The 51,314-nt window shown below is 40.2% G+C and overlaps 3 protein-coding genes across 4 annotated transcripts in view; 2 read left to right on the top strand and 1 right to left on the bottom strand.

The window, feature by feature from the left end:
* Positions 1-14,472, top strand: part of LOC137281314 (pleckstrin homology domain-containing family B member 2-like) — a 16,079-nt gene extending 1,607 nt beyond the window's left edge. The window contains exons 3-6 of the mRNA XM_067812487.1: positions 408-553; positions 3,182-3,288; positions 10,163-10,392; positions 11,158-14,472. Of these exons, the coding sequence (XP_067668588.1) occupies positions 408-553; positions 3,182-3,288; positions 10,163-10,392; positions 11,158-11,300 (626 nt within the window). The 3' untranslated portion in view covers positions 11,301-14,472. The remainder of the gene's footprint in view (positions 1-407; positions 554-3,181; positions 3,289-10,162; positions 10,393-11,157) is intronic.
* Positions 14,473-24,886: 10,414 nt separating this feature from the next.
* LOC137282291 (uncharacterized) lies at positions 24,887-34,485 on the top strand. Of its 2 annotated transcripts, none has more exons than XM_067814027.1 (5): positions 24,887-25,128; positions 30,012-30,379; positions 30,942-31,023; positions 32,509-32,691; positions 33,779-34,485. In XM_067814027.1, exons 1-4 carry the CDS (start codon positions 25,083-25,085, stop codon positions 32,688-32,690), a joined length of 678 nt encoding a protein of 225 aa, XP_067670128.1. In that variant the 5' UTR covers positions 24,887-25,082; the 3' UTR covers position 32,691; positions 33,779-34,485. The 2 variants fall into 2 exon arrangements, with proteins under 2 accessions (XP_067670128.1, XP_067670130.1); XM_067814029.1 differs by having other exon boundaries at positions 32,509-32,695.
* Positions 34,486-36,100: 1,615 nt separating this feature from the next.
* Positions 36,101-50,972, bottom strand: LOC137281313 (glutamate receptor ionotropic, kainate glr-3-like). The gene is made up of 5 exons (XM_067812486.1): positions 50,789-50,972; positions 49,255-49,305; positions 40,444-40,647; positions 38,294-38,636; positions 36,101-37,705 (listed from the first exon to the last, which is right to left on the bottom strand). The coding sequence occupies exons 1-5, from the start codon at positions 50,837-50,839 to the stop codon at positions 36,945-36,947; spliced, it is 1,410 nt and encodes a 469-aa protein (XP_067668587.1). The 5' UTR covers positions 50,840-50,972; the 3' UTR covers positions 36,101-36,944.
* Positions 50,973-51,314: the final 342 nt, after the last annotated feature.

The following is a 51,314-nucleotide window of genomic DNA, read 5'->3' as shown; positions in this document are numbered from 1 at the left end:
GAGTGAGTGAGTTTAGTTTTACGCCGCACTCAGCAATATTCCAGCTATATGGCGACGGTCTGCAAATAATCGAGTCTGGACCAGACAATCCAGTGATCAACAACATGAGCATCGATCTGCGCAATGGGGAACCGATGACATGTGTCAACCAAGTCAGCTAGTCTGACCACTCGATCCCGTTAGTCGCCTCTTACGACAAGCATAGTCACCTTTTATGGCAAGCATGGGTTGCTGAAGGCCTATTCTACCCCGGGACCTTCACGGGTAAGGGTCGGTAGGAGAAGATGTAGTTCAGGTACTGTGAGATGGACTACTGGGGCCTTATATAAGCTGAAAATAAGCACCGAATGAGGTTCAGGTTTTTGCAGGCTGTGAAGGGATTTATTACTTGTTGGTGTGTTTAACAGGTTCAATCCTACATCGCTGGAAGAGGAACTGGTTTGTCCTCCGTACCAGTGGAGATCTCTTATACTTCGAGAGCCCCGACGAACCACGGGCAGAAGAGAGAATTGTCGTTAGAGCACGAGTGCAGAGGATTAAGCCTGGTTTTGAGGTAGGTCGATGGAAGAAAGCAGTCCAACAGATGTCATCCTGAGGGATGAACCATGGTAAGAGAGAGCGTAATGAGTTTAGTCTTCAGACTCTGCAACTTGGTTCCTTGCATGCAGTTGTATGCCCATCCTCGATATCTCCAGGGTATATGTTCCAAAAAGTCTCCACTATACCCTGGAGGCATCTACGGGTCGGCACAATAATTTTATTACCTCCCTTTGCTGGCTCTGCATTCTCACAGTAGCCAATCAGCAAGGCCGCTGTTATAACCGAGCATGCCAGTGTCAACAAAGGCAGCAGTCGCAACTGAGAAGGTTTGTTCGCTGTGCGACTCACAATTTGGGGAAATCATACAGACAAATTTATAGGTCCGAAACTTTTTAAATATATATGCAAGAACCCCATCTACCTCTTTCAGAGAACCTCTGCATGGTTTGTTTGCCAAGTTTAATTGGTTAGATAATTTAAAAAGCAAAAGTGAGTTGTGATTGGTCCGCTCAACTTCCCAGCGTAGACACCTGATTGGACAAAAAGCCAGTCAAGGGAGGTAATAAATTTATCGGGCAGAGCCGTAGATGCATCCAGGGTATAGTGGAGACTGTTTGGAACGTATACCCTGGAGATATCAGGGATGTTGTATGCCATGTGTGGATCAACACTCAGATCACTGGATTGTCTCGTCCAGGGTCAGCGATAAACAAACCATCTACATATTGCTGCAATGATTTCAGTATGGTCAGTTAGAGGTGGAGCTGGAGAGAGCAGGTAACAGTGTATTTTTTGTCAATGCTACACATAGCAATCTGAAAAAGAGTATTTTGACATATTTATTGTCAGAAAGTGTATCACGATTACCAATACTATGATATATGATCAGAGCTTTATAGAAGAAAAACGTGTATAGTTTAAAATTCTTGGATCGAAGTTTGCAGGATTACGTAACCACTACACATTATCAAAGGTTCATCCTCCATATCTCCAGGGTATACATTACGATAAATCTCCACTTTACCCTGGATGCATCTACAGGTTGGCCTGATAACTTTATTACCTCCCTATTCAGGATCAGGATTTTCACATTAGCCAATCAGCGAAGCAGCCATTGCAACCGATCTTACCAGTTCAGGGGTTCAAAAATCTCATCGCACGACAAACGGTACAAGTCAGTTTTCTCTTCAGGCAATCAAATACATGTAATGGTATCTTATTTGTCTGTGGGCTACTAGATAATTTCCACTTACAGTTTCGAACTGCAAATACACTTAGATTTCACTTCATATCTGCTCAAGATGTAGTCATTAAATTTTGCAATGATAGTGAAAAATAGGGTTATCTTTCTTGGTTGTTTATCAATTTTCGATAAATTGTACAGTAAACATTAGCACCAAATACCATGTTGATGTATTCTTTCTGAATGTCATCATCATGATTATGACATAAAAATCAGGGCAAGTGGAAAATTAGTCAGGACAAGTCACTTAATCTGCAGCAAGTGGCTTTTAAAACAAAAATTGAAACCCTGCAGTGTCAACAAAGATAGCTGTCACAGCTGCGAAGATTTCCTTGCAGTGGAACTCAGATTTGGGGGAAATCATACTGACAAATTGACAGGTGCGAAACTTTAACAAAACCATATGCAAGAACTTATTCTACCTTTTTCAGGGACAATCTGCATGATTTTTGTTGCCAAGTGCAAATAATTATCAAATGAAAGGGAGTTGTGACTGGTATGCTCAACTTCCCAGTGTACACACCTGATTGCATAAGAAGCCCATCAAGGGAGGTAATAAATTCATCGAGCTAAGCCATAGATGCATTTAGGGTATAGTGGCAATTTATCGGAAGGTTTACCTTTGAGATATCGAGGATGCCTGAGGTTCAACACATCTGTAAAAGGATGGCAAAGTGAGGAATTCACAAAGACGAAGCTTTACTACTAGACAAGCTTAGATTCAGTACATCAAAGTTAGGTAGAACTACAGTGAAACCTGCCAACTCTGGCATCGGTCTAGTCCAGGACACTTTCAAAACCAGATAAAAATTTGATCACACTATTTTACAACTATGTAATAATCATTAAAACATTGTCAAATCTGGCACCTCTCCGCACAACTTTCCGGTCCCAACAAGCAATTTTAGCTGTAATTAACACTGTTTAACTGGCATGGGTACTGACAATCCAATAAGGTCCTGTAATCCCAATACAGTAATTAATCTTTTTGGCAAGGCATGCTTGATGATCCAGAAATAGTGATTGCCTATAGAATCAATCACTCTAAGCCAGCATTAGTACGAGCAGTCCAATCAAGGTCCCTGATGCAATACACAGCGTGGTGCACACAGCTCTCAGCATGGTTGATAATCAGGAAGTAGTGATTGCCTTGTGAAACAAATGCTTGTAGGATTACTTCAGCTATGCTTTATAAACACTAGGGGATTGCATTAACTGTTTTCAAGTAAGAGACATGTCGGTTAGTAAATTATGGCAGCCATGTTGGAAAATGATTGTCACTGAATAATCCGGCACCCCGTCTAAACCAGCATTTTATTTTGGTCCCATGGTTTCGCTGAAGGCTTTCTGTGTTTTTTTGCATCAACTGTCTTCTCAGAAAGTATTTATATGTTTCAGTGCAACAATGTGACTCCCCCGGAAGGACTGTCCAAGGGATGCCTGTTTGCACTCGACATGAACGGTGATGAGCTTAGACTGTGTGCAGAGAGTTCCGACGACATGAAGTACGTGTCTTGATTTACTTCAGATCTAGGGTGGTGAAGTAGCTTAATGATTTGAATCTTCACTCGTCACTCTAGGTGTTCTCGTCATTGAAAATAATAAAAAATCAAACAAAGAATGATTAAAAATAATTATCGAGTGTAAAAACTGATCAATAGGAATTTTGGTGTTTTAGTGTAACACTCTTGAATGAAGTAAACTAACGATTAAATTTGATGAATATACACAAACAAACACGGTCTTAACAGCAAAGAGCCATGTGCATTGTAAACTTTTAACTTATTGTTTTCGTTTATTTACAGTTTCATTGCACGACCGTATTAGTTATGACAGCCTGTTAATTAGAGAAAATCAGGGGAAAAACACTTAAAATGGTGATTATGAAAAAAAATGTTTTTTAATCATTTTTTTTCATAATCACCATTTTAAGTGTTTTTCCCCTGATTTAAGGGTGAAAACATCATGGTTTATATTTTTCCCATGATGCCCATAGGCAAAATATCACGTTGTCATGGTGACGTGACGTCATGAACAATGCTATGACGTCACATCTCTTCTATGATGCTGTGTTCTACATGAGGCGACGGTGGGTGGAAAGTAGATTTGTGTCTGTTTTCCTCAATGTGACGTCTTCAGTAGCAAACAGAATATTTAATTCGTGCCCATATCATGTTTCTTCTATGATACTGTGTTCTACATGAGTCGATGGCGAGTGGAATTTACTGGAAAGTAGATTTGGGTCTATTTTCCTCAATTTGACGACTTCGGTAGCAAACAGAATATTAAATCCGGACCCATATCATACTATGTTTACAACACTCGGGCCTGCGTAATGGTACATCCCTTGCTCTTACTCGGGAAATACCAACATTTAGGCTCGTGTGGTGGGCACTGATATAATATCCTCAGTAACTGATAATTGTTTGCCACAAGTCCTGTGTTAATCAATAGTGGATTTGGTTTCTGATTCCCAGCACTACTCATTGGGATTGATCCACTGAATGAAGCCAATTTCTTGAGTACCCTTGTAGCAGCAAGAACACAAGACTTGAAACTCGCGCCACAGATTTTAATCATTTTCGTTTCATCGTTGTACAGTTGTTTACAATAACAGTATAGCATTGAACAATTCAAAAAGAACCTCTGTACTACAGATCATATAAAAAATATCAAAATTCATATGCAAATGTTAACAAACCTTATTTAACATAATTTTACTTATTTAGGGCTTTAAACAACGTTTCAAAACCATTTTACACATTTCATTTAGGCTTAGTCATGAAAATAACAATAACATACAAATTTACAGTAAATTTCCCTTCAAATGACATATTTCACACCAGAAACATTTCTAAGACAATAATGGCAAATATTCATTACATTAAACATTCTTGAACGCAATTAAATAGGACATATGACAAAATTTTACTCACATCTTGTGTAGCCACATGGACTTGGTAACCTTTTCAAAATGGTGTGACCTTCTTGACTGCAAGGTGATATGCACTCAGGTAGCCACCAGGGGCAGACTGACTTGCAAATTAGGTCACCTGACCTACTGTTTATAAACATTGCCATGTGCTTTTGTTATGATTATGCAGGTAGTGGCTTGATCACTGTTATTATTTGGAAATATGAATTTGGAAATGAAATATTTTGAATTTAACCTATTTTGTGATAATAAATGAAAACATGAATTTGTCAATAAAGGAACTTAATGAGCATTTTTGCATAAAATTGACAACTAATGACTTTAGCCTTTACAACCCTGACCTGATATTGCTGGAACATTGCTAGAAGAGCATAAAACTCTCATTCCCTATCATTCTCTATATCAGCTTCTTGTGCCTGCTGTCCCTCAATGCTAAATTCTCAGCCATATTAGAAGATAAACTTTAGCCTTTAGTCAGCCATTTCTTTACAAAATGTAATCAAATTTGGTGTTTGGTTTAGTTTTCAATTCGGAATATATTTGAATGTTTAAAATTAAATTCAATAGCAAATTTTGTGTTTGTCTTTGATGACTCCTGTTTTAGCTGAGCCATACTGGTGCAGCTTTCGAGTAGTAACTAGGAAACTGTTTTGAAAATGTTAAAAAGCAATGCTTCAATAAATAATTTGATGTGTAGTAGCCATATAATGTTCGCCATTGTTAATTAACAACATTTTTTTCAAAAACTTTTGATTACGCGTGGCACTTGTTACAGGACAAATTTTGCTGTGCTGATAATTTCTGCTAATAAACTGACACGCCATATTTTAATTTATGTGATGTGAATAATTAAGCCATATGAAATGATGGACCAACTTACATCACTGCAGACCTAAGAAACATTCATTGTTTTCATGTAATCACACAAAAAACTGTGAAACGTCCCATTCACTTCCGCTGATATAGTTCTTTGATTTGCCAATGTATTTGCTGAAACAGTTTGAACTGATTAATTAAACGAAAAAGACGAGCTGAAATAGTGTACCACAGTATTTGGAGGGGTTGGGGGTGGGGGGTTATGTACACCGAAATTCACTTTTAAAATACAGTACATTCATTTGTCATACCGAAAATATACTTACTCACCTTATGCACATTACTTTCGGCACTTTAATTTGGTTCCCAATTCCCAGATACTATTTTTTCTCAAAACCAGACCAACAGTGCCCTTCCACAGAAATGTTTATCCAATCAAATTTTATTGTTAATGAACCAAATTGTACCAAACCGAGAGCTGCATGCCGCGGTAGATACCAAACCGAGAGCTGTGTGCCGCAGCAGATACCAAACCGAGAGCTGCGTGCCGCGTGTCGTGGTAGATACGAAACCGGGGCATGGCATACTGTTGCTTCCCTAGAAAAAGAGGAAAAGGGATGTGAGTAGAATGACATTCTAGGGAGGTGTGATTAAACAAGTTCTGTTACAGAAAAAGTATGAGTATCAGCTGTATGTAGTCATACTTTTATCATGATTTACATTTTCTGGGTAAAATAATACTGTTAATCATCCCGGCAAGATACGTATATTATAATACTGTTAATCATCCCGGCAAGATACGTACATTATAATACTGTTAATCATCCCGGCAAGAAAAGTATACTATAATACTGTTAATCATCCCGGCAAGATACGTATATTATAATACTGTTAATCATCCCGGCAAGATATGTATATTGTAATACTGTTAATCATCCCGGCAAGATATGTATATTATAATACTGTTAATCATCCCGGCAAGATACGTATATTATAATACTGTTAATCATCCCGACAAGATAAGTATACTATAATACTGTTAATCATCCTGGCAAGATACGTATATTATAATACTGTTAATCATCCCGGCAAGATACGTATATTATAATACTGTTAATCATCCCGGCAAGATATGTATATTATAATACTGTTAATCATCCCGGCAAGATACGTATATTATAATACTGTTAATCATCCCGGCAAGATAAGTATACTATAATACTGTTAATCATCCCGGCAAGATACGTATATTATAATACTGTTAATCATCCCGGCAAGATATGTATATTGTAATACTGTTAATCATCCCGGCAACATACGTATATTATAATACTGTTAATCATCCCGGCAAGATGCGTATATTATAATACTGTTAATCATCCCGGCAAGATAAGTATACTATAATACTGTTAATCATCCCGGCAAGATACGTATATTATAATACTGTTAATCATCCCGGCAAGATATGTATATTGTAATACTGTTAATCATCCCGGCAAGATACGTATATTATAATACTGTTAATCATCCCGGCAAGGTAAGTATACTGTAATACTGTTAATCATCCCGGCAAGATACGTATATTATAATACTGTTAATCATCCCGGCAAGATAAGTATACTATAATACTGTTAATCATCCCGGCAAGATATGTATATTATAATACTGTTAATCATCCCGGCAAGATATGTATATTATAATACTGTTAATCATCCTGGCAAGATAAGTATACTATAATACTGTTAATCATCCCGGCAAGATATGTATATTATAATACTGTTAATCATCCCGGCAAGATACGTATATTATAATACTGTTAATCATCCCGGCAAGATATGTATATTGTAATACTGTTAATCATCCCGGCAAGATAAGTATACTATAATACTGTTAATCATCCCGGCAAGATAAGTATACTATAATACTGTTAATCATCCCGGCAAGATATGTATATTATAATACTGTTAATCATCCCGGCAAGATAAGTATACTATAATACTGTTAATCATCCCGGCAAGATACGTATATTATAATACTGTTAATCATCCCGGCAAGATACGTATATTGTAATACTGTTAATCATCCCGGCAAGATACGTATATTATAATCCAGTTAATCATCCCGGCAAGGTAAGTATACTATAATACTGTTAATCATCCCGGCAAGATACGTATATTATAATACTGTTAATCATCCCGGCAAGATACGTATATTATAATACTGTTAATCATCCCGGCAAGATATGTATATTATAATACTGTTAATCATCCCGGCAAGATATGTATATTATAATACTGTTAATCATCCCGGCAAGATAAGTATACTATAATACTGTTAATCATCCCGGCAAGATAAGTATACTATAATACTGTTAATCATCCCGGCAAGATATGTATATTGTAATACTGCTTATCATCCCGGCAAGATGCGTATATTATAATACTGTTAATCATCCCGGCAAGATATGTATATTATAATACTGTTAATCATCCCGGCAAGATAAGTATACTATAATACTGTTAATCATCCCGGCAAGATATGTATATTGTAATACTGCTTATCATCCCGGCAAGATGCGTATATTATAATACTGTTAATCATCCCGGCAAGATACGTATATTATAATACTGTTAATCATCCCGGCAAGATAAGTATACTATAATACTGTTAATCATCCCGGCAAGATACGTATATTATAATACTGTTAATCATCCCGGCAAGATAAGTATACTATAATACTGTTAATCATCCCGGCAAGATATGTATATTATAATACTGTTAATCATCCCGGCAAGATACGTATATTATAATACTGTTAATCATCCCGGCAAGATATGTATATTGTAATACTGTTAATCATCCCGGCAAGATATGTATATTATAATACTGTTAATCATCCCGGCAAGATACGTATATTATAGTACTGTTAATCATCCCGGCAAGATAAGTATACTATAATACTGTTAATCATCCCGGCAAGATGCGTATATTATAATACTGTTAATCATCCCGGCAAGATAAGTATACTGTAATACTGTTAATCATCCCGGCAAGATATGTATACTATAATACTGTTAATCATCCCGGCAAGATATGTATATTATAATACTGTTAATCATCCCGGCAAGATAAGTATACTATAATACTGTTAATCATCCCGGCAAGATATGTATATTATAATACTGTTAATCATCCCGGCAAGATAAGTATACTATAATACTGTTAATCATCCCGGCAAGATACGTATATTATAATACTGTTAATCATCCCGGCAAGATAAGTATACTATAATACTGTTAATCATCCCGGCAAGATATGTATATTGTAATACTGTTCATCATCCCGGCAAGATAAGTATACTATAATACTGTTAATCATCCCGGCAAGATATGTATATTGTAATACTGTTAATCATCCCGGCAAGATGCGTATATTATAATACTGTTAATCATCCCGGCAAGATACGTATGTTATAATACTGTTAATCATCCCGGCAAGATAAGTATACTATAATACTGTTAATCATCCCGGCAAGATACGTATATTATAATACTGTTAATCATCCCGGCAAGATAAGTATACTATAATACTGTTAATCATCCCGGCAAGATACGTATACTATAATACTGTTAATCATCCCGGCAAGATACGTATATTATAATACTGTTAATCATCCCGGCAAAATACGTATATTATAATACTGTTAATCATCCCGGCAAGATACGTATATTATAATACTGTTAATCATCCCGGCAAGATATGTATATTATAATACTGTTAATCATCCCGGCAAGATAAGTATACTATAATACTGTAAATCATCCCGGGAAGATACATATATTATAATACTGTTAATCATCCCGGCAAGATAAGTATACTATAATACTGTTAATCATCCCGGCAAGATATGTATATTATAATACTGTTAATCATCCCGGCAAGATACGTATATTATAATACTGTTAATCATCCCGGCAAGATAAGTATACTCTAATACTGTTAATCATCCCGGCAAGATATGTGTACTATAATACTGCTAGAACTAGCAGTTGATCAAATAGTGGTAAGTCGATCAATCTTGCTTGCATCAGTGATTGCCATTGGGCTATCGAGAGACTAATCTAGTTTAAGTTTTTTGTTCTTATTATTTTCTTTGTCAGATAAAGAAACAAATGAATGATGATACAATTGCACTAAGAATTCTACAAAATTTGGAGAAAACTCATTAAAATTCTGATATATAGAAGAAAAAAACATATATTTTTGTCGATAAAATGGATTTTCAGGCCTCATAATCCGTCCATTCATGAGATTTAATGACATATTTGAACTGGAATCATTGCAAGTAAGAACATGGAAATCTGAGGATTGTGAAATTAAGCCTTCATTCTTGATGAGTGTCATATTATCTTTCTGAGAATCCATCGTTGATTTTAAGTATAGAGTTGACTACTTATGATATGGTCAAACTCCTAATCTTGATGCTTTAAACTATTATTTGCAACACACTTTGATGTTGGCATCTCTGAATGATTGTGAATGATAACCAGCACCATCTTTAACCCAGTCCCATCAGTTGTTCTGTCTGTTGAATCCAAGAGTTTACTGTTATCCTTCTTTTCCCCCAGGGCGTGGCAGATTGCTCTCGAGGAAGCCCGTGTGATGGGACAGAGGAGCGTGGATAACCCACCCCCCTACCCCACGATAGCCACCAACTCCAGCTATGCTTACCCTGGTCAGGTATTATACAGTGGAGTGCCTGGTCAGACCTCACACGTCGTGTACAATGGAGCACTGGGGCAGACCGTCTACCAGCCTGGTACCGTCATCCGGGCACCTGATGGGACCACTACCACCGGTTAGCAAATTAATAACTGTGAAGATCCGGGTTAGAATTGATCTTCAGTAACCCATGCTTATTATAAGAGGCGACTAACGGGACAGGATGGTCAGGCATGCTGACTTGGTTGATATGTTATGTTCCCGCTTAAGGACAACTTTACTTTTCAGTTGTCACCAGTGCTGGTTTAAAGATTTAAAGATATAGGGAATAAGGACAACTTCACATCTCATTTGGGATGAATGCATGTTTAAATGTATAGTTAATAAGGACATCTTTGCGTTTCAGTTGCGACTAGTGCAGGTTTAAATGTATAGTTAATAAGGACATCTTTGCATTTCAGTTGAGACTAGTGCAGGTTTAAATGTATAGTTAATAAGGACAACTTTGCGTTTCAGTTGAGACTAGTGCAGGTTTAAATGTATAGTTAATAAGGACAACTTTGCGTTTCAGTTGAGACTAGTGCAGGTTTAAATGTATAGTTAATAAGGACATCTTTGCATTTCAGTTGAGACTAGTGCAGGTTTAAATGTGTAGTTAATAAGGACATCTTTGCATTTCAGTTGTGACTAGTGCAGGTTTAAATGTATAGTTAATAAGGACAACTTTGCGTTTCAGTTGAGACTAGTGCAGGTTTAAATGTATAGTTAATAAGGACATCTTTGCATTTCAGTTGAGACTAGTGCAGGTTTAAATGTATAGTTAATAAGGACAACTTTGCGTTTCAGTTGAGACTAGTGCAGGTTTAAATGTATAGTTAATAAGGACATCTTTGCATTTCAGTTGTGACTAACCCGGGGCCCAACGTGGTATACGTCGATGACCGCTGTAACCGTCATGGTTGTGATGGAACTGACGTGGCGATGGGTGTTGTTGCTGGTGCAGCTCTCGGGTCCATGATGTACGGACCGATCATTTGGTGGTGAAGTTGATGTTCATTCTCCTCTTCTGAAGTTGTTGTTCAGTCGAGTGTTCTGGTCTTGGCTTCACCACAGAGGTGAACATTTATACTGTCTACAAATAAACCTCATTTATGTGTGCCACACAGCAAAATAGTTTGGATTGTCAAATTTTAAGTTTAGTTTATACATATGAAAGGATCCCTTTCCAGGGCTCAATTTAGTGCTTTGTTACTTGTAATTGGTGCAACCCAGTATTACAAAGTGCAACCTCTTTATGAGTCTAACTTGCACAAGGTGCAGCTCATTTTTTGAGAAATAAATCAGCAATAAATCTAACATTAGAAGCATAAATATGTCAGCTCATTTTCTTCCAAATTTTGAATATCTGTGGCACTGAAACATTGCGGCTGTGACAGCTCTTATAAACAGGGACCAGCTGTCTCTGTTTTGCTATGGTTTCGAGGGTACTACATCATGGACAATTGCTTATGTGCACAAAAACCTCTGATGTTTTAACAGTAATTGCACACTACGTTGCAACCAGATTTTGCCAGTGCAACTTGGGCCTAGATTTTCGAAGCTCTCTTAGCGCTAAGATAGTCGTAAGTTCATGTTAATGAATGGCATATATGACTGTCTTAGTGCTAAAGAGAACATAAAAAATCTGGGCACTGGTCTTTATGTTACAACGTCACCTTCTGCAAGTAGGTTAACATCTCTTAAATCAAGCCACGCTTTCAAAACACTCATGGGAAAAAAGAACAGCACCCTGATTTCCATATGAAATACTTGCAGTCATTTTTTACATGTCATATCCCATGTCAATGGTATGACTGAACAGTTAAACAGAACGAAGTAAAAAATGTCTTGTGGATATGGAAGTAAATGAAAACATTGTGTGCCTAATCACAAACCTACAAATTGATTAAATTTTCTGACAAATGAAACTGTATGTGAATAGTTCATCTGGTAACATCATGATAGACACACATATTTTTTTTTCAAATTCCGGCCTAATATTTCATGTGTAATGATCATTCGGGCCACTGTTCTTTTTTATTTAAAAGCATAACACGGCTGACTGAAATAAAAATTATCCTTAACATCTTATTCTATTTCTTGAAGTGGTCTTTCAAGTGTCAGGAACCCCTTAAAAATGAAATTGTAAGAACATTGTTAGGCTTTTAAATATTTTTACCCGTCTGTGCTGAGTTTTGTTGTCAGTGAAAGAGGTACCAATACAATGAGTTGTTTGGGAACAAAATGGCAAGGTTTTTTGTGTTTTACTTCACAGTTTGTGATATGTATTCTCATTTATTTTTTTTGGCTGTGAAATACTTGTCTATTTTCTCCTTCTCACTTATGGTATTTCGGTGCTTTGCACATAGGAATGTCAGTACCAGTTTTCAACAAATAAAAACATCTCTCTGCACCATAGGATTCACTAATTGATTTTATAGAAAATGTATGAAACTAGTCTTTTTTTTTTACTGGTTTGACTTAACAAAGTTTCCACAATGCAATAATGCAGACTGAATTACTTCAGCTGGTCAGACGTCTATGGTTGAATACCAATCAATTGTCGTACGTTTCCATATTATGAGCATCACGGGCTTCACTAAAAGTTTCACCCAATTCAGTCGACAGATCCTAGCAATATTCCTTCAAGTTTGACAAAAATGACATATATGACCATTTCTTCCCACTTTCATGGATGTTTTTAGTTGTGTTTTTGTTTCTTTCTACTGTCAGAAAAATTGTTGATGGATTGTTTCTTGGTCAGTGGCGATGGAAATAAGATCAAAGTTGGTGTTTTTGGTTTTCCCTTTCTCTTTTACACAGATGTTGCATATATTGTGTTTTTTTTCTGTGATTTTTTTTTTTTTTTTCTTTTGAATGATATTCTTGGAAACATTCTTAAATCTTGGGAAATTGGTGCGGCTTGGTGGTTAAAGTGTTTGCTGGTCGCTCTGAAGGTCAAGGTTAAATTCCCCACGGTGTTAGTACATTCCCTATATGGATAGAGTGTGAATCCCTTTTTTTGTGTTCATCAGGGTGCAAGAAAATTCCTAAAGATGATGCAAAACCATACTCGCTCATACACTCAATCTGGTCTTGACTTAAGGGCTCGGATTTTGTGCAATTTTGTAAATTTCACGTCATAATGAATGCATTTATCAATTGAGAAAGCCTGTTTTATGTAAGATATCAGTCTTAGTGAAATCAGATTTTGTGTTCAGGTTGATACTTTGATAGTTCAGATTTGTCTCCCTTGATTCTCTAACTGTTCAATGTTTTTAACATCATTTTCAATATCAGGAAGCCCATTTGCTGAGTAGTCAGGATTATTTGTTAGACGTTGATCGAAAGGGGTAAGAAATTGTGATAGAAGAATTTTAGATTTAAATGCTGATGACATGTATGTCTAGTCAAGATTTATCCTCTACAGGTCCTTTTGCATTGTCTTTGTAGCACTATTTTGTTACATGATTACATTTTGATCTTACAGACATTAAAAATAATTATGTGCCTTGTCAAGTTAGTGACAGATATTCACTATTTATTGTCATTTCAACAGACATTTGGCGATGTCCATTGTCAAATTAAGGCGTTGATGAAATCAGCTGAGTTGATGTATATATGTTGATGGATTGATAATACTCATGACAGCCATTACTCTGCTTAAAGCATATTATTGTGTGTCTCTTCAGATGCTGTTTTTGTGATTTTCTGCTTCTCTTCTCTACATTTGTTTATACAGGATTCACTTTTCGGGCAACATAATAAATACATTATAGACATTGAGCAAAAACTCTCAATCTTTCTTACTAAATTGAATTGTTTGCCCTTGTGAGAAGATAAAAAGCCCAAATGTATGTGGTGTAAGTGGTAAATTGTTCATTTTTAGAAACTAATTAAATTCTTGTGTTACGGTTTAACCTCTTCAAATTCAATTCCTCTTCGAGGCATGTATATACATTTTCTAATGGTCCATTGTGAGATGGTTAATATTGTTTTATTGCATGGCCATGTATAAGAAATAAACCTATTTTGATTTAAACAGTTGCTGCTGTATTCGGAAGCTTGTATTATCAGTGCTATGAAGCCATTACAGTTATTTTATGTACTGTTTTATGTTTGATAAATCGTTTCTGTCTCTGTGAATAACTGAACGTTAATAAAATGTGAAATGAAATGTTTGTGTTGTGGATTTGTTTTAACTCGAAATGTATATTGTCCCTTATGATGCTGTGTGCGTTCGCGTGTAGAGTTGTGCCCCCCATCCCATCTCTCCCCCCCACCGATCCAGTAATACATTATCAATTGTCATGGTGTGATGTGCCCTTGATGTTTGCTGTTAAAACGTCTATTCACTGTCCCGAGCCACCAGTGAACAACGTCTTTATCTTACCGAACATCTCAGTGTAAATTTTGAACTGTTTGAAGCGCGAGTATCGGATCCTAGTACTGTGTGAAGTACCAGAGTTAGAATATTGAGTTATCTCCCTTCCATCGAGTTGCATTCGCAGTTCATGTCCGTACAACATACATGATTCAGTTATTCGAAATAAAAAAAAAATACCACTACGAAGTACCAAATGAGTTCGATATTGTGCTGCGTTGCATCTGAGTGAGTGATTGAGTTTAGTTTTACGCCGCAGTCGGCAATATTCCAGGTATATGGCGGCTGTCTGTAAATAATCGAGTCTGGACCAGACAATCCAGTGATGAACAACATGATCATCGATCTGCGCACTTGGGAACCAATGACGTGTCAACCATGTCAGCGAGCCTGACCACCCGATCCCGTTCGTCGCCTCTTACGACAAGCATAGTTGCCTTTTATGGCAATCATGGGTTGCTGAAGGCCAATTCTACCCCGGGACCTTCACGGATCGCGCTGCATCTGAATGTGTGTAGGCGCGAGTAAAATGTGAAACGTGAAAATAGCTCAATATTGCACGATAGTTTCTTAAACCACCTTTTCCGCGATCAGATTTCGTCAGATTTTAGTTCCTGTTGGGTACAGAGGTTTTAGGACCATGTATCCTATCTATATTTTCTGCACTTATCCCAGTGTCGAGTTATTTAATCGTCTGGCGTTCTCTTTTGAACCCAAACGGACTACAGCGCTGCCCTCTCAGAATAGTGACCGGTCAGTTTCGCTGACGTCGTTGACGTATGTCATCCTACGTCAAATCCACAGATGGATGCTTACAATGTGAATCACAGGATCCAGATTTATTTCCAAACCGCCGTCGTATAGCTTGAATAAGCCGAAGTGAAAACAACAGTCAAAAGGCTTATGTTTATCCCCTCTGACGAAATAGCGTTATAATTGTACGCTGACATCTCTTCATTAACCGGTCTGGGGTAGCCTTGTGGTTACAGCGACCGCTCGTCACGCTGAAGACCCGGGTTCGATTCCATACAAGGGTACAATGTGAGTGACTCGCCGCGATATTGGTAGAATATTGTTAAAAGCGGCACAAAACCATACTCACTCACTCTTCGTTGTTTTTTTTGTTTTGTTTTTTTTATACTCAAACTAAAAAAATATTGCCTCAGTTGTTTCACCGCGGTGTTAGTACATTCCCCATATGGATAGAGTGTGTGAATCCCTTTTTTTGTGTACAACAAGGTGCAAGAAAATTGCTGAACGTGATGCAAAACCATACTCGCTCATACACTCAATCTGGTCTTGACTTAAGGGCTCGGATTTTGTGCAATTTTGTAAATTTCACGTCATAATAATTAAATTTTTATTGTGTTCATTAAAATTCTGGCAATCTGATTGGTTAACTGGGAACATTTCTTTTGATTTCATTTCCCAATGAATCTGAAAAAAATAAGCCACGCCCACCGAACCGGACTACTTTCGGACCAGAGGAATGTCGGGGAATCCCTTTACACAGCGGGGGAATTCCCTTGCACTCGGGTACCTTAATGAACTTTGGGTAAACATTGAAGTGATACATTGTGGTTAACACAAACAAACAACTCAAAATTATCCGTGAACGTTAATAAGGTTGCAACGCCTCGACAAGAGCATGCGCACGTTGGAACATCAGTTCATGGCATCGCAATCCCAGTCACATCACAGCCTCTTTCTGTTTGCGCAAATACTACAATCTCAGTTCCACTAACTTCATATCATCGGGTTTCTTTTCCATTTCTGACTTTTCAAACTGTCTCTTTCAGTTCGCAGGTAGTAATTCAAACGTTTGAACTTGAAACTTTGCCGATACCGGGACGCGTCACGTTGAGTTGTTCTACTGATTCGTGAACGTTAATAAGGTTGCAACGCCTCTACAAGAACATGCGCACGTTGGAACATCAGTTCATGGCATCGCAATCCCAGTCACACCACAGCCTCTTTCTGTTTGCGCAAATACTACAATCTCAGTTCCACTAACTTCATATCATCGGGTTTCTTTTCCATTTCTCACTTTTCAAACTGTCTCTTTCAGTTCGCAGGTAGTAATTCAAACGTTTGAACTTGAAACTTTGCCGATACCGGGACGCGTCACGTTGAGTTGTTCCACTGATTCGTCGACCGATGTTAGCTTGGTTGATTGACAGCTGTCACGTCATTACCGAATTCTTACACCGAAAATGTTAATCGGTGGTAACAAAGATATCTGTTTCGATGAATTACGTTTAAAGAAAATATTGTTGACAGGGTATAGTATTTGTTGCTGAATTTAATTATAAGGATTGACTTTGGATTTCTTTCGTTGCATTGAAGTATGAAACTAAAAACCAAGGTGCAAACTGTATGAATCCGCGCAGTTTGCACCTTGGTTTTTAGTTTCATACTTCAATGCAACGAAAGAAATCCAAAGTCAATCCTTAAATGAATGCATTTATTAATTGAGAAACCCTGTTTTATGTAAGATATCAGTCTTAGTGAAATCAGATTTTAAGTTCAGGTTGATCCTTTGATAGTTCAGATTTGTCTCCCTTGATTCTCTAACTGTTCAATGTTTTTAACGTCATATTCAGTGTCAGTTAAGCACACGCAAATGTACCCTTACCTTGGAGTATAAATGACCTCGTCACGCTTAAGTATATATGTCCCTATCAAATTTCCGGGTATTCCCATACAGTCTTTTAGTGGTATATCAAGTATACACACTTGCTGGCCAATTATCCAAAAACTAATCTTTTGTATTCTGGTTTTGGCATTTGACCGTTTCTGGAGCAATAGTATCATCCACAGTTTGGTTGCGTAAATATTTTAAACTGTATTTCCTTTGGGTCTTGAAGGTTAAGTTACAAGTAAACAGCTTGAAAGATAACGCTGAAGGTTTATCTGCGCTCACGCGTTAAGGTATTCTGAAGTGTTAATGAGTTTAATTCGTGAATACATGTATCAGAGGAAGTGCTTACACAACACACAGCCTGTGGCCAGGGCAATCAGGGAGTAAAACTGTATGTCATTAGGGCTGTCTAACATTATCGGTAATCGGAAATATCCTCGATAGGAAGAGTTATGAATGATTATCGATATGAAACTTGTGTCATCGAAAATATCGTACGTTACATATTTAGGACTTCACTCATTATCTGCTTCTAAATTATGTTCAGAAAGCTGTGCTTTACGAATAATCCATGGAAAAAAAGTCATAACTCACCAGAGATGTGAAATATATTAATTTCTTTTAGACATTTTGCTCAATGTTACGTCTCCGATATTAATCGATAATCTATCGATAATTAGTTAACGATTATCGATAGCTGTGATCTATATCAATAGTAGGGTATCCCAGTGGTTAAAGCATTTGCTTGTCACGCAGAAGCCCGGGGTTCTATTCGGCATATGGGTAGCATGTGCGAAGCCTACTTTTCATGTCCAGACCCATGAAGGTCCCGGGGTAGAATAAGCCTCCAGCAATCCATTCTTGCCATAAAAGGAAAGTATGCCTGTCGTAAGGGGCGACTAACGGGATCGGGTGGTCAGGCCCGCTGACTTGGTTGACACATGTCATCGGTTCCCAATTGCCCGGATCTATGCTCATGTTGTTGATCACTGGATAGTATTGTCCAGACTTGATTATTTCGAGACCGCCACCATATAGCTAGAATATTGCTGAGTGCAGCGTAAAACCAAACTCACTCACTCACTCACTGGATTGTCCGGTTCAGACTCGATTTTTGTAGACTGCTGCCATATAGGCGTAAAACTAAAGTCACTCACTCACTTTCATGTCCACTGCCTTGATAATGCTGGACAATTGCTCACGTCTAGTTAAAGCGATTTCCATCATGAGGACAACGTGTGAAGCCCATTTCTGGTGCCCCCCGTGATTTTGATGGGATATTGCTAGAAGCGGCATAAAACTAAAGTCACTCACTCACTCTATCAATAGCACATGCCGTCTTTCTTTTTGGTCCCGTCAGTCAATCCTTCTGATAACGAATGCCACACGGTACAATATACACTTCCTTTTCACTATGACTGAACAATGACATAAATATTCTGTTCCCAGGAACTGATGACGCCTGAGACTGTTGTATTTGACCCGCTGGATAGTAATATCAAGTGCAGCGCAAACAACACTTCTTATTTACGATCGCTGAACAATGAGATATATATGCTGCTCCCAGGGAATTGAATAAACCATGTCCCACGGGACTGTCCTATTTGACCCGCTAGAGAGTAATATCAAGTACTAAACTGGCGACTGTAACTGGTGTGTTTTGTTTCAAGTACTGGTTGCCTTTACATGTTCTTTTAGCACGTGACACTGATGTTTGAATGAGTAAGTGAGTTTGGTTTTAGCGATATTCCAGCAATATTACGACGGGGGACACCAGAAATGGGCTTCACTCATTTTGCCCATGTGGGGAATCGAACCCGGCTGAACTCTAAATGTATACCTCTGATGTCCAGTATCCCAAGCAGAGTGTTATAAAAGTGCTGCTTTATTTTGTCGAACATGTAGGTTGTTGTGATATCTCCCGATAACTATTTTAGTCGTCAACATTAAATGAGTGGGTTAGGTAACTTGTTCACGTCGCAAAGACATCATTCCAGCCAAAGAGTGACGAGGCCAAGGCTGCAGGCAAGCACAAGTCAGTTATTGTATATAGAAACAGCTTTACAAACACATTTTAGTTTAATAATATTTTACAACTGTCAGCTCAGCAATGCCACCTCTATGAAGGCCTCAAGCATACACACACTACCTCAAGTGTACACACATGACATCATGCACTAACACACGACCTCAAGCATACATGCACCCCTCACAAATAGACACTTGACCTCAAGGATATTCACACGATCTCAAACATACACACACAAGCTCACACATACACACACGACCTCAAGCATGCACACCCAAGCTCACACATACACACACGACCTCAAGCATACATACCTAAGCTAACACATACACACACGACCTCAAAACACTCAACCTCATGCGTACATACTCCTCGCCAGGCTTCCAAACCCACCCTGGTACATGCATATACACTCCAGTCGCGCGTGCAGTACAGAACAGAAATTTTATTCTCAAAAATCACATACAGAGACACAGAGAACATAAAGCAAACTGACACATATAAACAGTGAAGAAAATCCTGTTTTGGTAAATTTGGCAACTTTAAGGTTAAGTCACACACAATATACACTAAGCCACGTACTCTTGTTAATAAACCTACACATACAAACATACTTGCACAAACACACAGAGAAAAACAGAAACTTCACTCACTCACAAGATCACCAACTATCGGAATGCAAAGTTTCCAATTCAGTTTTACTGAAAATCGCTTTTTCTGTATATAAGTGGCTATAGGTTCATCGAGCAGCGGTGTTCGTCGTCAGTTTTATATTATAAGTAGATTCAGATCGTGTCACCTAGTGTGTGTATAACGATCTATCGTGTGACCATTATCCACTCCACCTCATACAAAACAACAATACCTATATGCTTATATATGCTATATAGATATGGTGAGCACATATCATCAATATTTCCTAAGACTGAACCACACAACTTTAGACTTTCAAAGTTATATTTAAATATTGGCCATGAACTGTCAAGAGAATGTTTGATATTGTTTACTCAAATCGATCAACCATTCTTATGAACTATTTGTTCTTTTTCCCGACAATATCTTGTCTTCAACACATTCTCAACTGAGTGAGTGAGTGCTTTAAAAGGCAGTTGGCTGTTTTTTCCAGCCATGACTATGAAAGCTATACAGGAATGCCAAATAAGTTTAAAATAATGACAGTCACGTATTTTAAACTGGTATGTAAAATACATCACTATAAACAACAATTATCCACGATACGAACGGGATACATCCATGTGTATCGTCAGCAACTCAAGCACCATTCTTGGAACCATGAAGACTTTGCGTATTTTTGCTACCAACATGGGCCAAAGCTGAATTTACATTACTTCTTTAGGTCCTCGAAACTATGGTCACGTTTAGCAGTAATGAAATAAATAATAATCAATATTTAACGATAAAACATTGGGTGAAAAAAACTAATGCTCTCTAATCAAGTATATTGTGCTATTTGTATCAAAATCACTTAAAGTTTACACATGCACATTTCGTTAGTAAGGTTAGAAATACAAAAGGACGTATATTGATAATACTCTCTTGAAATGAGACAAAGTTACGTACAAGTCGAAAGTAGACACCTGGTAAATTGGTATCATTTTAACAAAACACAACGAAAATATTTTGAAATGTGTTCTGATCATATATTATTTCAAGTCTTAAATTTTGTGTACAAGTCATAAATACAATTTATATCCATTTAAATAGTAAAGTAAGAGTCTAGTATTTTTTGTTTGGCTGAGCCTCATCCGAGATTCGAACACTCCCTCAGTCAGGCACCTAATCGACAGCACAAACAGCCAGTCATCTTACCCACTCAGTCACCGTGACTCCTACAGATATGGAAGTCAGACAACCGGTACTCAAGATTACGAACGCACTCTGTCATGAAAAGAAATTCCCCAAATGCCACAATGTACATTTGCCCACATTCTACATGGCATTGTGTATTCATAGTTTTCGTGGGTGGCAATGTCCAACTGTGAACTAGCTAGTGGTATGGAACATAACGTATGGTTCAATCGGACATGCTAATTTTGCCAAGTGTTTTTCAAACGGCTTCATACCACGCTTAATGTTCAATCAAAGCGACAACTAAGCCTTATTAAAATTCTCAATAACCAACATTGTAGACATGATGAGGACATTGATATATTTGACACATCAGTCAATAAAACATATTGTCAGACCTAGTTCGAAACACTACAGACTTGGTTTCCTGAAAACCTACGGTAAATTAAAAACATTGAAACCAGCTGGATCCTGCTTGGAGGAGTGGGTAATGACTCGCACTGGAAACCATCCGGAAATGGTGCAAAATTCAGTTTCCGTTTTCATGGAAACCACATTGAAACAACGAGAAATGTTGGTTTCCATGACGTTTCTCCTTAGTTTCATTGTTCCTGAGTGCTATTTTGACTTGTACGCCATGTTCTTGAATGTTTTCAGGGGAGTACTCTATTAGCATTTGCATATGTTGTGACAAGTGTAGGTGAGACTGGCAACGTCCACCTTCGCGTAGATTCTCATTGTCATTACGATTTGAATGGAATTTTATTTTGTGTACGCACACACGTTCTTGATGTAGATGGAACTGCTAATCGACTGTTTTAAGCGCACATTTCTTACGGATTTGGAAATAGTTGGACGGTTTGTTCGATCAAGAGCCACTTCAAGTACAATTGAACAAAATGTGTTTGTTTGTTATTTAAACCCTTTGTGAGGCGGCCTTTTGAGATATCAAAAAGGCCCCTATGTTCATACAGTTTGCACCACTAAGTGCACTCACGGCAAGTACATATAACAGGATGAGTACCCTAACGATCTCACTCCGGCTGCCTATGTAATCGATAACAAATCACCAATCATTTTAATAATCGTTGAAATTCATGAAGAAAACATGATTTCCACAATTTCGACCAAAAGAACCAATAAAGTTAAAACACAATGGGAATGTCAAAGGTGGGACTTGTGGACTGTCTTGTGCTGCTTGACGTGGAGATGTGGATAGCAAACTGTCACATCCAAACACCTTACTTCAGTGGAAGGTTCCTTGAATGACTATTGCATGATGCGTCGTGAGCAACAATCCCAGTGTCCGTGACTTCCCTTGGCCGGGAAAGAAGCAGAAAGTTTCCGACTTCTGCTCTGAACAAGTCATGATTTTACACCAAATTGTAGATGTCCATTATATATCGACTTTAATGACTCTGCCCACCATCTTGAAGCCCAGAGTTAGTATCAGCGCACCATCTTGAGCATGGGACGTTCTTCTTCCTGTCTTCTTACTGTCTTCGGAATGCTTGTCCTTTTGCCCACGAGGACCCTCCATGAAGGAGTATCATGAAAAACGATCATTAGACGCGGCTTTGTAACGATCCCTATACAGTGAGACATTAATCCAGGCCAACAGTTCTGATCCTTCATGGTTGATGTATCCAGTTACATATTACATTGTACCATGAAGGGTGAATCTTCTCTTTGGTCATTGAAACGACTGACAAGAGCCAGGCGAAACGAAAACTTGGCAAATATGCGGACCTCGCTTTCGAAATATCATGCTTGCATTTCAAGTAATTTGTTAGTAGATTCTCCTTTGTTCTCGGTGCCTTTGGTTTGGCACCTCCTGAACTCTTGGCACAGCTTTGTAGATCCATCATATCTCTCCGAAAGTGGGGTTGGTGGGTTAGATTTGGCAGCGGTTTCTTGGAAACGTCCCGTCAAGGGCCGTGAACTGATAATCGGCTTAACTAGCTTGGCAGCCAACTTCTTTCTATTCTAATCTATAAAGCTAATACACCGTTGATATTCGCTTTTCAATGATGGACATCACTATTGAGTATACGGATATCACATGGCATAAGGAGGGGAAACATGTATTTGGGTATAGTACTTGTTAAACGTTCACCAATATTCTTCAATAATGTCTTGGAGGTTTTAGTAGTTTTAAAATGGTATGCTTTACCATCATGAGAACAGAATCCAAACAATTATCAATACAAGCTCCCATAATAAGAACATGCAAATAAGGGTGTGTACACAACAACGTTATGAACAGCGTTATGCATTGTTAGTCGAGAATCATGTCTTAGACAGAGGACTTCAATTCATATGGGATTTTTTTATATTTACCAGGTCTTCTAGAAATAAGGTTAGTTGTATGTACCCAGTGTGCATAAGAACTGAAACCTATGGTTTTCCTTAACGATTAAACATGTGTATATGTTTATGTGTATGAATGCATGCTTCGATTAATAGCATCTTTTATTGCCCAAGGTACGTGGAAGATGTATTGTTTGTTGAAGGCTGCAGTGAAGAGTATTTCAGACATGTGGGGTCCATTAATCAGGTGTGGAAATAGCTTCACACACTATAACCATGTAGAGAATGGAACCTGAGTCTTGGACATGACGGGAAAACACTTTAACCACTGGGCTACTCCACCCCCCTGTCTTTTTAGTAACTTAAAAATTAGTAGTGTTGTTTACTTATATGATTTGAATTAATTTGTGGTAAACAGAGGTTAGTATCTCAGTTCCATGACTCTCTATGACGTCCAGCGGCTAGATTTTCGAAGCTCTCTTAGCCGTAAGATAGCCGTAACTTAATGTTAATGTATGGCACTTACGACTATCTTAGCGCTAAGAGAGCTCCGAAAATCTAGACCTAGAGTATACGACACGGGCGCATACGCACGCAAGCACATACACACCTACGCATGACCTGCATTTCACCTAAATCGGTGTACGCAAGGAAAGAACATTTATATAGATGCTGTTTAGTTCACCATATATAAAGGCGACTGAAGTGAGTGAGTAATGGTTTTTCGCCGTTTTATCAATATCGAGGTGGGGAACACCAACAAAGGAGTAGGTTTTGATGTTGCAACAACAAAGTAAGTCGAAAGTTGGTCGGCTTGTCAGTTTCCTTCCGCTTACAGCAGAAACAACAATGGACAAGTAACATTTGCGACCCGTGAAGATCCAGTTTGGAACTGTTTCACAGTTTGTAAAAGTCGACTAACGGGATAAGGTGTCCTCGCTAACTCGATACACAGGTGTCATCGTATTTCAGTCGCCTAGATCGACGCTCATCAGCTAATCACTGTATTGGCTCTTGTACACTCGATTATTTAACAGACGGTCGTTTTATATTTGCAAATAAATAAAATGCGGAGTTAAACAACAAATAAATACACAAAACCTTTCATACTGTCACATAAGATAGACTAACCTGGGCACAGGAAACAATAGCGTCTTTGTCGGCTGGATCGACCGTGTAGTTAAAGTTTATCACAAAGGTAATGAAATTAGTTTAATTATTTTGTTGTGGTTAAAAATTCATGTTTTAGAAGTTTGAATTTTCACTGATAGTGATGTGTGATCGATGATCTACTGTCATTCGGGTTAAATATCGATCCGTGAACTTGCGCGTAGACGTCATCTGAGATGACAAGTATCAAATCAATAAAATGACTATTCAGCTGTACACTCACCGCACTCCTGCGGTCGTGAGATGTGAAGGCGGGTTGTGTGGTGATTGGAAAGTGAGTGAGAAACTCAGAAACTCAGAAACTCAGAAACTGTCTTATGGGGAGTCAGAAACGAAGAAGAACACACAAAGTGCGATCGTAGTGGTTTGTGAAGGCTAGTTGTGGTTTGGTGGAAAAGTGTGTAAGAAAGTCAGAAAGTCACATCCGGAGACCGATATTGACAGATGCAGGGTCAGGCAAGGAGTAGAACAGGAAGTGTACAGGTTCCAGGTAAGATTTATTGTGTACTTCTTGAGTCACTACTCAGAACAGCTATATGAAAGAACCGGGTAACTACACTGTCGATACACATGCAATATCCGTGTAGTTTAGAATAAAAAATATATCATCATGTACCAAATATCAGTAAAGTATATTTAGATGCACATACAATTTATGTCTGCGAGCGTGAGTGCGTGAGCACGGATGCCCGCACACGTATACGTACGTACGTACGTACGTACGTACGTGCACCCATCCATCCACCCATGCATGCATGCATGCAGATATACCTTTAGTCAATTTGCAGAGTAGTTAAACTTCAGAATATGTATTTCTTTCAATTGTATTGTAAGTTTCAATTATATTTTGTAGATTCCAACTCATAAATAAGAATCATGTTTGAAGTTTGAAGCTTTAATCGAGTAGTAACAGTTCACTATCCATGGAAACAGATTGGGCTTGGTTTAAAGGACTGAAAATACTGATAAACATGAATGGCCCATTGGTGATCGGTCATGCTCACCACGTTGAGCATGTCGGGACATTTAGACGCGGTGGTGTAATTGCATAAAAACACAAACAACTAGAATCGGCTAATTTACAGTTGTATTCCATGTCATTAATACAGTGACAATACAAACACAATGGCAACACCACTGCAATGACAATGCAAAAGCAATACCAATACAACAACAATACAAATACAATGCAATGACATTATAAAGGCAATATGATATGCTTATTAATATTATACTTCTTATGGTAATATTCACATCGCTGTGATCATTTGTTGTTTTTTGGGGGTAATTACACGTACAGACTCTGTTTCAAATGTAACTTTTCTTACAAGTCGATACACCTTCCTAAAAATGAAATACAAAATACTGGCAATACAAATGCGCTTGCATTACAAAATTGTACAGCTATTAAAGAACATCGGGGTACATTTTCGCCTAAGAGCTGGCAAGTTAATATGACATCCTTTATAAATACACGTATCCGTAAACAAATCAAAACTTGAGACAATACAAATGAAACTCGTCTTATAAATAAAGCATACGATATACGGGTACAATTAGAAAATTAGAAAACAGATATTAACATTCTAAAGATTCCTGTACTATAAACATGTAGGATAGTAAATAATTACTTATTTTGCTGGAGATGTCAGATGATCCAAGGTGAACGACAGATAAATTCTGTGAATTTTTATAAAATGTTTTCTATTTTTCATACCTATTTGGAATGCGTATATCAATATCTATGTTACATCACACATAATTCTGATTGACTAAGCGTTCTCCCGTCTTTTTAATGTAACCAACTTATAGTGTAGCTAGATTGCAATGTACCCGCTGCCAATGGCAACTCATTCGGTACTTTGAGGTAGTACTTCTTTATCTCGAATAACATGAGAATGAACTGAAATCCTTACACAGCTGCAGTTTTGTAATATATAATATGAGACGACTCAGGCAAGTATGGTTCCCTTTTACACGGGACCGAGTCCGTGGTCTAATGGTTACAACGTCTGTCCGGAGAGTGGAAGGTCGCGGGTTTGATCCCTGGCCGTGCCATACCAGCAGACGTTAAAATATGTTACTTACAGGTTCCTGCCTGACGCTCGGTATTAATGCGTACAAGGACTGGTCGGCGCGAAGTCAGTACACTATGTCTGAGTGAGGTTTTCATGCTTTTACTGCGGTATGGCATCTATGTGAGGTAGCACTATAAACCCAGCTCAAGTCTGACACACAAACACACGAATGCACGTCATGATATGGGCGAAATATTATTAGGCGCGACCTTTTCATCTCACCTATTCATTCGGGAAAAAGCTTCCAAAACGTTATTACCCGTGAAGGTTCCGGGGTAGAATAAGCCTTGAGCAACCCATGCTTGCCATAAAGGGCGACTATGCTTGTTGTAAGAGGCGACTAACGGGCTCGGGTGGTCAGGTTCGCCGACTTGGTTGACACATGTCATCGGTTCCCCATTGCGCAGATCGATGCTCATGTTGTTGGTCACTGGATTGTCTGGTCCAGACTTGATTATTTCCAGACCGCCACCATATAGCTGGAATATTGCTGAGTGCAGCGTAAAACCAAACTCACTCACTCACTCCAAAACGTTCCGTGTCAACCTTAAACTGATATATTCCAGAACATGCCTTGGGCAGTCGAGTCATTAACACGGAGTAAAAGAAACACATCTTTGATCTACAATAATTTACACTGCTACAAAACATTACTCGTACAGACAAAGGTGGAAGTTTCCTTGCCTTTGTACAAATACCTCACTGATAATGTACAAATTGCTTGGAGCTGCATGCATAATGGAACATTACTGATGAACGTTTTCTGGTGTGTAATGGAGATTCACAACGCAGATATTATATTCAGTTTCAGGTGTTTACTTTATCAACAACACGGTACGCCGTGTAAACAATGTGGATTTCTTTATAATGATCCTTGCATTACGGCAGATTGACTGCACAAAAAGCGACAGATTGACATGGTCAATTTTCCTGTTTCCCAGACTCTTCGACTGATGCCGCCATTTAATGAACTCATGTTACTTTGTACAGCAAACATCACTTCACTGTTTGTGGTAAACATCTCGGTTCCTGAATTCAGACCTTCCGCAAAATCGTTAAACATCAAAATCCGTATTTCAGCGCAGAGAAAGACAGTATGCATAATAGATTGGTAAACTGATTCAGCGTTATTGTAATTCCGCGTGGCATAAAACTGAATGTCATCATCGACGGAGGTAAATACGGCGAACATGAGGCCATTTATATGTTTTACGTGTTTTTAAATTGCTGCTTCGACCATCAAGAGAGAGGGTAGCTAAAACGAACAAAATAACAATATGTTCTCGTTACAAGAGTGACTTACGTAGTGTGGTGTGTGTTGCTATGCACAGAGCATGTGTCACAAATCAACGGAGTCCTTAGAAGGGTGACCGTGTTTGGCAGGCCTTTGAGTTTCTAGAAGTCCAGTCCTGCCCCACAACGAAGCACACGTGGCACATGCGGTCTCACCTTAGGCAGGCACGTTTGTTGAAACCTGCCCCTTTCAACCAGCAGTGAATGGGTACCCGGTGGGATAAGTCTTCAATCTATTTTATTGAATACTCAAAGGTCTCAGGCCTATAGTACAATATATAGTAGTAACATATAGAAGAATTGTACACATGTATACGGCATTATTTGATATTATGCTTTTTTTTAAAAATACAGCTGTCACTTTCAGTTATAATTATTAACTTTCAAGCACCCTAACGGCATTCGATGTTATAAAGTCCATCATGTGACACAGAAAATGCCGGCTTTTTTTTCAATTATCAATTTGTCTTTTTAAATTTAGGTCACTTCGTAATAATCTTTTCATCATTATGTTGATTGAGCATGATTGCTTGGGAAACAGTTTCAAATAAACATAAGTGCAGAAAGATTAAGCTGGCCATGTTTCATTTAATGCATGTGACAGAAAATCACCACAGCCGAACTTTCGACAGCCGGGGAAGTGTAGATCATAGTTCAGTGGAAGCTGTCACAACCGGCATTTGTGGTTTGTACATTTATCATCAGCTCTACAATCCGACACATTGCCTAAAACAGATTATTTCCCATTGAGTGCCACTTTAGACAGCTTCCATTGTATGTTTGTTACGATGACATATGTCAACCAAGTCAGCCAGCCAGACCATCTGATTCCTCTAGTCGCGACGTACGACAAGCATTGGTTGCTGAAGCAAGAACGTACCTGGATCCTCACGGATCCGGAAACGGAAAACACAGAAATAATTCGCACAGCCTATCGTAAATCTTCTCATTCAGAAAGTCACAGCTGTTACTAATAACATTGATCTTCCATACTACAGCGCTGAACAAACATCCGGGACTGTTGTACAGTTTGTGATAAATATGTAACAAACGTTTTTCGCAAACTAATACAGATATGTTAATAACGTTGAAACCCTAAAGCCAATATACGGGTTCTTTCAACAAAGTAAAGGCCATTCTAAAATCTATATGTGCCTCAGGAAAGCCGTGTTTCCAGGTTTGTGCGATAAGTCTGTTGCAACGCCTGTCAGTAAACACGTCATTGACTTATAATTATCGTGTAAATTGTTACGGATTTGCGGATGAAGAAAGGTATTCTAAAGGGACATTTCGTCGCTAATCAGTAAAGAGGTGGAGGTTCCTAATGTTTACTGTTATCTTTGCCATCTGAAACACAAACTTTCTCCGGAACATGCCGTAGTATTAGCAACGTACATCGTAACCGTACAATGAGTACGGTATGAGTACGTTTTATTCAGTTCCAGTGTTTCTGTTTACCATCTGCCGCCTGCCCTGACTTTTCATTCGAAATATGAGTTCCCGGTTCCCAATCAACCAACCAACCAACCAACCAACCAACCAACCAACCAACCAACCAACCAACCAACCAACCAACCAACCAACCAACCAACCAACCAACCAACCAACCAATCAATCAATCAATCAATGAATGTACCTTTAAACTAGAGATGTCACGGTACATGAGTTTCATGAATCGATATATCACCATACCCATGTCTCGATTCGATTTATATCACGATACTTCTCTTTGCGGCGTTATTGCTTAAATCTGGTTACATTTTTACCGTTAGATATTTAACAGTTGTAATTTCTCGTCGATGTGCATGAAAAAATAATCATTTAAAACTCATAATATCCAAACAACATCATACAATTGCAAAATAACATATGTAAACCGATACTTTCAAAACAAAATATCAATACAGTTTTCAATGTATCGATATTTGTATTCTCTTATAAAAAGTATCGATTCATCGATTATCTTGGCATTCCTACCATAAACAAGTCGTCCTTTTCACAGCCACTGATTGTCATGTGATGGAAGGTCTGCGAAAACAGTTCCTTGTCACCGGCAGCTCCTTGCTCATCTGTCAGCTGATGTTCATCACGTCGCTAGGATATTCCGCCACCAGAGTATGCACAGACAACTCTATCCTGAACAATAGCGGCATGAACGTCGACAAAAAGGTGACGCAAACTCCTTACGCCATTCTTGCAACATCGGGGCTGATGGACTGCGGTGTTAAGTGCCAAAGAAGAAAAGCGTGTGGCGGTGTCAACTTTAACGTCAACACTGGCGACTGTGAATTGTTGGGTGAGACCGTAAATCAAAATTCATTCACCACAGCGATGGGATGGATTCATTCTGTTGTCGACATGTTCCCAAAGGTTTGTAATGAAATCTATATTAAGATTAATACAACTTCAGGCAGTTGAGATTTGGTGTCACGGCCCGTCACTTGAAATTAGGAATGAACCGTGTATAATAGAGATTTAGGTTACTGTCAGGGATCCCGCAGCTCGTTACTTGTATAACGTGAATTTGTTGTGTTGTGTTGTGTTGTGTTGTATTGAGCTCTTTTTCAGACAGTTGTCACTCTATCACGGATCATCACTTGTAAATAGTTGTGCTCCACACATTTTGGTGTGGGTGACAAGCAAACGGGTTAACATTTGGCTGCCTTATTAGCATATAGACAAAATGCCCCTAGTGACTCTGTTTATTTTACGACTCTTTAATGGAAAAGTTGTTGGTAAAGCAACAATACAAATCGGAGCTCGTGACGACTCAGCCATTGAACTTCAAGGATACAATACCTACACTTGAGGAAATACATGTACTAATGCCATTGCTTTCTTCAAAGGCACAATACACAGGTTCATTACAGAGGCTTCGCATGCATTGTTTTTAATTTTTCTCTCTTTATTCCTTCATTATTGTGTTCCCCAGAGGTTGTCAGGGACCTGTGCCCAGCACACCTGCACCTCAAGTCAGTACTGTGATCCTACAACCTCCTCGTACAGCTGCATCTGTAAGTATTGTTTCGCATTTTACAGCTTTGTGGATAAATACCTCCAACCGTAAATCAATTAATTCCACCAAGGAGTTCAGGGCTGATGATCAATGTACGTTTTAAATTGGTACTTAACACAAAGAAATCTAAAAAAAAAACATGTATGACGAACTATTATGGAGTTATTTCAGCGTCATATACTACTGTAGCGAAACCAGTCCTTTCTTAGATTGACGTAAAATTGTAACGAAATCAGTTTGGTTGACTTATTCCTGTAACGAAACCAGTTCTCTGTTAGCTTGACTTTCTACTGCATCGAAACCAATCCTTTCATGGCTTGACGTCTTAATACTACAAGGGAACCAGTCTTTTCATAGCTTGATGTACTACTGTAACGAAACCACTCCTTTCATAGCTTGACGTATTTCTACTACAGGGAAACCAGTCCTTTCATAGCTTGATGTATTACTACTACTAGGAACCCAGTCCTTTCATAGCTTGACGTACTAATGTAACGAAACCACTCCTTTCATAGCATGACGTATTTCTACTACAGGGAAACCAGTCCTTTCATAGCTTTACTTATTACTACTACAAGGAAACCAGTCCTTTCATGGCTTGACGTACTAATGTAACGAATCCAGCCCATTCTTGCTGTGATGCACGACTGTAACGGAACCAGCCTGGTTGACGTGGTAGTGTAGGGGTACCAGGAGGTTTTCTGTTTTCAAGTATTGCTGTAAGATACCGTGACCGACCCCTTTTTGATGTATACAGACTAGCACGTGCTTGGTGCAAGGAGATATACTATTGTGAGACCCCCTCCTTGGAAGGAACCGTGAAAGTCCGGGTTATAATTGGCCTTCCGCAACCCATGATTGCCGTAAGAAGCGACCAGTGGGATCGGCTGGTCAGGCTCGCTGACTCGTGTCATCATATCCAAAATTGAGTAGACTGATGCCCATGCTGCCGAATCACTGGATTGGCTTGTGCAGACTGGTTTATTTACTGATCGATGCCATATAGGTGGAATATTGGTGAGTTCGGCATTAAACCAACTAACCACCTGGAAGAAGTTCTCCTGTATATATATTCTTTTTCTGCTGTACATATTCGCGGAGTAAGCCACCACAGGCTCTTCAGTCCGACTTCATGCAATGTTTACGATACATACACTAAAACAGGATCAGGCACTAGAGTGCAATTGTGGCATTCTCCAGTCGTCAGAGCACTTTGCTGTTTCGCAGGGGACATGATGTTTACCATACATACACTAAAACAGGATCAGGCACTAGGGTGCACTTGTGGCATTCTCCAGTCGTCAGAGCGCTTTGCTGTTTCGCAGGGGACATGATGTGTTTGTTTATTCGAAAGGTTGACGCGCCTTGGCATCTGTTTGTGTCGGGAGAGTGGTGCAGCACATGCTCATATTTTCGTCCGTGATCTAACACTTCTGACTGAGTTGTGATAAGAGTAATGTTCTTGGTATGACATCTATTTCAGCAACGGCACAAGAAACTGCTACTACTGCCACTACTACCACCAGCATGCAAACTACTTCTACTGCAACTTCTACGACAACGTCTACTACAACATCAACGACAACTACAACGACGAGTACAACGACAACAACTCGAGCTCCAGTGCATATTCCATCGGGTGATGATGAGGAAGATGACAAGTGATGTGGGTACAGCTGAACAATAACCTTATAAAATATAATATCAGTGTGCTAACTACACGGAGATTATACCGAAACCGTATACAATTTCCATGGTGTAAATTGTTTGATTCACGATCTGCAGGGGAAAAAGGCCATGTCACAGCCCCTGAACATTTCGTGGAATTCCGTTTCAAGTTATATCTTTTAAAATGCAGTGCCAGTTCTTTTGATAAATGAACATTCTGTCATTAATATGACCATTTTCAGCTGTTTAGCTGCTTCAGTGTTAGGTATGCTGTTGCCAACTTGACAGGATCGACTTTCTGAGAAGTGAGTGATTTGGCTTCAAACCCATTCAAATCTTTTCAGTTATATACACAAAGAACTTAGCTCAGTACCCCCTGGCATGTCTCATGATTGAACGAGTCTTGATATTATCGATATCCCTTTGGTGTATATCGGGGCCATGAGCGGTCGTCTAGGGCAACAGCGTAACCCGTGGAATGGCGTAGACTGCCACATCAGAGGATCTGGAGGCTGGCAGAGGGTATGAGGCGGAGAGTGCTGGCACATTCACATTCAACAAAAAAATCGGCATTAGCTATTACAGGGCTATACCTGTACAGGAATGGTTTGGTCAGTGACACTTTAACAAGTTTCCGAACTGGAAAAATATTACCACAAAAATATTACGCGCCAAACTCTTCACAGAGAATGTGTGTCGCTAACAACCATATGGCGTCAAGGTATGACGCATGCAATGCCCGGAGTTCGAAAACCGTTTGCCTAGCTGTTTTCAAGTTCACTATTTAAACATTTATTTTACCGGCTTTCATGTTTTATCCAGATTATTTTATACATTTAATAGTTTGCACACTGAACCCAAACATATTGCAGATATATACTTATCAGAACATGTTTAACTGATTTTAAAAAGCCAGGCTAGATACAGACGCCATTTTGTTTATATGTCATATAGTCAGTAGCGAGGTTATTGATTGGCAGTATAAAATAAAATGATATTTTGCACATTTAACCTGCCGGTTAGATAAATACGTTGTAAACTTCTCCAACGGGTAATACGGTCTGATGTACACCTTTTTCTTGCAGTGTCATCCTTCGACTACAGGCTCTCGAGAGAAGCATACAACTTATTGATTAGCTCAAAGCGGCTTGTGCTGACATACTAAGAAACAGTCCGAGTGAACATCCTGATTCCTAACACGCCTAAGGGCCGCAACTCTACACATGACGACGTACCAGGATTGTATTTTAATGAAAGATTCCCTGGTCACAAGTCCATGCTCATCGTTGGAATTAGAATCTCATGTGTGTTGTTTAACCAAGCTTCTAGCAATTATGTGTTTTCCAGACAATCCAGTAATTCACATAATGAACATCAATCTCTGCACCTTAATCCGATGTCACACGTCACCTTTGAATAAACAGCTGTATCAGCTTTTGAAGGGCTGTCCAGTTGGGACTGAATATGCATGTCTCCCCAGATACTTAGCAGACACTTCGTCTCATCATCTGTCCAGGCATAACCACGTCGTAAGTGCTTGTTTTCCGGAGGCATGTTGTTTCCAGTTTACAGCTGCAGACTACTGACAGGGTGTATAGCGCACAGCAAAACGTTGCATCACAGCTATATTTAGATTTCCTGGCAAACTATTCCATTATAAACAGGGATGGTAGGATCTACAAATGCACCTTTGGTTGGATTAAACTTGATAAACCGTTTACATGACACGTTTACCCTGAATTTGCTCCACCTCTTGATCAGGGGCAGAATACCCCCTGGGAGTAAAAATTTACCCCCGTGTTAGACCTGTTTACGCGACAAAATTGCCTCACGGTGGTATATTTACCTCCAGGGGTATTTTAACTCCGGGGGCAAAGGGGTACATGTAAACAAGGCTAGTATGTCACTATTATTTGTTTCCGTGCTCTGACGAATAAGTACGTAGTTTTGGTTCGTGTTTGCGTTGAGTAAATGTAACGCATACAATTGCAATGTATCTGATTTGCGTATGTTGTTGGGTGAGCTGAATGGGCATATGTTTCTTTGAGGTCAAATACAAATAGTAGCAACAAAACACTTGTCGCACAGGAAAGAAATCGCTTCTAAAAGCAGAGCCGGTCCACCGATGGGCATCAAGTCGGTCGTATCATATTTTGTCTGCTTAATGTGGGTGTAAAGAAATCCATGATTGTCGCGACTAACGGGATCAGATGGTCAAACTCACTGCCTTAGATGACACATGTCATCTTATCCCAGTTGTGTTTGGACAGTTGGGGTGGGAGTAGCCAAGTGATTAAATTGTTTGATTCCCCAAATTGGTACAATGATTTAGGCCCATCTCTGATGTCTACAACCCTGATATTGCTGGAACATTGCTAACAGCGGCGTAAAAGTACATTCACTCACTTTATCATAGTAGGTGAGTGTACAAGCTGTTGACCTCTGGATTGTCTGATCCAGATTCGGTTATTTGAAGACCCGACGGGAATGTTTTGGCGTAAACCACCCAACAAACAAACCCCAGAGTGATTGAGAGACTGAGTTTAGTTTTATGCCGATGTTAGCAATATTCTAGCAATGTCGCTGCTGGAGACATCAGAAATGGGTTTCACACATGTATGGAGAATACAACTTGGGCTTTCAGCGTGACGAGGTAATGCTGTTTTACAGCACTTTTAGATATATACCTGTATATTATCACGGCGGGGAAACCATTGTACCGACAGACATGCGTAACAGATGCGCCTTGGATACCATGACGAGGCCACACGTGCCAAATTGAGATTAAATTTCTGTCGTATCATTACAGGATCTTCAACCTACACAGCTTGTTAATAGGTAAACAATGTTTTACGTGAAATATAAACTATCAGACAATAACTAGTCTCGATATCTGAGAAGAAATGCAACTGTGACTAGTGTAAATAATCGCTGAAAGAAATCAGTGATGAAATCAGGTGGTACACAAACAGCAAGAAAATCCTATCCTTCAATTAGCATAATTCATACAGTTTGCATAACTGCTTATTTATCTGTTGTACTGCCGTACCACAGTATTGACCATGAATCACAACTGATGGGTTCGGACCCAGGAATAGCGAATACTTGCATACATTAAGGCCGAAATATTGATATAATCAACTTACTTCTTAAGGTATGAGAGTCTGTCTTAGCGCTAAGATAGTGTTGTGCAAACACAAGAACAAAACATGACGATGACAACATGGCAAACAGAAGCATAGGATTCCTGATGAAGATGTTTGCGGTTAATACCCAGAGACAGATGCTGCTGTCGGATATAAGAAGGGCGGTGTCTGCATCATTTACCCTTACCAAGTTCGATTACTAACAATTCAACTGAACCACCTATCTCGCGATCCCTGGAGAACGAAATGAAACAACCGTTGTTTGAATCAATATGTTTATTACAACTACATACGGAAAATTCGAGACTACAATCATATTAGTAACACACATTTATATATATCAGTAACGAGTTTGAATTTGTATAAATGAAGCTGAACGCTTTATTTACGCCAGTCGTGTCTTGTATAAGAGAAGGCTGGCATTCCCAGTTAGGTGAGGGAGTACAGGAATACAATTTTAGGCCGGTAGCAATGTTTGAGCAATATCAGGACAGGGGACTCCAGAAATGGGCTTCAAACGTTGTACTCGTGTGGGAAATCGGACTCAGGTCTTCGGCGGACGTGTTTTATCCACTAGGCTACCCCACCACCCCACCAGGCTAGGAATGTTCAGATCTCATGAAAGCTGAGTTGGTCTCAAGATGATCAGTCAAATGATTTAACTCTTCGTGTCCCTGTCATATTTCAAGTATCGTTTAAAACTGACAAATGATTCACCTTACCATCAACTCGTCCTACAATGTGACGAAGAATGTTAGAAAATTCAAAAGGAATCACTCACGATGCCCCTGTCGTACAATGTTTTCTCTCATACAATGTCTTAAACAGCTCTGTTGATACCGTTTTTGAGGACTATACTATAAAGCATTCATATCTCCATGTGAAACCTGCATTTGACAGAGACCACAACATACAGTTTTTACGTTATCAACCCACTTTCACATACACCCCATCTTATCAATATGAAAAGTAATATCTGGAAAATCTCTTTTGAGAGATAAAGCATCTCGACTCCCATAACGATCAACTTTACATCAACATACAGTTCACCAACTGAACCTCAACTGCACAGATCCATTTGAACACTGAAGAAATATCTCCAAAACTACTTTTGAGGGAGACCAAATTTACTAACATAAAATATCTCCCCTCCCAAAACGACCAAACTTAGCACAACACCGCCCAAGAGAATAAACAGAGCAGCGGAGAACCTGTTGAAGGACAACTGGGTCTCCAGCCGAATGCCACTAATACCAAACACATCGATCACAGGACTTCCACGGATCTTAATTTCATTCTTTCCCCCAAAGCTACACTGGTAACTCTTCATCCATTTTCGTTTCCTATTGGCCAGGTAACCGTTCTGCTTCAGTCTCAGGATGTAAGGATTGAGAAGGGTGCACACATCACTGTTCTGTCCGCAAGCGAATCCGTAGGCTCTGTCGTCCAAGGGTTGTCCAATGACCATGGTATCACAAGGATATTGACCGGAGTAGTATTCCGCAGAGGGACCCTCCATTATGAAGGCGTAGTTTCCCTTTCGGACTCGGGCAATGCCTTCGCTCATGGTGTTGCAAAGGAGGGTGGCGTCGGAGGACATCTTCTTCCACAACCGTTGTTCCAAGGGTCTCTTTGACTTGGAGAAATAGTAGTTGGTGTAGCCCCTGGACAACGTGCCGAACTTGACTTCCGTTTGTTTGGACAGTTCGTCGAAGGACATGAAGGGGATGGTGCGAATGTCAGGGGGTCGGACGAGGAGGAACGCTGTGAAGTTGGCGGCGAAGGTGGTGAAGACGAGGGTGGTGAAGATCCACCAGAAGATGGACATTATGCGACCGGAAGAGGATCTTGGAACTCCAGCTCTTTCTGGAATAAAAGTAAGTTGTTTTGTCATTGTTTGTTTTACTTAGTTTGACTTACTAAGATATCTATGAATGCAGATCCGTGCAAGCACTGAACCTCAACGTCGTAAGAAGTGACTAACACGACCAGATAGACACATTCGCTGACAGGTACATATGTTATCGTAACCAATTTGCGTAGATTGATGATTATACTTTTGATCACAGGATTGTCTGGTCCAGAATCGATTATTTACAGACGGGAACCAACCAAAAGGCTGGAATGTTCCTGAATGAGGCGTTTAACGAACAAACTAACAATGAAGTAGGATGAGGACACTTTCGGGATAGCATGATTTGTACGATTTAAAAAAAAATATGTTTAAAACAAATGATATGATTGTGTTGAGGTGATATGAATTTTGGAAGTTATTGTCACTTCCAGAATTTTACACTTATGTCTGCGAGGACGCACGTGAAACATGGCTATAGGAATCAGAACAAATTATGAACCGTTCTAACACTAGAACAGTTTAACGGAGTACTGATTAGTAACATATCAGCAACGGTGCCTGCATTGGTTTAATCGATATGGTTGCCACACCGCCCTCACCTTGGTGCATGAAGGAGCTGATGGTGTAGATGAAGGCGTTGATGAGAGTGGTGGTGAGGGGAATGTCGTCTCCGACGTGGGGATTGTCCTGAAGTTCCTCGTACGGGCTAAGTTTTCCAATAGCGAAGAAGATGAGACTTGCCACAACAAAGGATGCGAGGATCATGAACCACAGCCCGGTGGTGAAGGGCGAGAGGAGGATGAGGAGGGACTGGTTATACGTGGACGTCGTGGGCTTCTTGAACAGGATACGGACGCCGGCGTCCATGATGGGCTGGGTGAAGGTGATGACGCCAGCCCTGGTTGATGCGATGGTGAGAGGGGCTGCTGCGATGTCTGCAACCTGCAAGTAATCATAATAAAAAATTTAAGACGATAACAACTAAGTGTGTATGAATAAGTGAGTTTGGTTGTACGTCGTTTTAGCTCTATCATGGGCGGGCGAAATGGGTTCCACACGTTGTACCCATATGGAGAATCGAACCCAATAGCATGCTTTAACCCCTAAGCTACCCCACTGTATCCCATATGACGAAGAAGAGTAGGACGACGTCGAAAACGATAAAAATGAAGAAGAAAATAACAGAACCATGACGAAGACGACTACAACGGCGGCGAATAATAAGATCATTGTATTTTCTACATCATTAAATTTTCTATCCCTTTTGATAGCAATGTGATTGGCAAGATTCGGGAAAAGCATACTAAATGCGCGGACCTTGATCTGAAATGTCTCGCTTGCATCCCAAGTACACTATCATCAGAATATTTCTTCTTAGTGCCCTCCTGACACGTAAAAGGCTGCAGTGTTCAATGGAAAGTTCTTTGTGGGTTTGACTAGGCAGCGTTTCGCGGGAGAAGTGCCATTCGCTGTCTGGGCTGCGTGTATAAGACGCAAGAGCCCTGAGCAGGATCACCGATGCCCCTTCTGCTGCATTTTTTATCTTAATCTGATAATATATATATTCCCGTGTCGAGGGGGTTTTATCAGTCCCGAGTAAGGTTGTATTCCCCGAGCCGGATGGACTGTTAAAACCCCGTATTTCCCTCGACCAGCTATATGGCGTGGCGTGGCGTGGCGTGGCGTGGCGTGGCGTGGCGTGGCGTGGCGTGGCGTGGCGAATACAACCTTACGAGGGACTGATAAAACCCCGTATTTCCCGAGACGCGATGTGATAACACATTTATCTAGCTGAATGTTTTCACTAAATCAAAACAAAACAACACGCATCGTATCGACTTGCTGCCATATATATATGTTCATGATATACCAATGCGATACCCTACACTGGTCAGTGTGGACTTGAGAATTGTTCTCAGCTCCCTGATGAGTACCAAGCCGCTTCTAGCGCGGTGGAAAGGGATGAAAACAGGTACTTGGCGGAAGAAATCATGAAAACTTTGAAGTTTTGAACAAAGAAAGTGCTACTTGAAGCTACAAAATATACAAACACAAGTACTATGCATTCAAAGACATTTGAATAATTTTACAACAACAATCCTTCCACATTGCGAATCGAATTATAAGTCTCCTACTACCATTAGGTAACCTCGTAACCCATCTCACGACACAACCATCCAACTTTTCTTCCTTATCTTTACTTATCTTCCCAGTCCATGACACGCCATCCACCTTGTACCCTTTTAAAGAAAAAAAACCTTATAAAAGCTGATGTCTCTTTCTCTCAACCTAGGTTTCTATCTTACAAACTTGATCTCACTCACGATCACACGCTCTAGATGGTCTTTTCTTCCTCCACCCCCATACCCAGACCCCCCTCCCCCCTCCCCCTCTCCCCAACACACACACACACCCCACCCTACCGCCTATCTCCTCGTGACTAGTGAAGGTCCCGGGGTAGAATAGGCATTCAGGAACCTATGCTTGCCATAAAAGGCGACTATGCTTGTCGTAAGAGGCGACTAACGGGATCGGGTGGTCAGACTAGCTGACTTGGTTGACACATGTCATCGGTTCCCAATTGCGCAGATCGATGACCATGTTGTTGATAACTGGATTGTCTGGTCCAGACTTGATTATTTCCAGACCGCCGCCATATAGCTGGAATATTGCTGAGTGCGGCGTAAAACTAAACTCACTCACTCACTCCCATCTCCTATGATCACCCCCACACCTCCATGCTACTCACGTTGTCCACCACCTCCCCGATCATGCCAGTCCATTGTCCCGGGGTGGTCTCAAAGCCGTAAGCGTTGTCGGAAACCACGTGCATGTCGTAGGTGAAGTTGGCCTGACTGGCGATCTTGCTGATGATGTCGACAAGGATGCCTTCATACCTGTCACCGAACCTGCTCTGAGATATGTTGTTGTTGACAATCACAAACGGTGGGGCCTAGAATCAGAATTTGTAATTAAGCTCAGCTCAAAACAAAACGTTAAACACAAAGCGACAAAACACTTTCTACATTCATAACAAAACCTCTCACAACAAAACCTAAAATAATATGAGCATGTGTTTATGAATCACCATCTAAGAGAACAACAACGAAGTATACCACATTGTTTTATCCTAATTCAGGTAAGATGCTGGTAAGTGAGTTATCGCCCGTTGTTGAGTCAGGATGTTCATCTGCAAACCTGAACACTTTTCTTTTTGATATTTTCATGAACAGTCTTTTTAGTAGTAATATTCAATATTTATAACAGCCTGATCTTATCGGGATGAGTATCCAGTGAAACAAATGAAATAAACCACGTATGGCACAAATGTCACGTGCATATTTAGAATGTTTTCACATGCCTCATAACTCGGCGATGGTACAAGCCGATACATGTCACGTACAGCTACCGAAATCATTCGTTCACTTCCTCTTGGCATGTTAATGTTCTGAGTGAGTGAGTGAGTGAGTGAGTTAGTGAGTGAGAAAGTATTTTCAGACGGCCTGGGACACTATTCCATAACACAATACAACGGCCTCGGTATTTTAGAAAAACAGAAGAACTATGCCACGTTTGAGCCAGATAGAAAGAGAGAGAGAGAGCTGTGGGAATGGCGCAACAGGGAGCCAACAACGCCGTCATTGCAAGAACCTTCGGCTGTTCCCGAAAAACTGTGACGAGACTTATGCAGCTTTTGAGGCAGACAGGCTGTACATCAGACAGGCCTAGGAGTGGTCGACCACGTGTCACAACGCCAGCTGAGGACCGCCACATCAGGACAATTCATCTGAGGAATCGTTTTGTGACGGCGACGTCAACGGCAACGACGGCACTAGGACACCGCATCAGTCGACACACAGTGTACCGACGACTAAGGGAACGTGGTATTCGAGCACGTCGCCCCTACCGTGGTGTGCACCGCACTCTTCAACACCGACGTCGTCGACTGAGATGGGCTAGGCGAGTTTTACGATGGCAGATGCGTGATTGGCAGCGTGTGATGTTTACGGACGAGAGTAGGTTTTCTCTGTATACTAATGACGGCCGGGCTCGTGTTTACAGACGCGTCGGTGAACGTTTAGCACCAAACTCCAGACCGTTTGGAGCCGGTAGTGTGATGGTGTGGGGAGAGATCTGCGGTGATCTCGAAACGCCACTTGTGACGATTCATGGCAACCTGAATGCACGAAGATACAGAGACGAGGTTTTGCGACCAGTTGTGATTCCAGTTATCCGGCAACAGCCACATGGTATTGTCTTCCAGCACGACAACGCAAGACCCCATACAGCAAGACTCACAAACGACTTCCTTCAGAACGCCAACGTCGTTGGGTTGCCATGGCCAGCGATGTCCCCGGACATGAATCCGATCGAGCACCTATGGGCCTACATGGATCGGCATGTCAGAAGACGCCCAGCGCCACCTACCACCGTTCAAGAACTGGAACAATGCCTCGGCGAGGAATGGCAACGTATCACGCCTAACGTCATTCGACGTCTTATGTCATCAATGCGTCGACGTGTTGGGGTCTGCATTGATGCCAATGGTGGTCACACTCGACATTGATTTCCTTTATTTGATGACTTTTTGCAAGAAATCTTGCCTGGTGAATATGTGCAAAAGTGCAGAATATGACCTCTCGTGTTTTCAAGGTCAATTCAGTAGTACCTGCGACTTTCGATGGCATGAAATTGTGGACATTTCTTTTGAGCACTAGTTTAATAAGACTCCAAGTCATATAATAAGGCTCCAACCATTACCACGTGTATGGTGCAGACTAACCTAGAAACGTAACGGAGATAAACCGGGATCGACCATAAGGCCATGGATCGCCTGCGTTAGCAAGGGGCGCAACTCTGTAAACAAATTGAACCATCTTAAACAGGTTGGATTCGCATACTTATTAATAACCGTATCTTGGCCGGGATTCAGAGCACTCTATAGCGAGTGAGTGAGTAAGAATGATTTTATGCCGCCTTTAGCAACATGTCAGCAATATCAGACGGCGGAATCGAACCTGTGTCTGCGTGACAACAGAGAACCCAATAGGCCCAGCATAGAGGCACTACCGGTTTCTCGACCTGGGATGTGTATTGGAAATGGCTCGCTGGTTACATTCTGCAAAGTGGCACAATGACAATTCACTAATTCATTCGCTAGCTCAGTGAAAGAACAGATGTTACTTCGTCTCAACACATTAAATCCGACGTTCCAAATCGACCGCGACATGCCATTAACTCTAAAGAACATTCTTTTATCCCAGTTGGTCCTTAGAGTACAATGTTTTCGATTCTCACAGGGACCTTGACGAATCAACATTCACCTAACCCCCAACCCCTACCATCCCATTCACCACCCCACCTACCCCCACTCCTAAAGATCGGTAACGAGATAATGAAATTACTATGTCATAGAGAAAAACGCGAGACAACGACAAACATTGAACACAAAAAGCACACACCGATCAATTATGCATCAGTTTTCATCTCGAAGATAAAGTAATTGGCACAATAAAGTCATCGCTGAACAGAAACAGCACTGTAGCTAACATCTTCCAAATTGAATTCTACAGTCTTGTTTTTCCTTGGGGGTTTTAAGTGTTTTTTGAGTGTACCTGACTTATAAGGGTACTTCTGAATGTTGGAAGTGAGACCCAGTTTGTATGATTAGGCATTAATAATGTACAACTCATTACTGGTTAATGGTTCAATCATTACTGGAAGAATGTCTTAGAAATGATAATTTAAACATCGGAAAGCAAAAACTGGAATGAAAACGGGTGGTCATTTTCGGTGATTTTGGGTATTCAGTGTACTGTGACTTTTGGAAAATGAGTCCGATCCTGAATGAACGCTTTGGGAAAAAGCTATAGTACATGCCACTTAAATATGATCATCTCAAGTAATGAATGTTATTTTTCTCACTGTTATTTTGTAAATCCAGTAGTATTGTCCCAGCAATTTAGTAGAATGTCACGTTGGGCACTGTCGTCAAAAACGAAAATACATTCTAAAGTTGTAAAGCATCATGTTTTAGATGGTGGTTCAAAACAAAGCAAATCAAAATTATCAATGACATGCATCTCTCTGACTAAAAAGCCACACTGACAAAACTGGAATACTGGTCAAAGCGGCGATAAATCCATATCACTCACTCACCCACCGGTAGCCTGAAAGAGTTCCAACTCTGGCAATACCATTGAAGATGGGGGTTGGAATTGATCTTCAGTAAAACAAGGTTAATGGTCGAGAAGGGGTGATCGTGCTCGCTGACCTGGTTGACTCATGTCAACGTGTTCCAATTACGTAGCTGGATGAACATGTTGTTGGGTACTAGATTCACTGGTCCAGACTCGATTATTTACAGACTGCCACCATACAGAATAGGCCTTCAGCAACCCATGCTTGCCATAAAAGGTGACTATGCTTGTCGTAAGGGGCGACTAACGGGATCGGGTGGTCAGGCCCACTGACTTGGTTGACACATGTCATCGGTTCCCATGTTGTTGATCACTGGATTGTCTGGTCCAGACTCGATTATTTACAGACCGCCACGATACAGCTGGAATATTGCTGATTGGCGTAAAACTAAACTCACTCACTCATCACTGGCGACTGCAAACTGAGAAGGTCCGGTCCGACATCACAGAAGTAGACAGAGGCTGATTAAATAGTGTTCCCTCATGATCAAAGAGGACGTTTGGAAGACTAAAGATAGATCACGTTCTTGAAGGATAGCCACGGTGGTAATACAGATCTTGAAGATAATTCGGGAGAGGGCAAGCCACCCAAGGTTTAGCGGTGTAGTGTACTGTGCGTTCAGACAATTACCCAAGAGCCTGGAATGATCCGTGGAATGCATCAATGATCTTGTGCCCTTCTGAAGATCCGGGTTAGAATTGATCTTCAGCATCCAAAGAGGGGATCTTGTGGTCATGACTTGTTTGACATTCTCATGCTGTTAATCACTGGATTGCGGTGGTTTGAAAACGTCATGATTGTCTCCCAGGGCATGGTAAGTGTGTGTTTTTTTAAATTTTTGTATTGTTTTTTTTTTTGCGATAGTTGCAACCTTTTAGTGTAAATGCTAACACCCTGGACATAAATTTTCGAAGCTCTCTCAGCGCTGATGTAGTCGTAAGTGACATACATTAACATTAACTTACGACTACCTTAGAGAGAGAGAGAGTTTCGAAAATCTAGGCCCTGATTAAGCACCGCTTCAGCTGTGATCGCTTGCTTGATAACGATGTAAGCGTCTACGCCGAAACGTTAAATTTATTGAAACGAAAGAAGCTGTTCCGCTACATTTAACGGTCCAATCAGAATGTCCGTCACACACTAGCCTGACAATTTTAATGACATGGCGGCCAATACTCATTGATTACGATAGAGTTGACAAGGAATTCGAGAATGGACGACATCAGACAAGTCCTCAAGAATATTTGATGGAAATGATATCTCCATGTCTTTACTTCCTAGGTATTACCTGTTTTTCGCATTACCCTAAAATTACCAAATACGCTGAACCGAAAAAAAGCGGTCACTTCTTGTTGAAATTGGTAATCAGTTTAATTGAAAAAAACATGTTATAAATATCTGAAAGATTTTAAAATTGAAATGTATGATCATCAATAATTAAAGTCAAATTGCAGACAATTACAAGTCATAATGGCGATCCGAAAGTCAGTAAAGTGTATGCCTCCGTGAGCGATGACAACTTGCAATGGGTCAACGAATGCGAGCCCTGAAGATGCTTTGAATCATAATCTGGTCGAATTTTGAATTCATACCAGTCGTTCAGATGTCAAGCAAATTTATTTAACTACCCATGTTTGAGACGATGCAGTTTCTGGAAATCATACTATCACATCAAATATACAGACTGAGATCGATTTTGGACTGGGAGGAAATACAAATATTTGTGTTGCTGAAAATCCGTTTAAAGCCATATTATATGTTTTCTGAAGAAACATGGCCAAACCGGTTTTTTTTAACATCACCACTTAATATACGCTGCTATTCTAATGGACAAACAGTGGCCGCTAGAAGACAATTAAAACGATGAAGCAATCACGTAAGCTGTAAGTAATGAATGTATTTCATAAACTAATGCCTAAGGTGGGTCTGTTTTATGAGGGAGGAAATCCGATATGTAACATACAGCTACATTTTAGTGACGGGTGAGTTTTCTTTTACCTGAATTTCAGCAATATCATGGCGGGGACTTAATATATTACTCCCATGTTTTAACACCGTGCTATATCCTACTGCCTCTAAGTTGTAATGAACTCCAAGACCAAGGAAATTCTGGGATTTGAACCCACGATCGTAAGATTCTTGCGCGACAAAGAGTGAAATGTGTTCAAACCGATGGCCTAATTAAGTATATCTGCCGAGAATTTAACAAACCTATTATTGAGCCTACGATGTCAAGCATGAGCACTTCAGTCATGCTTGTTGTTTGTTTGTTTGTTTGTTTGTTTGTAGTTTAACGCCTCACTCAACAATAATCCAGCTATATGATGGCGGCGTGTAAATAAAGGAGTCTGGACCAGACAATCCAGTGATCAACACCATGAGTGCCGATCTACACAACCTGGCTACGATGACAGGTGTTAACCAAGCCAGCAAACCTGACTGCCCGATCCAGCTAGTAGCCTCATACGAGAAGCAGAAGATGCTAAAGACCAATCCAGTGGTCAACATCATGATCATCGATCGAAACAACTGGGACACGGCGAGAGGTGTTAACCAAGCAGGCGGGTCTGACCACCCGATCCCGTTAGTCGCCTCTTACGACAGAAGATACTGAAGATCAGTTCTAAGCCGGATCTTCACGGATCTGCTTGTTGAAAGAGGCGATTTGGCCGAAAAACATGGTTAAGGCAGTTCAGAAGATCGATACTTGAGGCGATTATTTGAGGGATGCCGTGAGACTGTTCAAATAATACAGTTAACACCGAACAAAAACACCGGATGGGGACAAGTGACTGATACATATCGTTCACGTTAATCACATGTTAATGCTGACAGACGCTGTCGTCCTGTTTATGCAGGGGAGAATCACAACAGCATGAACGCTGAAATAAATAAATCGATCGTAGATAAACTGTGAATATTAGTTACAGTAGTTCACTATTTGCAGGAGGGGCTAGCAAATTCTGTGTCAAAGAAATCAATATTACTCCTATCTTTTTCTCATAACAGTCGTCAACACTTTTAGATACAGGAAGATGTCACACCGCTTTGTCTGTTGCCTCAGATTTGTCACGGAGTGTTTGGTTAATGTGGAGGAAAAACAAGATATGTGTCACGTTTACCAAAACCAGAAGTAAGGTCGTAAGCGGACCATGCCATGTGCAATGAAAAGTGAATCTTGGCGACCGGGAGGCTGTCTGCCAAATGTGCCTGTTTCGAGGATCTATTCACTGCTAACATATTTTGTATGGTTTGATCCAAACTATTTTATGAAAATGTACCACCATGCTTAAACCTTCCTTCATCCCAGAGTTGAGGACACGTATGGCAAATTCCTTTAGGATTTGACGCCGTAATTGGCAGTGAGTGAATGAGTGAGTGAATTTTACACGGCGTTTAGTAATATTCCAGAAATATCACGGCACGAGACAACAGAAAGACAATATGTGAAGAATCGTGACGATCGCTTTAACGACGAGCTTACACCAAGTCGCCGAGTTGAGTGTCTTGGGCACGATAGGAACCTGTGTTCTTAGGTTCGAATCCTGGTCATACGTTCCCAGATTTGTCAATACTATTCTCCTGGTCGAGTACACGTCTCAGACACTGATACAAAACTCACCCACTCACTCACTCAGTCACTCACATATCTACACACTTACTTGCTCACTTACTCACTCACTCAATCAATCACCCACTCACTCACTCATCACTCACTCACACACCCACGCAGTGGCTCACTCACCCAAGTTTTGGATTAAATACGCGATAGGTAGTTACAAGGTTTCACATGCCGACGGATAGAGTTGTGTCACGATCTAACTCCTCTCTATAATCTAATATGCCATGAGACGGAAACTGCACTTAGACTATGATGCATAAATACATTAATGAGCTACTGAATCATCTCCACTCAAATATCCACAATATCTAGTTTTCTCTCATCTCTATCTTAGTTGTAAAGCTGTGTTGGTTAAGGGTGTTTAGGATCGCAATGTTTGCTCTGGTTAAATCGATCAACACATGTGTACATGCTTCATGGTGTGTTTAAATGTCACCTTCCTGCTTGGGTCGCCGTTAATCCTGTTCTATGATCTGAGTGTTAACCATGCAATGGCATCTAAATACACTTAGAATAAAATAAAAAGATAGACTGTGCTTTAATATTGATCTTTTAGTCACCTCTTATAACAATCCTGACATTGCTGAAGACCTTTTGTATTCGGGAAGCTATCACGAATGAGGATGCCTGAAGTAGAAACAGACACGAGGATGCCTGAAGTAAAAACAGACACGAGGATACATCCATAACGTTCAGACATCCAGTTCAGACATCCCCAAGGTAACTGAGATCCAGTTCATACATCCGTAAGATGATAAAGTCCAGTTGAGGCACCCCTTAGTTGAAGTAGTTCCAGTTCATACATCCATACGTTGATGGAGTTCGATTGCAGTCTGTTCAGACTTCCATAAGATGACAGTGCCCTGTTCAGACACCATCTAGTTGAAGGAGCTCCAGTTCAGACATTCGTTTGTTGATGGAGTTCCAGTTCAGACATCCATGAATTGATTCAGTTCCAGTACAGACATATGATTACACAATGCATGTCAAATGTAACATATGCCATATTTGGGATTACACTTTCTTGGAAAAGTAAAAATTGTAGTACTTGTTTGTTTGAGTCCCATCCGGGATTGGAACCCTCAAATTCAGAATCAGGCACCTAGTCTCTAGCACACAAAGATAGCCCCCTAACCCGCTCCACCACCGTGACTTCCAAATGTAAGTCGGACAACTCTTAGTTTAGACTGCGTACTTTGTCATCCCTCTGATAAGTGTACATTGGCACGGCTCCTACGGCCGAAAGCTATGATTACACAATGCCATTTAGAAATAGATCCAATGTAACATACGACCTATTTGAGATTATACTTTCTTAGAAAAGTAAAGATTCTTGTACTTATTTTGCTGAGTCCCATTCGGAACTCGAACCAGCACCCTTAGTCGGGCACCTAATCGCCAGCACACATGGTTAGCTGCCTAACCCGCTCACTGGTAGCCGTGTAATTGTGGTGTCATGGCAACCCTTTAGGTGTGGTGTCATGGCATCCCTATAGGTCTGGTGTCATGGCATCCCTATAGGTGTGGTGTCATGACATCCCTATAGGTGTGGTGTAATGGCATCCCTATAGGTGTGGTGTCATGGCATCATGTTTCGCTAATCTTTATGCGACTCAGGATGATGAGTTTTGGACAGCTTTTGTAAGTATATGTTAAACCATGAGTGCTAATATCTCCTTCGCACTAAGGTCGCAATCTGGAACGCGACCAAAGCAGTTACGATTAATTATAACTTACGTGTATTGTGGTGATTTTGAGATTTCGGCCGCTTAGCGTCTGACTTGAACTCTGAAATGTGAAACATAGTACACGTAAGGTTCATTACGTACGTATGAAAATATATAGTACTGCTAAATGTTAAACTGATTTAGTTTAAACTTACCCGATTGGAACATGTTATAAATTCAGGCGATCAGTAAAATTAAACAAATAGTATGCTTTTTCAAATTTGACAGGGATACATTTGAGATACCTTACACCGACAGTATGCATCATAGTAAAATACGCTTATACTGAATCGACGGATGTAACGAACTGGGCCTAGATTTTAGAAGCTCTAAGATGGTAGTAAAATCGTGTTAATCCGTGGCACTTACGAACATCTTTGAGCTAAGAAAGCTTCGAAAATATAGGCCACTTGCTTTATATTGCAGTCGAAATGAGTGATAACTGCGGTTATAACGAACTGAAATTTGCCATTCCTAGTTCGTTATAATGACAGCTTACTCAACTTACTTAAAAATTTCACTCATCAGTTCATTCAACAGGGATCGAGTTTTCGTGAATATTAGGTGCCATCAGTGATTATTCCTGACATATGATACTTTGCGCTTTACGCCAGCTGTAACCTTCATCGCTGGATAGTCTGGCTAGTCGCGGGCCCTGACTTTGTATCTCAAGCTGTTTAAGGAAGCTGAGGGATAGTCTTGTAGAAAAGCGCCCGCTCGTGACGCTGAAGACATAGTTTTGATTCTTCACATGGGTATAATGTGTGAAGCCCATTACTGGAATGTTGCTGAAAGCGGCATAAAACCAAACTCAGTCAAGCCGTTGAAAATGTCATGTCAGTGAATCCAATGTGAGCTGTTTGCATCTTAGTAGAAAATACATGTATGATACCCAGAGACAGCATTTGACTCGAAATGTCGATCACCAAATCCTGGCCCAGCCAAGGGACATAACCCTAACTTCGCTACCTCGGATATGTCTATACATATTTGCATGCACATGTCAATGTATAGGGGATGCCTATAGCTCCTCAGATATTCACAATGAGAGATGTCAAACATTATAAACCCTACACCGCTATGGGAGACAGCCGGATACACTTCACACCGTACACACCGTGTTAATAAACAACATTTAAAGTGACGATCAGACCCGGGGAGACCTGGGTTGGAGCTGATCTTCAGTAACCCATGTCTCCCCGTGAAGACCCAGGATACAATTGATCTTTAGTATCTAATGCTTGTCGTCAGAGGCGACTAACCGGATCAGATAGTCACACTTGCTGACTTGGTTGGCACGTGTGATCGTATCCCATTTGCGCAGATCGACGCTCATGACTTTAATCACTGGATTGTTTAGTCCAGACACCATTTTTCACAGACCGCCGCCATTTAGTTGGAATATTGCTGAGAGTGCGGCGTAAAACAAAACAAAACAAAAAACCCAAACAAAACAAAACAAAAAAAAACCCCGACCAGCATGGGAAACAAAGGCTTCAATCACTATACCACCTTCCCAGCAGTTTACGCTGTGTTCAACTTACCTGTGAAACGCATATCGCTATCAGGAAAGAAAACAGGATGTGCGGCTTCATCGTTGAAGAGGTAGACAGTGCAATTTGTGGAACTGAGCAAAGCACTGAAATGCGATGAAACTCGCCTTGTGACCTCTTGTCTCAGTTTCATCTCGAGACAAGTCTCGCGTGATCTTGTTCCAGATGTCAAAGCAACGCCAATGTGGAATATTTCGAAACATGATATCGTTGTGATATCGTTGCCATGTGATTGGGGTACGTTTCATTCTAGCATGTGTCTTGAGTTGCAGAACGCGATAACGGGCTAAGTCTGTCGTTGAAGCCATCGCTGTGTCTCCTTGTCTTGTTGTCAATGTGTTACTTGATACAGGGCGTTGAGGTAGCCTAGTAGTTAAAGTGTCCGCTCGTTACGCCAAGGACCAGGGTTAGAAGTGGACCCCATTTCTGATGTACTCGTTGGAATGTTGCTAAAACGGCGTGAAACTATACTCCCTCACACACTTGATACGGACGTGAATGTTTGTTGCCGACTTCG

The sequence above is a fragment of the Haliotis asinina genome, chromosome 4 (genome assembly GCF_037392515.1).
Source record: "Haliotis asinina isolate JCU_RB_2024 chromosome 4, JCU_Hal_asi_v2, whole genome shotgun sequence".
NCBI lineage: Eukaryota > Metazoa > Mollusca > Gastropoda > Lepetellida > Haliotidae > Haliotis > Haliotis asinina.
The sequence above is the reverse complement of the archived record's forward strand: the minus strand, read 5'-3'. Positions and strand labels throughout refer to the sequence as shown.

Coding starts and splice junctions, on each gene's coding strand:
- LOC137282291 (XM_067814027.1), top strand. CDS start 25,083: ATGCAGGGTCAGGCAAGGAGTAGAACAGGAAGTGTACAGGTTCCAG. Junction 25,129..30,011: donor AGGAAGTGTACAGGTTCCAG/GTAAGATTTATT, acceptor TCCTTTTCACAG/CCACTGATTGTCATGTGATG. Junction 31,024..32,508: donor CTCCTCGTACAGCTGCATCT/GTAAGTATTGTT, acceptor CATCTATTTCAG/CAACGGCACAAGAAACTGCT.
- LOC137281313 (XM_067812486.1), bottom strand. CDS start 50,839: ATGAAGCCGCACATCCTGTTTTCTTTCCTGATAGCGATATGCGTTTCA. Junction 49,306..50,788: donor TAGCGATATGCGTTTCACAG/GTAAGTTGAACA, acceptor TTCACATTTCAG/AGTTCAAGTCAGACGCTAAG. Junction 37,706..38,293: donor CAGCTCCTTCATGCACCAAG/GTGAGGGCGGTG, acceptor CTTTTATTCCAG/AAAGAGCTGGAGTTCCAAGA.